We start from the raw sequence: 72,089 nt of genomic DNA, 5'->3' as shown, positions 1-72,089 counted from the left end.
CTGTGTGCATATCCTTGGTGTTTCTTTATGTGTCCAAATTACTTTTCATATAAGAACCTAGTTAAATTGGATTAAGACTACTGGGATCTCATCAAAATAAAAAGCTTCTACACAGCGAAGGAAACAATCAACACAACTAAAAGGCAACCGACAGAATGGGAGAAGATATTTGCAAATGACATATCAGATAAAGGGTTAGTATCCAAAATCTATAAAGAACTTCTCAAACTCAACATCCAACAAACAAAGAATCCAGTGAAGAAATGGGCAAAAGACATGAATAGACACTCCTCCAAAGAAGACATCCAGATGGCCAACCAACACATGAATAAAATCTCAACGTCACTCATCATCAGGGAAATACAAATCAAAACCACAATGAGATACCACCTCACAAGTGTCAGAATGGCTAACATTAACAACTCAGGCAACAACAGATGTTGGTGAGGATGTGGAGAAAGAGGATCTCTTTTGCATTGTTGGTGGGAATGCAAGCTGGTGCAGCCACTCTGGAAAACAGCATGGAGGATCCTCAAAAAAACTAAAAATAGAACTACACTACGACCCAGCAATTGCACTACTAGGCATTTATCCACAAGATATAGGTATGCGGTTTCGAAGGGACACATGCGCTCCTATGTTTATAGCAGCACTATCAACAATAGCCAAAGTATGGAAAGAGTCCAAATGTCCATCAATGGATGAATGGGTAAAGAAGATGTGGTGTATACACACACACACACACACACACACACACACACACACACACACAATAGAGTATTACTCAGCAATCAAAAAGAATGAAATCTTGCCATTTGCAACTACGTGGATGGAACTGGAGGGTATTATGCTAAGTGAAATTAGTGACTCAGAGAAAGACAAAAATCATATGACTTCACTCATATGAGGACTTTATGCGACAAAACAGATGAACATCAAGGAAAGGAAACAAAAATAATATAAAAACAGGGAGGGGCACAAAACAGAAGAGACTCATAAATATGGAGAACAAACCGAGGGTTGCTGGAGGGGTTGTGGGAAGGTGGATGGGCTAAATGTGCCAAGGGCACTAAGGAATATACTCCTGAAATCATTGTTGCACTATATGCTAACTAATTTGGATGTAAATTTTAAAAAATATAAAATAAAAAAAAATTGGATTAAGGCTCACTCCAACAGCCTCTTTTTAACTTAATTATGTCTTCAAAGGTACTATCTCCAAATTCAATGACATTGCGTGGTACTGGGAATCTGGGCTTCAGCATAAGAATTTGGGATATTTGAATTGGAACACAATGTAACCTATAATAGTATTCTATAATCAATACATGGCAAACCTTGTTTTGGCTATAAGCCTAGATACTTCCCCCATTCCCATATTTTTTTAATAAAATGCAAAATATCATATCTTTTAATCAGTAATACTCTTTCAAAGTATTTAGTTTTTAATTCAAGCATAATTAACCCACAGTGTTATATTAGTTTCAGGTGTACAATATAATGATTTACTGAATTTATTGATCAAATTTAGAAGTTTTTTTGTGACATCTTTAGAGTTTTCTCTATATAGTATAATGTCATCTGTGAATAGTGAGAGTTTTACTTTTTCCTTACAAATTTGGATGCCACTTATTTCCTTTTCTTGTCTGAATGCTGTGGCTAGGACTTCCAGTACTATGTTGAATAAAAGTGGTGAGAGTGGACATCCTTGTCTTGTTTTTGACTTCAGGATAAAAGTTCTCCCTTTTTTAACATTGAATATGATGCTATCCATGAAATTTACATATATGGTTTGTATTATGTTAGGAATGTTCACTCTAAACACATTTTTTAAATTTTTTATTTTATGTTTTTTTTAATTATGAAATTTATTGTCAAATTGGTTTCCATACAACACCCAGTCTCATCTCAAAAGGTGCCCTTGTCAGTACCCATCACCCACCCTCCCCTCCCTCCCACCCCCCATCAACCCTCAGTTTGTTCCCAGTTTTTAAGAGTCTCCTATGCTTTGGCTCTCTCCCACTCTAACCTCTTTTTTCTTCCTTCCCCTCCCCCATGGTCTTCTGTTAAGTATCTCAGGATCCACATAACAGTGAAACATATGGTATCTGTCTTTCTCTGTATGGCTTATTTCACTTAGCATCACACTCTCCGGTTCCATCCACGTTGCTACAAAAGGCCATATTTCATTCTTTCTCATTGCCAAGTAGTATTCCATTGTGTATATAAACCACAATTTCTTTATCCATTCTTCAGTTGATGGACATTTAGGCTCTTTCCATAATTTGGCTATTGTTGAAAGCGCTGCTATAAACATTGGGGTACAAGTGCCCCTATACATCAGCACTCCTTTATCCCTTGGGTAAATTCCTAGCAATGCTATTTCTGGGTCATAGAATAGATCCATTTTGAATTTCTTTAGGAACCGCCACACTGTTTTCCAGAGCAGCTGCACCAGTTTGCATTCCCGCCAACAGTGCAAGAAGGTTCCCGTTTCTCCACATCTTCCCCAGCAACTATAGTCTCCCGTTTTGTTCATTTTAGTCACTCTAACTGGTGTGAGATGGTATCTGAGTGTGGTTTTGATTTGTATTTCCCTGATGAGGTGTGACATTGAACATCTTTTCATGTGCCTGTTGGCCATCTGGATGTCTTCTTTAGAGAAGTGTCTACTCATGATTTCTGCCCATTTCTTCACTGGATTATTTGTTTTTCGCGTGTGGAGTTTGGTGAGTTCTTTATAGATTTTGGATACTAGCCCTTTCTCCGATATGTCATTTGCAAATATTGTTTCCCATTCCATTGGTTGCCTTTTAGTTTTCTTGACTGTTTCCTTGGCAGTGCAGAAGCTTTTTGTCTTCATGAGGTCCCAATAGTTCATTTTTGCTTTTAATTACTTCCCTTGCCTTTGGAGATGTGTCAAGTAAGAAATTGCTGCGGCAGAGGCCAGAGAGGTTTTTTCCTGCTATCTCCTCTAGGGTTTTGATGGTTTCCTGTCTCACATTCAGGTCCTTCATCCATTATGAGTTTATTTTTGTGAATGGTATAAGAAAGTGGTCTAGTTTCATCCTTCTGCATGTTGCTGTCCAGTTCTCCCAGCACCATTTGTTAAAGAGGCTGTCTTTTTTCCATTGGATGTTCCTTCCTGCTTTGTCAAAGATGAGTTGGCCATACGTTTGTGGGTCTAATTCTGGGGTTTCTATTCTATTCCATTCTATGTGTCTGTTTTTGTGCCAATACCATGTTGTCTTGATGATTACAGCTTTGTAGTAGAGGCTAATGTCTGGGATTGTGATGCCTCCTGCTTTGGTGGTCTTCTTCAAAATTCCTTTGGCTATTCGGGGCCTTTTGTGATTTCCATACAGATTTTAGGATTGTTTGTTCTAGCTTCGAGAAGAATGCTGGTGCAAATTTGGGATTGCATTGAATGTGTAGATAGCTTTGGGTAGTATTCACATTTTAACAATATTTATTCTTCCAATCCATGAGCACGGAATGTCTTTTCATTTCTTTGTGTTTTCTTCAATTTCCTTCATAAGCTTTATATAGTTTACAGCATACAAATCTTTCACATCTTTTTTTCTAGGTTTATTCCCAGGTATTTTATAATTCTTGGTGAAATTGTGAATGGGATCAGTTTCTTTATTTGTCTTTCTGTTGCTTCATTATTAGTGTATAAGAATGCAACTGATTTCTGTACACTGATTTTGTATCCTGGGACTTTGCAGAACTCATGTATCAGTTCTAGCAGACTTGTGGTGGAGTCTATCAGGTATTTCATGTACAATATGTAACCTGCAAAAAGTGAAAGCTTGACTTCATCTTTGCCAATTTTGATGCCTTGGATTTCCTTTTGTTGTCTGATTGCTGATGCTAGCACTTCCAACACTATGTGAAACAACAGCGGTGAGAGTGGCCATACCTGTCATGTTCCTAATCTCACAGGGGAAGCTCTCAGTTTTTCCCCGTTGAGGATGATGTTAGCTGTGGGCTTTTCATAAATGGCTTTTATGATGTTTAAGTATGTTCCTTCTATCCTTTTTATTAAGAAAGGATGCTGAGTTTTGTCAAATGCTTTTTCTGCATCAATTGACAGAATCATATGGTTCTTATCTTTTCTTTTATTAATGTGATGTATCATATTGATTGATTTGCAAATGTGGAACCACCCCTGCAGCCCAGGAATGAATCCACCATGAATCTAACCATGTCAACAAACTAAACATACAATTAAAAGGCAGGAATTACCAGATTGGGTAAAAAAAATGTGCTGTCTATCCACTTTAATTGCATTTAAATATAAACACATAGAGGGGCTCCTGGGTGACTCAGTTGGTTAAATGCCTGACTCTTGATCTCAGCTCATGTCTTGATCTCAGGGCTGTGAGTTCAAGCCCTGCACTGAGCTCCAGCATGGAGCTTACTTACAAATATATGTAAGTATATAAAAATACATATATATTTGTATAGACATAGATATGCTAATAGAAGTTGGAAAAAATCGTAACATGTAAACAATATTCACAGAAGGAAACAATGGTTATATTCATATAAAACAAAATAGATTTTAAAGAAGAGAAATGGGGGCGCCTGGGTGGCGCAGTCGGTTAAGCGTCCGACTTCAGCCAGGTCACGATCTCGCGGTCCGTGAGTTCGAGCCCCGCGTCAGGCTCTGGGCTGATGATTCAGAGCCTGGAGCCTGTTTCCGATTCTGTGTCTCCCTCTCTCTCTGCCCCTCCCCTGTTCATGCTCTGTCTCTCTCTGTCCCAAAAATAAATAAACGTTAAAAAAATAAATAAAAATTAAAAAAATAAAGAAGAGAAATGTCAAGAAAAAAAGTAGGTCATTTCTTTTTTTTTCAAAATTTTATTTAAATTCCAGTTAATTGAGATATAGTGTAATATCATTTGCAGGAATAGAATTTAGTGATTCATCACTTACAAATAACACCCAGTGATCAACACAAGTGCCCTCCTTAATACCCATCACCCATTTAACACATCCCCCACCCACCAACCTCCATCAACTCTCAGTTTCTTCTTTATCATTAAGAGATTCTTATGGTTTATTTCCCTCTTCCCCCCCTTACCATATTCTCATCTGTTTTGTTACTTAAATTCCATATATCACTGAAATCATGTGGTAAATTTCTCTATCTACCTTACTTATTTTGCCTAGCATAATACACCCTAGCTCTATCCATGTTACTGCAAATGGCAAGATTTCATTCTTTTTGATGGCTGATTAATATTCCATTGTATTTATATACCACATCTTCTTTATCTATTCATCAGTCAATGAACATTTGGGCTTTCTCCAAAGTTTGGCTATTGCTGATAATGCTGCTATAAACAACTGGGTACATGTGCTCATTCTAATCTGTATTTTTTTATCCTTTGGGCAAGTACCTAGTAGTGCAATTGCTAGGTTGTAGGGTAGTTCTATTTTTAACTTTTTGAGGAACTTCAATACTGTTTTCCAGAGTGGCTGCACCAGTTTGCATTCCTACCAACAGTGCAAGAGGGTTCACCTTTCTACACACCCTTGCCAACATTTGTTGTTTCTTGTATTGTTAATTTTAGTCATTCTGACAGGTGTGAGGTGGTATCTCATCATGGTTTTAATTTCTTTTTCTCTGATGATGAGTGATGTGGAATATCTTTTCATGTGTCTGGTAGCCATCTGGATGTCTTCTTTGGAAAAGTGTCTTTTCATTTCTTCTGCCCATTTCCTAACTGGATTATTTGTTTTGGGGGTATTGAGTTTGATATGTTCTTTATAAATTTTGGATATTAACCCTTTATCAGATATTTCATTTGCAAATATCTTCTCTGATTCCATAGGTTGCCTTTTAGTTTTGTTGATTATTTCCTTCACTGTGCAGGAGATTTTTATCTTGAGGAAGTCCCAAAAGTTTATTTCTGCTGTTGTTTCCCTTGCCTATGGCACTGTGTCTAATAAGAAGTTACTCCAGACAAGGTCAAAGAGATTGCTGTCTGTATTCTCCTGTAGGATTTTGATGGTTTCCTGTCTCACAGTTGGTCTTTAATCCATTTTGAATTTATTTTTGTGTATGGTGTAAGAAAGTGGTCCTGTTTCATTCTTCTGCATGTCACTGTTCAGTTTTTTCCCACACCATTAGCTGAAGAGACTGTCATTTTTCCATTGGATATTCTTTGCTGCTTTGTTGAAGATTAGTTGATCATATAGGTGTGGGTCCATTTTGCAGTTTTCTATTTTGTTCCATTGATTAATATGTCTGTTTTTGTGCCAGTACCATACTGTATTGATGACTAAATATTTCTAATATAGCTTGAAGTGTGGAATTATGATGCCTCCAGCTTTGCTTTTCTTTTTCAGGGCTGCATTGGCTATTTGGGGTCCAAACAAATTGTATTTGGTTCCATACAAATTTTAGGATTGTTTGTTCTAGCTCTGTAAAACATGCTGTTGGTATTTTTAGAGTGATTGCATTAAATGTGTAGATTGTTTTAGGTAATATAGACATTTTAACAATTTTTTTCTTCCAATACATGAGCATGGAGTGTTTTTCACTTTCTTTGTGTTCTCTTCAATTTCTTTCATAAGTTTTCTATAGTTTTCAGTGTATAGACCTCTTTGGTAAGGTTTATTCCTAGGTATCTTATAGGTTTGAGTGCAATTGTAAATAGGATCGATTCCTCAATTTCTCTTTCTGTTGCTACATTATTGGTATATTGACAACAGATTTTTCTACAATGATTTTATATCCTGCCAGTCTGCTGAATTCATATATTAGTTCTAGCAATGTTTTGGTGGAATCTTTTGGGTTTTCTACATAGAGTATCATGTCAACTGTCAATAGTGAAAGTTTGACTTCTTCCTTTCTGATTTGGATGCCTTTTATTTCTTTCTGTTGTCTGATTGCTGAGGCTAAGACTTCCAGTACTATGTTAAATAGTAAGGTGAGAGTAGGAAAAGCTCTCAGTATTTCCCCATTGAGGATTATATTACCTGTGGGTCTTACTTATATGGCCTTTATGATGTTGAGGTATGTCCCTCTACCCCTACTTTGTTGAGGGTTTTTACCAAGAAAGTATGCTGTATTTTCTCAAATGTTTTTTTTCTGCATCTATTAAGAGGATCATATGGTTCTTATCCTTTCTTTTATTAATTATGATGATTGATTTGCAAATATTGAACCAGCTTTGTAGCCCAGGAATAAATCCCATGTAATCAAGATGCATAATTACTTTAATGTACTGTTGGATTCAATTTGATAGTATCTGCTTGGGAGTTTTTGCATCCAATTTCATCATGTTAATTGGTCTGTAGTTCTTTTTTAGTGGAGTCTTTGGCTTTGGAATCAAGATAATGCTGGATTTGTAGATAGAGTTTGGAAGTTTTCCTTCCATTTCTATTTTTTGGAACAGTTCGAGAAGAATAGGTATTAACTCTTCTTTAAATGTTTGGTAAAAATCCCCTAGTAAGCTATCTGGCCCTGGAGTTTTTATTGTTGGTAGATTTTTGATTACTGATTCAATTTCTTGGCTGGATATGGGTCTGTTCAAATTATCTGTTTCTTCCTGTTTATGTTTTGGTAGTTTGTATGTTTCTAGGAATTTGTCCATTTCTTCCAGATTGCCCAATTGGTTGGCATGTAATTTTTCTTTTCTTTCTTTTTTTTTTTTTTTGATTGAGGTGAGTTTTATTTATTTATTTATTTATTTATTTATATTTTTTAATATATGAAATTTATTGTCAAATCAGTTTCCATACAACACCGAGTGCTCATCCCAAAAGATGCCCTCTTCAATGCCCATCACCTACCCTACCTTCCCTCCCACCCCCCATCAACCCTCAGTTTGTTCTCAGTTTTTAAGAGTCTCTTATGCTTTGGCTCTCTCTCCCACTCTAACCTCTTTTTTTTTTCCTTCTCCTCCCCCATGGGTTTCTGTTAGGTTTCTCAGGATCCACATAAGAGTGAAAACATATGGTATCTGTCTTTCTCTGTATGGCTTATTTCACTTAGCATAACACTCTCCAGTTCCATCCACGTTGCTACAAAAGGCCATATTTCGTTTTTTCTCATTGCCACGTAGTACTCCATTGTGTATATAAACCACAATTTCTTTATCCATTCATCAGTTAATGGACATTTAGGCTTTTTCCACAATTGAACTATTGTTGAGAGTGCTGCTATAAACATTGGGGTACAAGTGCCCCTATGCATCAGTACTCCTGTATCCCTTCGGTAAATTCCTAGCAGTGCTACTGCTGGGTCATAGGGTAGGTCTATTTTTAATTTTTTGAGGAACCTCCACACTGTTTTCCAGACAGCTGCACCAGTTTGCATTCCCACCAACAGTGCAAGAGGGTTCCCGTTTCTCCACATCCTCTCCAGCATCTATAGTCTCCTGATTTGTTCATTTTGGCCACTCTGACTGGCGTGAGGTGATATCTGAGTGTGGCTTTGATTTGTATTTCTCTGATGAGGAGCGATGTTGAGCATCTTTTCATGTGCCTGTTGGCCATCTAGATGTCTTCTTTAGAGAAGTGTCTATTCATGTTTTCTGCCCATTTTTTCACTGGATTATTTGTTTTTTGGGTGTGGAATTTGGTGACCTCTTTATAGATTTTGGATACTAGCCCTTTGTTCAATATGTCATTTGCAAATATCTTTTCCCATTCCGTTGCTTGCCTTTTCATTTTGTTGATTGTTTCCTTTGCTGTGCAGAAGCTTTTTATGTTCATGAGGTCCCAATAGTTCATTTTTGCTTTTAATGTCCTTGCCTTTGGGGATGTGTCAAGTAAGAAATTGCTGCGGCTGAGATCAGAGAGGTCTTTTCCTGCTTTCTCCTCTAGGGTTTTGATGGTTTCCTGTCTCACATTCAGGTCCTTTATCCATTTTGAGTTTATGTTTGTGAATGGTGTAAGAAAGTGGTCTAGTTCCATTCTTCTGCATGTTGCTGTCCAGTTCTCTCAGCACCATTTGTTAAAGAGACTGTCTTTCTTCCATTGGATATTCTTTCCTGCTTTGTCAAAGATGAGTTGGCCATACTTTTGTGGGTCTAGTTCTGGGGTTTCTATTCTATTCCATTGGTCTATGTGTCTGTTTTTGTGCCAATCCCATGCTGTCTTGAGGATTACAGCTTTGTAGTAGACGCTAAAGTCTGGGATTGTGATGCCTCCTGCTTTGGTGGCATTTCCAAATTACTTTGGCATTTCCAAATTCAATTTCCAAATTACTTTGGCTATTCGGGGCCTTTTGTGGTTCCGTATGAATTTTAGGATTGCTTGTTCTAGCTTCGGGAAGAACACTGGTGCAATTTTGATTGGGATTGCATTGAATGTGTAGATAGCTTTGGGTAGTATTGACATTTTAACAATATTTATTCTTCCAACCCATAAGCACGGAATGTTTTTCCATTTCTTTATATCTTCTTCAATTTCCTTCATACTTTCTATACTTTTCAGTATACAGATCTTGTACATCTCTGGTTAGATTTATTCCTAGGTATATTATGCTTCTTGGTGCAATTGTGAATGGGATCAGTTTCTTTATTTGTCTTTCTGATGCTTCATTATTAGTGTATAAGAATGCACTGATTTCTGTACATTGATTTTGTATTCTGCGATTTTGCTGAATTCATGTATCAGTTCTAGCAGACTTTTGGTGGAGTCTATCGGATTTTCCATGTATAATATTATGTCATCTGCAAAAGGTGAAAGCTTGACTTCATCTTTGCCAACTTTGATGCCTTTGATTTCCTTTTGTTATCTTATTGCTGATGCTAGCACTTCCAACACTATGTGAAACAACAGCTGTGAGAGTGGACATACCTGTCGTGATCCTATTCTCAGGGGGAAAGCTCTCAGTTTTTCCCCATTGAGGATGTTGTTACCTGTGGGCTTTTAATAAATGGCTTTTTTGAATGTTTGAGTATGTTCCTTCTATCTCGACTTTCTCGAGGATTTTTATTAAGAAAGGATGCTGAATTTTGTCAAATGCTTTTTCTGAATCGATTGACAGGATCATATGGTTCTTATCTTTTCTTTTATTAATGTGATGTATCACGTTGATTGATTTGTGAATGTTGAACCAGCCCTGCATCCCAGGAATGAATCCCACTCGATCATGGTGAATAATTCTTTTTATATGCTGTTGAATTCGATTTGCTAGTATCTTATTGAGAATTTTTGCATCCATATTCATCAGGGATATTGGCCTGTAGTTCTCTTTTTTTACTGGGTCTCTGTCTGGTTTAGGAATCAAAATAATACTGGCTTCATAGAATGAGTCTGGAAGTTTTCCTTCCCTTTCTATTTTTTGGAACAGCTTGAGAAGGATAGGTATTATCTCTGCTTTAAATGTCTGGTGGAATTCCCCAGGGAAGCCATCTGGTCCTGGACTCTTATTTGTTGGGAGATTTTTGATAACTGATTCAACTTCCTCACTGGTTATGGGTCTGTTCAAGCTTTCTATTTCCTCCTGTTTGAGTTTTGGAAGTGTGTGTGTGTTTAGGAATTTGTCCATTTCTTCCAGGTTGTCCAGTTTGTTGGCATATACTTTTTCATAGTATTCCCTGATAATTGCTTGTATTTCTGAGGGATTGGTTGTAATAATTCCATTTTCTTTCATGATTTCATCTATTTGGGTCATCTCCCTTTTCTTTTTGAGAAGCCTGGCTAGAGGTTTATCAATTTTGTTTATTTTTTCAAAAAATCAACTCTTGGTTTCATTGATCTGCTCTACAGTTTCTTTAGATTCTCTAATTGTTTATTTCTGCTCTGATCTTCATTATTTCTCTTCTTCTGCTGGGTTTGGGGTGTCTTTGCTTCTCTGCTTCTATTTCCTTTAGGTGTGCTGTTAGATTTTGTATTTAGGATTTTTCTTGTTTCTGGAGATAGGCCTGGATTGAAATGTATTTTCCTCTCAGGACTGCCTTTGCTGCATCCCAAAGCGTTTGGATTGTTGTCTTTTCATTTTCGTTTGTTTCCATATTTTTTAAATTTCCTCTCTAATTTCCTGGTTGACCCATTCATTCTTTAGTAGGGTGTTCTTTAACCTTGATGCTTTTGGAGGTTTTCCAGACTTTTTCTTCTGGTTGATTTCAAGCTTCATAGCATTGTGGTCCAAAAGTGTGCATGGTATGATCTCAATTCTTGTATACTTATGAAGGGCTGTTTTGTGACCCTGTATGTGATTTATCTTGGAGAATGTTCCATGTGCACTCGAGAAGAAAGTATATTCTGTTGCTTTGGGATGCAGAGTTCTAAATATATGTGTCAAGTCCATCTGATCCAATGTATCATTCAGGGCCCTTGTTTCTTTATTGATCCTGTGTCTAGATGATCTATCCATTGTTGTAAGTGGGGTATTAAAGTCCCCTGCAATTGCCACATTCTTGTCAGTAAGGTTGCTTATGTTTATGAGTAATTGTTTTATATATTTGGGGGCTCCCATATTCGGTGCATAGACATTTATAATTGTTAGTGCTTTTTGATGGATAGACTGTGTAATTATTATATAATGCCCTTCTTCATCTCTTCTTACAGCCTTTTTTTAAAATGTGTTTTTCAACGTTTTTATTTATTTTTGGGACAGAGAGAGACAGAGCATGAACGGGGGAGGGGCAGAGAGAGAAGGAGACACAGAATCGGAAACAGGCTCCAGGCTCCGAGCCATCAGCCCAGAGCCCGACGCGGGGCTCGAACTCACGGACCGCGAGATCATGACCTGGCTGAAGTCGGACGCTTAACCCACTGCGCTACCCAGGCGCCCCTCTTCTTACAGCCTTTAATTGAAAGGTTAGTTTGTCTGATTGAAGTATGGCTACTCCAGCTTTTTTTTGACTTCCAGTAGCATGATAAATCATTCTCCATCCCCTCACTCTCAATCTGAAGGTGTCCTCAGGTCTAAAATGAGTCTCTTGTAGACAGCAAATAGATGGGTCTTGTTTTTGTATCCATCCTGATACCCTATGTCTTTTGGTTGGAGCATTTAGTCCATTTACATTCAGTGTTATAGAAAAATATGAGTTTAGAGTCATTGTGATGTCTGTCAGTTTCATGCTTGCGGTGATGTCTCTGGTACTTTGTCTCACAGGATCCCCCTTAGGATCTCTTGTAGGGCTGGTTTAGTGGTGATGAATTCCTTCAGTTTTTGTTTGTTTGGGAAGACCTTTATCTCCCCTTCTATTCTGAATGACAGACTTGCTGGATAAAGGATTCTCGGCTGCGTATTTTTTCTGTTCATCACATTGAAGATTTCCTGCCATTCCTTTCTGGCCTGCCAAGTTTCAGTAGAGAGATCCATCACTAGTCTTTTTGATCTCCTTTTATATGTTAGAGCACGTTTATCCCTATCTGCTTTCAGAATTTTCTCTTTATCCTTGTATTTTGCCAGTTTCACTATGGTATGTCATGCAGAAGATCAATTCAAGTGACGTCTGAAGGGAGTTCTCTGTGCCTCTTGGATTTCAATGCCTTTTTCCTTCCCCAGATCAGGGAAGTTCTCAGCTATTATTTCTTCAAGTACACTTTCAGCCTCTTTCCCTCTCTCTTCCTCCTCTGGGATACCAATTATGCATAGATTATTTCCCTTTGTGCATCACTTAGTTCTCTAATTTTCCCATCATACTCCTGTACTTTTTTATCTCTCTTTTTCTCAGCTTCTTCTTTTTCCATAATTTTATCTTCTAGTTCACCTATTCTCTCCTTTGCCTCTTCAATCTGAACTGTGGTCATCTCCATTTTAATTTTGCAGCTCATTAATAGCATTTTTTAGCTCCTCCTGGCTGTTCCCTAGTCCCTTAATCTCTGTAGCAATAGATTCTCTGCTGTCCTTCATACTGTTTTCAAGCCCAGTGATTAATTTTATGACTAGTATTCTAAATTCACTTTCTGTTATATTGTTTAAATCATTTTTGATCAGTTTGTTAGCTGTCGTTATTTCCTGGATTTTTTTTTTTTTTTTGAGGAAAATTCTTCCGTTTCGTCATTTTGGATAGTCCCTGGAGTGGTTCGGAACTGCAGGGCACTTCCCCTGTGCTATCTTGAATAACTTGTGTTGGTGGGCAGGGCCGCAGTCAGACCTGATGTCTGCCCCCAGTTCACCACTGGGGCCACAGTCAGACTGGTGTGTACCTTCTCTTCCCCTCTCCTAGGGGCGGGATTCACTGTGGGGTGGCATGGCCCGTCTGGGCTACTTGCACATTGCCGGGCTTCTGGTGCTGGGGATCTGGCATATTAGCTGGGGTGGATCAGCAAGGTGCACAGGGGCGGGAGGGGTCAGCTCAGCTTGCTTATCCTTCGGTGATCCGCTTCAGGAGGGGCCCTGTGGCACCGGAGGGGAGTCAGACCCACGGGAGTGTTGGATCCGCAGAAGCACAGTGTTGGGTGTGCGTTGCAAGCAAGTTCCCTGACAGGAACTGGTTCCCTTTGGGATTTTGGCTGGGGGATGGGCGAGGGAGATGGCGCTGGCGAGTGCCTTTGTTCCCCGCCAAGCTGTGCTCTGTTGTCCAGGACTCAACAACTTTCCCTCCCATTGTCCTCCAGCCCTCCTGTTCTCCGAGCAGATCTGTTAACTTATAACCTTCCAGATGTTAAGTCCTGCTTGCTGTCAGAACACACTCCATCTGGCCCCTCCGTTTTTGCATGCCAGACTCTGCTTTGCCGGCTCTGCTTTGCCAGCGGGCTGTCCCTCCGCCCCAGCTCCCTCCCGCCAGTCCATGTAGCGTGCACCACCTCTCCGCCCTTCCTACCCTCTTCCGTAGACCTCTCATCTATGCTTGGCTCTGGAGAATACGTTCTGCTAGTCTTCTGATGATTTTCTGGGTTATTTAGGCAGGTGTGGGTGGAATCTAAGTGATCCACAGGACGTAGTGAGCCCAACCTCCTCCTACACCGCCATCTTCCCAGCAAATCCTGGTTGGCATGTAATTTTTCATCCTATTCTCCTATAATTGTTTGTATTTCTGTGGTGTTGGTTGTGATCTATCCTCTTTCATTCGTGATTGTATTTATTTGGGTCCTTTCTCTTTTCTTTTTGATATGTCTGAGTAGGGATTTATCAATTTTATTAATTCTTTCAAAGAACCAGCTGCTAGTTTCATTGATCTGTTCTACTGTTTTGTTGTTGTTGTTTCTATATCCTGTACTTTTGCTACAATATATTTTTTTAAATTTTAAAAATGTTTTTATTTATTTTTGAGACAGAGAGAGACAGAGCATGTGCAGGGGAAGGGCAGAGAGAGAGGGAGACACAGAGTCTGAAGTAGGCTCTAGGCTCTGAGCTGTCAGCACAGAGCCCTACGTGGGGCTCAAACTCATGGACTGTGAGATCATGACCTGAGCTGAAGTCAGACGCTTAACCAACTGAGCCACCCAGGTGCCCCTGATCCAATATTTTTACTTTCCCTTCTGCTGGCTTTAGGCTTTATATGCTGTTCCTTTTCTAGCTTCTTTAGGTGTAAGGTTAGTTTGTGTATTTGAGATTTTTTCTTGCTGACTGTGGTAGACCTGTATTGCAATATACTTCCCCATTAGGACTGTTTTTGCTGCATCCTAAAGATTTTGGACTCTTGTGTTTTCATTTTCATTTGCTTCCACGTACTTTTATTTCTACTTTCATTTTATGGTTAATTCATTTATTCTTTAGCATAATATTCCTTAACTTCCCTGTATTTGAGGGCTTTCCAAATTTTTTCTTGTAGTTAACTTCAAATTTCCTAGTGTTGTGATCTGAAAATAGGAATGGTATGAACTCGATCTTTTTGTACTTGTTGAGGGCTGATTTGTGAGCAAGTATGTGATCTATTCTGGAGAATGTTCCATGTGCACTCAAGAAGAATGTGTATTCTGTTGCTTTAGTATGAAAATGTTCTGAATATATCTGTTAAGCCCATCTGGTCCAGTGTGTCACTCAAAGCCATTGTTTCCTTGTTGATTTTCTGTTTAGATGATCTGTCCATTGATGTATGTGGGGTGTTAAAGTCCCCTACTATTATTGTATTATTATCAATAAGTTTCTTTATGTTTGTTATTAATTGATTTATATATTTGGTATCTTCAAATTGGGGGCATAATTATTTACACTTGTTAGATATTCCTGATGGTTAGACCCCTTAATTATGATATAATGCCCTTCTTCATTTCTTGTTACAGTCTTTGGCTTAAAATCTAGTTTGTCTGCTATAAGTATGGCTACTCTGGCTTTCTTTTGAAGTCCATTTGCATGACAGATGCTTCTCCATCCCTTCACTTTCAATCTGCAGGTGTCTTTAGGTCTAAAATGAGTCTCTTTTAGGCAATATATTGATGGGTCTTCATTTTTTTCCTTTCTGATACCCTATATCTTTTGATTGGAACGTTTGATCCATTTACATTCAGCATCATTAATGATAGATATGAATTTAATGTCTTTGTTTTACCTGTAAATTTGGTGTTTCTGGTGATGTTCTCTGTTCTTTTCTAGTCTTTGTTGCTTTTGGCCCTTTTTTTCCAACTCAAAAAGTCCACTTTAATATTTCTTGCAGGGCTGGTTTAGTGGTCACAAATCCCTTTAGTTTTTGCTTGTCTGGGAGACTCTTTATCTCTTCTTCTTTTCAGAATGAAAGCTTTGCTAGATTAAATATTCTTGGCTGCATATTTTTCCTGTTCAAAATTTTGAATATATCCTGCCACTTCCTTCTGTCCTGCCACATTTCTGTGACAGATCATCTGTGAACTTCTTCTGTCTTCCCATGTATATAATAAAATAAAATACATTTTAAAAATTAAAAAATAAAAAAATGTTTTTTTTCTATCCCAAGGGAGAAAAAACCCAAGGGAATCTAAACCCTATTTCCCCTAGAACTAGAGCTTTCTAGCACTTTATGATCAGTACACTTGGTGTGTGCAAGGGGTCTGTGTTGGTCTGAAGGTGGGGCTTGTGCTGATTCTCAATTGGACCTGCCCTAGTGGAGATACATCTACAAGGTGCATTAGGGTGGGGCTTGGTGTAAATGGCTCCAGCCGCCACTTGATGGTGCTGTTTTGCTCACTGAAGTCTGTCAGTGTTGATGGGCAGCCAGGAAGAGGGGGATGTCACCGTGCTTTCACATCCCCAGGGCTGGGAGTTTGTGCCCACCAGTCTTCAAGCAGCCCTCACATAAGAACAATCACCTCTTTTGTGTCCCTGGCTTCCACCAGATCCCCACCGTCACCTTGCTTCTGAGCTGTTTGCCTGCCATAAGGCACAACATCCTGTGTTTCATCTCAGTCACATGGCTGAGTTTCAAAACTCCAAATATAAGAGTTCCTTGTGGCATGGAACTGTGCTGATTCTTTGGGGGAGGGTCTCGTTGCACTGTGCCTGGTGCAGGCTTGTCCCAGAAATTGGTTGTGCAACCACACAACAGTTTGGAGCTTATGGTAAAGCACAGCAGGATGTTGGCATCAATGCTCGTTGCCCTCAGCCAACATCCCCATTCTTATGTTGGTGGACAGGGCAGCTCAAGGGCACCTCCTGGGTCTTTTGCCCCCAAGGAAGCCATGCCACTTCTCCCAAATGCACTCCAACCAGAGGAATTGCTTCTCCCTGTGCAAGCCAAAGGATCCTCAAACCACACTACTTGATCCCGGGTCTCCACCCTCCTTCCCTACTGAAGCACCACTAAGCACACCAGAAATCCTGGCAATAGTGCAGACCTCTGAAACTTCAGACTCTGCTCAGCTATTTACAAAAACTTGCAGTATTCAACCTCTCTCCTTTTCCAAGTCAGTGGTTTGGAGGAAGAATTTTTCTTGTGAAATTTCTCCACACACTGTCACTCTTTTTCTTTCTCTCTCACTCCTCTCTCCACCATCAGAGCTCCCTCTCCATCAGAGCACCCACAGCTCTTCTCACCCACAAATCAACTCTCTGCAGCTCCTACCTTCAATGATGTGGCAGTTTTTACACCTCTAGTTGTGCATTTTTGCTCTCTCAGTTCTCAGGTCAACTTTTGGGGTGTTCAAAATGATTTGATACTTGTCTAGCTGAGTTCAAGATACAAGGCAAGCCTAGGGTCTTCCTACTCCTCTACCATCCTAACTCCCCAAAGTAGGTAATTTCTTAATGATACAAAGGCCATTTAATGACAAGACATAATTTAACAGTCTCTGCCTTTTAGATGGAAAAGTATTTATCATGCAAATGGATGTGAAAAGAGCCAGGGTAGCAATACTTATATTGGACAAAATAGACATTAAAACAAAGACTGTAGCAAGAGACAAAGAAGGACAATATGTAATCACAAAGAGGACAATCCAAAAAGAAGATGTAACAATTATAAATATTCATGTACCCAACATGAAAGCACCCAAATACATAAAACAGTTAATAACAAACATAAAGGAACTACTCCATAGTAATACAATAATAGTAGGGAACTTTAACAATGCACATGTCAATGTACAGATCATCCAAACAGAAAATAAACAAGGAAACAGTGGCTTTGACTGACACATTGAACTAGACGAATCTAGCAGACATATTCAGAATATTCCATCATAACACAAAATACACAATCTTTTCAAGTCCACATGAAACATTTTCCAGAATATATTAGATATTAGGCCACAGATCAAGTCTTACCAAAATCAAAAAGATCAAACCATGCATCTTTTATGACCACAACACTATGAAACTAGAAATCAACCACCACAAGAAAGAATCTGGAAAGAACAGAAGTACATGAAGGTTAAATAACAGGCTACTAAATAATGAATGGGTCAACCAGGAAACCAAAGAAGAAATAAGAAAGTACATGGAGACAAATGAAAATAAAAATACAACAGTCCAAAAATCTTAGGTATACAATAAAAGCTGATTTAAGAGAGAAGTTTATAGCAGTAGAGGGCTATCTCAAGAAGCAAGAAAAATCTCAAATAAACAACTTAATCTTACACCTAAAGGAGCTAGCAACAGAAGAACAAACAAAACCCAAACTAGTAGAAGGAAGGAGATAACAAATATTAAAGCAGAAATAAATGAAATAGAAACTAAAAACAATAGACAGATCAATGAAACAAGGATCTACTTCTTTGAAAAGATCAACAAAATTGATAAGCCTTTAGCCAAACTCATCAAAAAAGAGAGAGAACTCAAATAAACAAATCATAAAGAACCAACATCACAAAAATGCAAAGGATTATAAAAAAATTAAGAAAAATTATATGCCAACAAATTGGACAACCTAGAAGACATGGATAAATTCACAGAAACATATAACCTCCCAAACTGAATCAGAAAGAAATAAAAAATTTGAACAAACTGATTACCAGCAATGAAATTGAATCAGAAATCAAAAAAATCCCAACAAACCAAAGTCCAAGACCGGATGGCATCACATGTGAATTCTATGAAACATTTAAAGAAGAATTAATACCTATTTTTCTCAAACTATTGAAAAAATACAAGAAGAAGGAAAGCTTCCAAATTCATTCTGATGCCAGCATTACCCTGATGCTGAAGCCAGATAAAGACACTACAAAAAAAAAAATCCTACAGGCCAAAATCTCTGATAAACATAGATGCAAAAATCCTCAACAAAATACTTTCAAACTGAATCCAAAAATGTATTTTAAAATAATTCACCATGATCAAGTGGGATTTATTCCTGGATGCAAGGGCAGTTCAATATTTGCGAAACAATTAACATGATACATCACATCAACAAGAGAAAAAATTATATGACTATTTTGATAGATGCAGAAAATGCATTTAACAAAGTGAAACATCCACTTATGATAAAAACCCTCAACAAACTGGGTTTAGAGGGAACATACCTCAACATAATAAAGGCCATATATGAAGAACCCACAACTAACATTATATTCAAAGACAAAAACTGAAAGTTTGTCTCCTAAAGTCATGAACAAGACAAGGATGTCCAGTTTCACCACTTTTATTCGACATAGTACTGGAAGACCTAGCCACAGCAACCAGACAACAAAAAGAAATAAAAGGCATCCAAATTAGCAGGGAAGAAGTAAAACTTTCACTGTTCACACATGATATGATACTCTATATAGTAAACCCTAAAGACTCCACCAAAAAAACTACTAGAACTGATAAATGAATTCACTTAATTATCAGGATACAAAATCAACATGCAAAAATCCATTGCATTTATATATACTAATAATGAAGCCACAGACTGGGAAATTATGAAAACAATCCCTTTTGCAGCTGCACCAAAAATAGTAAAATACCTAGGAATAAACTTAACCAAGGAAGTAAAAGACCTGTACTTTGAAAACCATAAAACCCTGATGAAAGAAATTGAAGAAGAAACAAAGGAAAAGATATTACATGTTTATGGATTAGAAGAACAAATGTTGTTAAATTGTGTATACTGTCCAAAGCAATCCACACAGTTAATGCAATCCCTATCAAAATTTCAACAGCATTTTTCACAGAGTTAGAAGAAACAATCCTAAAATATGTATGGAACCACAGAAGACCCCAAATAGTCAAAGCTACCTTTAAAAAGAAAAACAAAACTGGAGTTATCACAATTCCAAATTCTAATTTGTACTACAGAGTTGTAGTAATCAAAACAGTATGGTACTGGCACAAAAATAGATACATAGATCAATAGAAAACAATAGCATTTCCCAGAAATAAATTTTTGATTATATGGCCAATTAATTGTTCACAAGGGAGTCAAGAATATGCAGAGGGAAAAGAGTTTCTTCAACAAATGGTGTTGGGAAAAACTGGACAGCTATATGGAAAAGAATGAAACAGGACAATTTTCTTATACCACATGCAAAAAATAAAACTCAAAATGGATTAAGGAACTAAATATGAGGCCTGAAAAATCCTTGAAGAGAGTACAGGCAGTAGTTTATCTGACATCAGCTATAACATTTTTCTACATATGTCTCCTGAGGCAAGGAAAACAAAAACAAAAGTAAACTGTTAGAACTACATCAAAATAAAAATCTCCTGGGGGCGCCTGGGTGGCTCAGTTGGTTAAGTGTCCAAGTTTGCTCAGGTCATGATCTCAGGGTTCATGGAATTGAGCCCTGCATCCGGCTTTGTGCTGACAACTCAGCACCTGGAGCCTGCTTCAGATTCTGTGTTTCTCTCTCTCTTTCTCTCTCTCTGCCCCTCCCCAACTCGCATTCTCTCTCTCTCTCTCTTTTTGAAAAATAAATAAACATTAAATTTTTTGTAATAAAAAATACATAAATAAAAACCTCCGGCATAGTGAAGGAAACAATCAATAAAATTAAAAGGCAACCTATGTAAAATTGGATAGCAACTTGCAGAAGAATGAACTGGACTAATTTCTCATTCCATACACACAAAAAAAATTCAAAATGGATGAAAGACCTAAATGTGAGACAGGAAACCATCAAAACCCTACAAGAGAAAGCAGACAGCAACGTCTTTGACTTCGGCTGCAGCAACTTCCTACTAGACATGTCTCCAGAGGCAAGGGAAATAAAAACAAATATGAACTATTGGGACCTCATCAAGATGAAAAGCTTCTGCATAGTGAAGGAAACAATCAACAAAACTAAAAGGCAACTGACAGAATGGGAGAAAATATTTGCAAATTACATATCTGATAAAGGGTTAGTATTCAAAATCTATAAATGACTTATCAAACTCAACACCCAAAAAACAAATTCAGTGAAGAAATGGACAGATGACATGAAGAGACACTTTTCCAAAGAAGATATCCAGACAGCTAACAGACACATGAAAAGATACTCAACATCACTCATTATCAGGGAAATACAAATCAAAACCACAATGAGATGCCACCTCACACCTGTCAGAATGGCTAAAATGGACAACTCAGGAAACAACAGATGTTGGCAAGGATATGAAGAAAGGTCAACTCTTTTGCACTGTTGGTGGGAATGCGAACTGGTTCAGCCACTCTGGAAAACATTATGGAGGTTTCTCAAAAAATAAAAAATAGAGCTACCCTATGACCTAACAATTGCACTACTGGGTATTTATCCAAATGATACAAAAATGTTTATTTGAAGGGGCACATGCACTCCACTGTTTATAGCAGCCCTATCAAAAATAGCCAAAATATGGAAAGAGCCCAAATGTCCATCAACTGATGCATGGATAATGAAGATATAGTGTATGTATGTATGTATGTATGTATATACATACACATATATATACATATATATATATGTGTATATTGGAATATTACTTGGTGATCAAAAAGAATGAAATCTTGCCACTTGCAACATGGATAGAACTAGAGTGTATTGTGCCAAGCAAAATATGCCAGGCAGAAAAAGACAAGTATCACATGCTTTCACTCATGTGGAATTTAAGAAACAAAACAGATGAACCTAGGGGAAGGTAAGAAAAAATAAGCTAAAAACAGAGAGGGAGGCAAACTGTAAGAGACTCTTAAATACAGGGAACAAACTGAGGGTTTCTGGAGGTGGGGTGAGGAGCTGGGCTAAATGGGTGATAAGCATTAAGGAGGACACCTGTTGGGATGAGTACTGGGTGTTATATGTAGGTGATGAATTACTGGGTTCTACTCCTGAAACCAATATTACACTGTATGTTAACTAACTTGAGTTTAAATAAAATTTTTATGGAATCAGAGAAGATATTTGCAAATGAAAAATCCAATAAAGGGTTAGTATCCAAAATATATAAAGAACTTATAAAACCCAACACCCAAAATGTTAATAATCCAATCATAGATTGGGCAAAAAAGATGCATAGACATTTTACCAAAGAAGACATCACTGATCATCAGGGAATTGCAAATCAAAACCACCTGTCAGAATGGCTAGACTCAAACAAACAAGAGTCAAGTGTTGGTTAAGATGTATAGAAAAAGGAACCCTTGTACACTGTTGGTGGGAATACAAAACAGTGCACCCACCATGGAAAATAGTATGGAGGGTCCTCAAAAAATTTAAAAATAGCACTACAATATGATCTACTAACCACACTACTAGGTATTTATCCAAAAAATACAAAAACACTAATTGAAAAGGATATATGCACCCCTGTGTTTACTGCAGCATTATTTACAATAGCCAAATTAAGGAAGCCCCCCAAGTGTCTATAAATAGATGAAAAAATAAGGAAGATGTCGTATATATATGTAATGGAATATTATTCAGCCATAGTAAAGAATGAAATCTTGCCATTTGCAACAAGTATATCTAGAGAGTGTGATGCTTAACAAAGTAAATCAGTCAGAGAAAGACAAATACCATATGATTTCACTCATATGTGGAATTTAAGAAACAAAACAAATGAGCAAAGAAAAAAAGAGACAGGCAAACCAAGAAACCGACTCTTAAATATAGAGAACAAACTGATGGTTACCAGAGATAAGGTGGATGGGGGGATGGTTGAAACAGGTGAAAGGGATTAAGAGTACACTTATCATGATGTGCACTGAGTAATGTATAGAATTATTGAATCACTATATCGCTCACCTGAAACAAATGTAACAATGTATATTGACTGGAATTAAAATAAATTTTAAAATAAATAATAAATAATAAAACAAATAATAAAATAAATATATAAAGTTTCGTGCCATTTAATAACAGAGATCTAAATTACATGAAGCAAAAAAAAGTTAAAACTGTGTAGTCCACAATCATATTAAAGGTGCCAATATTCTTCTTTCAATAATTGATAGAATAAGTAGACAGAAAAGCAGCCAAGATATTGTAGACTTAAACAAAACTATCTACCACCTTATTCTAACTTATATTTATAATATAGCCAATCAAAAGTTTAAAAAACACATTTTTAAGTACACGTGGAACAGTCTCCAAAATAGACCATTTCCTGGACAATAAAAGAACCTTCAAAATTTGAATTGAGGATTTATAAAGTATGTTTTATGACTATATCATAATTTAACTAGAAATTGATAGCAGAAAGATAACAGGAAAATCTCCAAGCATTTTGAAATTAAAGAATATTCTTCTAAATAATATGTAGGTCAAAGAGAAGCCTCAAGGGAAAATTGAAAATGTTAATTAAATGAAGGTGAAACAAAAATTAATATTTGTGCATTCAGCTAATGTAGTTTTAGAGAGAAATATATAGCATTAAATACATATTTTAAAAAGAAAAAATAGTCTCTTGGGGCGTGTGGGTGGCTCAGTCGGTTAAGCATTCGACTGCAGCTCAGGTCATGATCTTGCAGTTTGTGAGTACCACCCCGCGTCAGGCTCTATGCTGACAGCTCAGAGCCTGGAGCCTGCTTCCGATTCTGTGTCTTCCTCTCTCTCTGCCCCTCTCCCACTCATGATCTGTCTGTCTCTGTCTCTCAAAAATAAATACACTTAAAAAAAATAAAAAAAAATAGTCTTACATCCACGATGTTTTTTTTAAATGTTTATTTACCTTAGAGAGAGAGAAACAGAGTGAGCAAGAAAGGGGCAGAGAGAGAGGGAGACACAGAATCCAAAGCAGGCTCCAGGCTCTGAGCTTTCAGCACAGAGCCAGATGCGGGGCTTGAACCCACAAACTGCGAGATCATGACCTGAGCTGCAGTCGGATGCTTAACCAACTGAGCCACACACACGCCCCTCAATGACCTAAGTTTTAACCTTAAGAAAGAGAGTAAAGCGCAAATTAAATGAAAAGCAATTTAATATTTCTGAAGAAGGAAATAAGAGAACAGAACAATTCAATGAGGTTGACAACAGAAGTAATAAAGAAAATTAATGAAACAGAATGTTTGTTCAGTAAACCTCTACCCAGATTGACAAAGAAAAAAAAAAAGAATGTCCAAATTACTTATACCACTAATGAAAGATGAGACATGACTCTACAGACATAAAAGGATTAAAAAGGGGGATATTACAAGCAACTATACATCCATGAATAAGCACTTTGAAGAAATGGTCCAGTTAGTTGAAAGAAAAAAACTACTAAATACCACTAAAAATATATAGATAACATGGAGAGTTCTATATTTTTAAAATGAAATTGAATTTGCAATTAAAAATCCTCCATCAAAAGACACTCCAGTCACGGATGCCTTCACTGGCAAATTCCACCAAATATTTAAGAAAGAAATAATAGAAAGTCTATATAAACTCTTTCAGGAAATAGAAAATATGGGACAATTTCCCAACTAATGTTATGAGATCAGCATTACACTAATACCAAAACCATATGAAGATATTAACAGAAAACTGCAGACCAATATCTCTCGTGAATATAGACACAAAAGCCCTCAACAACATAAGAGTAGGCAGTCAAATATTTTAATATTTTAAAAGAATAATACATTATAAAGAGTGGAATTTATCCTGGGAATTCCAGTCTTGTTTATAATTGGAAAAAATTAATATTATTCACCATGCCAACAGAATGAAGTAAAAAATTGTGATCATCTTAACAGATGTTGAAAAAGCACTTGAAAAAAATTGAACATCCATTCATGGTAAAAAAAAAATTCTCAATAAAGCTGGAATAGAAGAAAATTTCTTTAAACTGTACCCAAGCTGTAAGTTTTCAGAAGACACCCCACTCCCCCTCAAAAGCAAGACAGTCTTAGCCACAATATGGACCTAACAAGATCAACAGAAGGAAAAACTAGTCTCTTCTATCTGAAAGGGCCTTGCAGAATGTTTTTCCAAACACAAAGTGCAGGGAATATGCAAGCAGGACAACTTCTTTGGCACAGTAATAACATTTGAAGATAAAGGTCCACATTGATAGCCAGAACAAGTGGCGGGGGCAGTGGGGGGAGGAGGGAATCAAGATCCTTCTTTTGTTCTGGGCCAAACCTAACCTAGCCACCTTTTGAGTCACTCGGTAAATGGGATAAAACAACATACCCAAATGATGAACATGAAACCTCCAAAATCCAAAGAAGCCCACTATGTGTTGTCTCTGTCGTTTGGTTGTAGGCAGTCTCATGCAACAATTTATTCTTCACCTTGGAAGGAATATCTCCACATGCCCCATTACATTGGATCCCAAGAGATTCCACTCAAGTAAAAAAAACCCTGAATTTTTATTAGATTTATTTCACACCTCCAACACACAAATATGTTACCAGTAAGTCTACAGTGACTGCTACCTCTCACTTACATCCAACCAGCATAATGACGTTAGTGTAATGGACCAGTGTGATCTGTTGTGGAAGGGAAAGTTAATCAAGATTCCTGTGAACTAAATTTTGACATGGGGCAGACATTGATATACCACTGAGTATGACTTTGAGGGTGTATTGCTGCCGTGGCAGGTGAAAGCCCACCACCTCTGGTGGGACTATGGACAGAAGTGGAGAAAAAGTCATTTTACAGATCAATAGCTGCATACTAGGTACCAGGACATGTGTTAGCTTGCTCAAGCAATGAAACCACATCAGGTACACAGCTTCAGTTGGACCCAACACCTGGTTAAGCTAACAATAATCCACTTTAATTCTCCAAGATCCATCTATCTTCTGTATAGGCCAAGTAGGGATATGGTGAGAATTGCCAATTGTGTATTTTCAAGTCCATGATAGTGCAACCCCTCCAGAGATGAAATACTATTTTAGATTTGCTGGCCAATTCTAATGTCTTCCATTTGGTCTTTCCCAGCAAAACATTCCTCACTCCACAGGTCAAGAAATCAATGTGAATATAAGTGTTCCAATTATGTATTTAGCAACTGAGTATATATATTCCAATTATAAATTCTGGACTGGAGAAATAAACACAAGATGGGTTCAGGGCCCCACTGGGCCCATAGTTAGGTACAACTGAGTTAAAACTTTATTGATCACTTGACCTCACTAAGGTCCTATTGTTCTGGAGGGCTATAGTATCTTTTTGGATCTCCTGGAATCAGTGCTAGTTCAGAGCCAGTATCTAGTAGTCCCCAAAATCTCTGAATATTTTCTTTCTCCCAATGTACAGCTATCTTAGTAAAAGGTCCCTTAGGTGAAGGCTGAAAAAAAGATTTACAGAGTCAATTTCCAGTAGTTTATGTTGACCTTAATAAAACAAAAGAGCCAGCTATTTTACCAGCAAAATGTCTTTATTCAGGAAAAGCAGAAGAATTGCAATTCTGGACAAGCAAACTATGGCAAACCTTAGGTAAATGCAGAGAACAGAGGAGAGGTGCTTGCTTTTTTAGAGGAAAGGAGGAAGCTGTGAGGGGCTTCTGCAGTTTCTCACTGGCTGATTGTGGTAGTTTTTTATTGGATGGGATGCTGCTGGGCAAAAAAAATTCTTCCTTCCACCTACTAGAATATGTAAAGTAAGTTCCTCCCGTTGGGAAATGTGAAGAAGGTTTATTAGACAGCTCCCCTTTCAGGGCTTTGCCACTCCATTTTAATGAGTTTTCCTTTGTTTATTTTCACTTGTACAAGTGTCTTTCCTTAAAGAGTCCAAGCTTCTACTTCATTCAAAGGGTTCTGGGTATGCTACATGGCTCACACGTAGGATCATTCAGATGTCATGAATGACAAGTCACATGTTCATTTGACTTGATTTAAACTTGTTCACTTGACCTAGAACTTTTTTTCTTATACAAATGAAGAAGAATTTGTGGGTAATAAGCTTAGAAATTCCCTGAGCTTACACCAATGGGTTAACAAGGCATAAAGAAGTACAAAGCCATAGGATGCTCACACCAGAGTTTGGGTAAACAAAATTGGCACCCTAAGAATAGGGGCGTGCAAAGGCACCAAAAATAAGAAAGTGCAGAGACCCCAGAATAGAGAGGGAGGGGCAAAGGCCTGAAAATAAGGGCACAAAGGTGCCCAATTCATAGGTATATGAAATAAACAAGATTAGATATTCAGGGTGGGAGTACCCCCAATTTAGTACTGTAGCAGAAAGCTGATTTCACAGGAAGAAAGGACCAAGTTAGGTAAACAGGTAAATTGGGCAATAGAGCACTGTGCTGCAGGTAATGCAGCCCGGAGCGGAGATGATCAACAAAAGAAAGGTGCCTTGTTAACTCTGAGATTATTTCACCTACCTGTCTCATCCCCTAGGCTAGCTAAGATAAACAGAGGTGGTGCCTCATGTCCGCTCTAAACAACCTTTCACCCGACTGCCTGGCATCAGGATTTTGCTTTGTATTAACCCAAATTCCTAACCCAAATATCTTCAAGACCTCCTTTCCCTTACTTCCACAGGTTAATGTTCACAGATTCATTGTCTCTTTGTGCATGTCCATCACCATGTTTTTAAGCCTTCTGATCCTAATAAAAACAGAGAAACCACCCTTATTTGGGGCTCTTGTCTTTTCCTGGACATTAGCCATCTCTTGTTTTTCATCCTGTGTCCCACTCTCTTGCTAGACAAAACAGAACTTTAGACCCAGAGTCTATGACAAGAATTTGGTAAGCTTCCTATATGTATCACTTCTAAGAAGACCATGATTAACTAACCAGCACCTTAGGTCTGCATGGGTTATAACATTCTGCTTCCTGCTTTGACTTTGCTGTCTGTTAAGGTAACCAGACACACACACACTCTTGCCACTTGCACCTTAGAATTCAAATACTTCCAACTCAGGATTCAAATATGTACATTTAGGGGCACCTGAGTGGCTCAGTCGGTAAAGCATCCGACTTCAGTTCAGGTCATGATCTCACAGTTTGTGTGTTCAAGCCCTGCATAGGACTCTGTGCTAACAGCTAAGAGCCTGGAGCTTGCTTCAGATTCTGTTTCTCCCTATCTCTCTTCCCCTCCTCTGCTGTGCTCTCTCTCAAAAATAAATAAACATTAAAAAGGTTAATATAAAAATATAAATAAAATTAAAAAAAATACATACATTTAAATTTTCCAACTGAGTGACTCAGCTTTCCTCTCTAAGGAAAAAAGGCAGCAATCACCGAGCTTCTCAATGATGCTGAGGCTCCCCTCACAAATTTATTTCTCCAAGAAGTGGTGAATATGTCTTCTGGACTCTTCCAGTGTGGGTGAGTAGGTCTTGAATGAAAAAAGTCTACTCCAACATTCCAATTTCCTTAAACCTTTGACTTTTTTCTCTACATGAAACCAAAGCAGGTCAGGCATTTCCAATTCCCTCATGGTGGACCATTTCTTGGTCCATGTTTCAACCAACAAACCAAGCATGCTATTAAAGCTCTTTCTAATTCCCTGAGCTGCAACATTGAATGAAGAATCTTTGCTTAGTGAGCCCTAATCAATAAATTCAGCCTGACCCAACTTTATGTTCCTTCCAACATCATCCCACATGCTTAGGGCACATATTCTCCAGATTCTATTTACGTAAGTAAGATTCTACTTACATAAACTAGAAAGCTCATGTAGTTATTTTGGAGGGTTGCACATTTCTTGTTGGTCACACTTTTCACCTCACTTTTAGGGGCTTTCTGGGACATGAATCTAGTTATAGATCTACACACAAAGAAAAATGATGGGGATGGGTCCTGAGAAGACTCAGCATTGTACTGTATAGCAATTGCCCCAAGGGGGGCCCTTGCCATTTGCTCAGGCAATGCAGGGTTAGTCCTCTCAGAGACAGGTGGAAAGGCATATAGTACAGTGGGTTTAGAGGCCAATTTCACTGAGGGTCGAGAGCTATCTCCCACTGGAAAAGAAGACTCATCAGAATTTAAGGGTTCAATTGTATCCAGCTTCATCAGGGCCTTCCCACATGTTCTCATCCCAACAACCTATAGTATCCCTTACTTTCCCAATCAACTGCTCTCGCTTTAACAGTAGACATATTGTATGGCTAGAACTTCAACTTCCATTATAACTCAGCCAATTGCAGGATGAGAGTCTGCATTTGATTTTCAACAATTTCAACCCTATGGCTACAGAAGATAAAGCTCTCCTATAGGGCACAACTAGAAAATCTTATGTCATTTATTACTTGGTAAAAGGTGAAAGATTTACATGATCCGAAGAGCATTTATTACTTAGTATTGAAATCCTTCAATTCATCTTTTTCTTTTACTACTTTGTCCAGGGACATTGGGAGAAACCAACCAATGTCATTATATTCCTTACTTTTCCCAGAATGTTCAAAAGTGTCATATGCAGAGTGACTTTGCTCTTTGATTTTTATAAGTGGTTGAGTAGGAATATCCAATGCAGTTATTTTGTGTATCTCTATAAACAGTACATGGACTATCAATGCTTCATTTACTACTTGAAATGGAGTGATTAACATCTTTAAATGTAATCATATTAGACAGTATATCCAGAAACCCAACAATCAATTCAGAAAACTGATCCTTAAAACTCAGTTTCTCAAGAACCACTCTCTGTACTAAAATCTGCATTTGTTAGTTCCTCCAGAGAAACAGAAGCAATAGGATTATATAGATGACTTACAGATGATAAATGATAGATGAGAAAGAGAGAGAGAGAGAGAATAGTATGTTCATTGTAGGAATTGGCTCTCATGATTGTGATGGCTGAAAAGTCGCAGAGTTCCTGTCTAAAAGCTAAAGAACAAAGAAAGTCAGTGGTATAATTCAGTCCAAGTCTGAAGGCTTGAGAATAGTGGGAGTGTAAGTCCCACTCAGAGTCCAAAAGCCTGAAAACCAAAAGTGCTTGACGTCCAAAGGCAGGAGAAGGTAAATATCCCTACTATTGCTTTCTAGAGAAAGAAAACTGTCCCTTACCCCACGCCTTTGTTCCATTTATGACCTCAATGGATTGCATGATGCCCATTCACATTGGTGAGGGCAACCTCCTTTCTTCAGTCCACTGATTAAAATGTTAATCTCCTCTAAAGAAACTCTTATAGACAACGCAGAAAAGACATTTTAGAAGCTACCTGCATATTCTTTAGCTCAGTCAAGTTCACACATAAAATGAACCATCACACCAATAAAGCCACAAGAGTCTTAAATTTTATGTGAGGAAAAGTTTTTTGTTTTGATTTGTTTTTTGTTTTCTTTGTTGTTTTTAATGAATTCAATTCCTTTCATAGATATAAGGCTATTCATATTATCTGCTTCTTCTTCAGTGGGCTTTCCTAGCTAGTTCATTCAACAATTTTTCCCATTTCATCTGTATAGAAAATGTTGAGGGTAATATTTTCCACAATGTTCTCCCTAATACATTTAAAATCTGAAGATTCTGTGATGACATGACCTCTGGAATTTATGATTTTAGTAATTTGTGTTCTCCATTTCCTCTTTCTGTTTATCAGTTTTTCCCTCATGAATTTTGAAGTTGCATGCATATTCATTGCTTTTTGTCTTCTCAATAAATGTAACTTTCTATATTCATTATATAATTTATATCTTTATATCTAGTAATAATCTTCACTGTTATGTCTGCTTTGTGAGATATTAAGTTAGCACCTCCAGATTTCCTTTAAGTGTGTGTGTAGTTTATTTTCATATTATATATTTATCATAGTTCCTATTTTATTTTGTCTCATTTTAAAAAATGCTGTTTGAGGTCAACACCATTAATTTTATGGCCCACTATGAATTTCCCTACATAGTTTGGTAAACATCAAAGTCTTTTCACAGAACATCTCCAATGATTAATTAAGGCTGCTAATGAAGCACATGCAAATACACGTGAGAACCCCCATTTTGTCCTCATCCTCAGAAATGCAGTGTTTTCAGACAAAAACTTCATCTTTGATATGGGCCACTAGGGCAACCACAAAATATATAATTCCTGATGAAATGTAAGCTTTATCTGCAAAGCTTCTCATCATGACTCAGGTAACAGTGTCTATTTTGTACATGACAACTGTCACTTGATACAGACAGGAACTCACAGGCAATAGGGTCAGCAGTTAACTATGATCTCTTGTTCTCTTGCTATCTTGTGGACACTGTGCTTGGACTACAGCATAGTTGAAGGTCATGCACTGCTGTGCTGTCGGAAAAAAATCTACATACTTCCATCTTATGAGGCAAATGTGAGAGTTGCAATTCACATGATAAGTGATCAATAATTTGACTTCAATGACCACGCAGTCTAAGCTTACTTGACAGCAGTTCATGGCAGTCTGGAAAATGGCAACTGCCCAGAATTTAACGACTTGTCCCATACCCACTCTTCCTTGGTCCTGTCAAAATTTAAATCTCTTCTTAGAGCTTACAGCTTGAAAGAAGAGGATCTTTGGACATGTGTGAAACTGCAACCCTCCCACAGGTAGAGCAGCTGCTGGCAGTCCCAATCCTAAATCCTTCCTACAGACAGAGCTCCTGCATCAGGCAATCTTCAGAGTGCTGCCACTTTCTGTGTGTCACCAGATCTACTCCACAACTTGCTTTCATCCAAATCCAATTATGGCCATATAACAAGTTGGCCAGTGGTTATTTCCAAAAAGGAATGGTGGAAGAAAGCTAAAGATTGGCATGAGGTTGAAGTCTTCCCTTTGAAGTGGACTGGAACAATTTAGGAATCATCAAAGCCCAGTCCTCATTACACACAGCTGTCCATGATCTGATGCCATGAATTTGACCGGTTAGGTTATGTGTTCACAGAAAGTCTGAATCCAAAAATCACCATCTCCTATCCTTTAAGCACTTCTTGAGTGCACTACACAAAAAACTATGGTTAAGAGGAAAGAAGAAAGTAAATTTTGGTAATGATACTCCCCCTGTTGAGAAAGACTTAAAAAGATAAAACATAAGCTAAATAAAAGATTGAGGATTATGACTGCTCTCATTCTTTAAGTTTTGTTTTGTTTTGTTTTGTTTTGGAGAACAATATTTCCTATTCAAGCTGCTTTTTTTTTTAGGGAGCGAGAGAGACAGACAGACAGAATTAGTATATGGATGGAAGGACAGGAAGGTATTTCCTTAAAAGAAACCAAACTGGATAGAATACATAGGATTCAGGTCAACAATATATCCTAATTTATTAAGAAAAAGCTACCTTCTGCTTACAACTACCTTCCTGTCCTTCCATCCATTACTAATTCCCACACAAAACTGACAGTAATATAAATGTAATAAAGACAGAAACCTACACACAGATTACTGTCTACATTTATGGAAGTTTATGTTACACTGACTTCATCAAGGTAAATTTACTAATCCACAAATCTTTTGCCAAGGAACAAAAGTGGTAAATAACTGTCTTATTTACTCCAGGAACTACTTGAAAGGTCCATCAACTCTTCAAAAAAAAGTTATAAGTGACATTTTTCAACCACAAAAAGTTTTGAACCATTTGACTTGAAATTCTTGCCTTCTGTGGCCACCAAACCCAAACCATTCTATCACTATTTTACCTAGTCATAATCACACCTTCCCCCCGACACACATATTGAAAGACCTCTTCTACTCCAGATTTCAGAATCTGAATAAAAGTACCCCCTGCCCTGCCACCTCAACAACTCTAAGACTCTGTCCATGTAGTACTCTCCCTGAAAATGTAATGCAATAAAGGTAGCTTTGCTTACAAGTTGCTTGGCTGATATTTTGGAAGTATGGTATATGAAGAGCATAGTCACCACTGCTGTACATCATATGACAGTGTATGGGAAATCAAATAGCTATGTCCTGGATTAGAGATTATAGGGAATGCATTGCAAAGCAGAAAACTGCTTTCTGGCCTTGCCGAAAACAGTGGCCATACTTCACTTATCTAGTTAATGTATATTTAGGGAGTACTCACTTTGCTTACCTAGGTAATGTGTATATAGGGGTTAGGTCCTGCCTATACTCATAAATTCCTTAGGCCATGTTATCACATGGAATATTTTACCCTGTCTTAACTTGTTTTTCTGCATGTTTTCTATACATCCTTACTGGCACATAGCCCACCAATGTATTGCTCATTGTTTCCCTAAATGTATGCTCAATAAATACAGGAGCTTGAGAGCAGCTCAGGGAGACTTTCCTTAGCCCCCCTCTCATCTCTTTTGTCTTTCATGGAGTCTTGAGTAATCCTTTCTGCCATCCTAGGCTTTGCTGGAGAAAGCTGAGAGTGATTCCACAACCATGGACTTAGCTGAGATCCTAGGACAAATATTTCTGAATATTTCTGAACCAGACACTTACTTAATGACCATAGTTACATACAGAGAAATCAGTTACCAATACAAAGATTTTAACGTGCAGTAGCACAAGCAAAAAAATAAGAAAACAGGCATGAATGTATTTATTCTACATAACTGAGCAAATTCATTCAAGTATGACAGATCAACCAGAGGTAAAGGAGGAAATTATTTATCAAAACATGTATAAAATGACTATTAAAATACTTAATATCAAGAGGAGTCAAGATGGTGGAGTAGTATGGGGACTCTGAGATTGCCTCATCCCTGAAACACAGCTAGATCACCATCAACCATTTTGACATCCAGGAAATTGATCTGAGGATTAACACAACAAACTGCATAATTTGAGTGAGAGAACTTGGTAGATGGAGAAATTGACCCCAAAAGAAATAACAGGGGGAACCTGGGTGGCTCAGTTGGTTAAGTGTCTGACTCGGTTTCAGTTTAGGTCATGATCTAATGGTTGGTGAGTTTGAGCCCTGCATCTGGCTCTGTGCTGACAGCACAGAGTCTGCCTGGGACTCTTTGTCTCTCTCCCTCTCCCTCCCTCTCTCTCTCTCTCTCTGCTCCTGCTCTCCTCTCTCTTTCAATAAAATAAACTTAAAAAAAGAAATAAAGAACAGGAAGAAAAGATGGTTAAGGATTTAATCAACACAGATATAAGTGAGATGTCTATATTAGAATTTAAAAACATGGTTATAAGAATACTAGCTGGGGTTGAAAAAAGCATGTAACACACCAGAGAATCCCTTTCTGCAGAGATAAAAGAGCTAAAATCTAGTCAGGCCAAAATTTAAAATGCTATAACCAAGATGCAATCTCGAACGGATGCCATGATGGTGAGGATGGAAAAAGCAGAGCAGTGAATCAGTGATATAGAAGATAAAATTATAGAAAATAATGAAGCTGAAAAAGTAGAGGGAAGTAAGGCAAAAAATCACAATACAAGGCTTAGAGAACTCAGTAACTCATAAAAAGGAATAATATTCATATCATAGGAGTCCTAGAAGATGAAGAGAGAGAAAGAGGTGCAGAAAGTTTACATGAGCAAATTATAGCTGAAAACTTCCTTAATCTGGGGAAGGACACAGACATCAAAATCCAAGAAGCACAAAGAACTCCCATTAGATTAAACAAAAACCAATCATCACCAAGGCATATAATAGTCAACTTCACAAAATACACAAAGAAGGAAAAAATCATGAAAGCAGCAAGGAAAAAAAAGCCCTAAACCCACAACGGAAGACAGATCAGTTTTGCAGCAAATTTGTCCACAGAAACTTGGAAGGCCCGAAAGGAGGGGCAGGATATATTCAATGTACTGAATGGGGAAAACACACACACACACACACACACACACACACACACACACACACAATGGAATATTACTCAGTGATCAAAAAGAATGAAATGTTGCCATTCGCAACAACGTGGATGGAACTAAAGTGCATTAGGCTAAGTGAAATAAGTCAGTCATAGAAAAACAAATATCATATGATTTCACTCATATGTGGAATTTAAGAAACATAACAGGTGAACACAGGGGAAGGGAATAAGGTAAAAACAGAGAGGGAGGCAAACCATAAGAGACTTTAATACAGAAAACAAACTGAGGGTTACTGGAGGGGAGGTGGGTGTGGGGATGAGCTAAATGGGTGATGGACATTAAGGAGTGAACTTGTTGGTATGAGCCCTGGGTGTTATATGTAAGTGATGAATCACTGGGTTCTATTCCTGAAACCAATACTACACTGTATGTTAACTAAGTTGAATTAAATACATAAATTTAAAATAAAGGAAAATAAAAATAAATAAATATTGCAAATTAAAAAAAAATAGGGTCATTCCTGCTAGAGTGTCAGTGTGTGGGACTTGGTGTAAGCAGTTTAGGCAGTCAGTGTTGGCAGTCTGCTGCTTACTGCAAGTGGCTCTGTGTTTATGCTGAGTTGTCGGGGAGGGAAATGGCAGCAGCTTACTCCTTTGTGACTGAAGATGTGTCTCCCTGAATGCTGCCTGTCATGGAAGCACTACAAGAAGAGTGAATAACCTCCCCCACTGAGTGACTCTCGAGTTTTTTCAGAAAGCTGTTTCCACACAGTCTGCCTCTGGGTTATTTGCCTGCCTTCTCTCCAGGAGCAGCACAGTGTCCTCCAAGCTCTATTCCAACTAAGCCTGCTGACTTTTAAAACTCCAGGATTGGAGGGGCGCCTGGGTGGCTCAGTTGGTTAAGTGTCTGACTTTGGTTCAGGTCATTATGTCACCACTCGTGGGTTTGAGCTTGTCAAGCTCCGTGCTGACAGCTCAGAGCCTGGAGCCTGATTTGGACTCTATGTCTCCCTCTCTCTCTGCCCTTCCCTTGCTCTCTCTCAAAAAAATAAACATCAAAAAAAATTTAAACTCCAGGATTGGGGATGTGGTGTGGGCTAGGGTTTATGCTGGTCTTCTGGGGAGGGGCCCACTGTGCTAGGACTGAGACAAGCTTGACTGAGAAGGACAGTCTTGCCAGAGCACTGGGGTGGGGTGAGACTTGGTGTAAAGCAAGTTAGGCAGCCAGTGTTGGCACTGCTTTGCTTCCAGCAGTTACCTCGGTGTTTAAGCTGAGGAGCAGAGTCAGGAAATGGCTCCAGCTGGCTCCCTTGTCCTCAGAGAGTTATCTCTGTGAATGCTACCTTTCAGGGACACACTCTAAGAGGAGTCAGTAATCTCCCCCACTGTGTGCCCCAGGCATTCTTCAGATTGTCCACACAGTCTGCCCTGTGTTGTTTGCCTGCCTTCTCTCCAGGAGTAGGGCAGTGCCCTAAGGGCTCTATCTCAACCGAGCTTGCTGGCTTTTAAAATTCCAGGCTTTAAGCATCCCTTCTCATTTTCTCAGTTAGTGGCTTTGGGGAAATGTTCTCCTTGTGTGTTCCTCTGTGTGCTCCTCTCTCTCTCTCTTAGCTTTCTCCATGACCATGGCTCCCTCCCCCTCTTCAGCACCCACCATCCTTGTCTCCCCTAAACCATGTCTCTTTACTTCCTACCTTCTTTGATGTGGCTTCTTCTCTCCCTTTAGTTGTAGAGTTTGTTCTCTCAGTCTGCAGGTTGATTTCTGGGGTATTTAGGATAATTTGACAGTTATCTATTTGATTCCAGGGAGCAGATGAGCCTAGGGTCTCACTACTCCACTGCCATCATGTATCCTAGGCAATATCCTTGTAATGTCTTTATCTGGCTTTGGGTTCAGGATAATGTTGGCCACATAGAATGAGTGTGGATGTGTACCCAACTCTTTAAATTTTTGGCAGGGTTTTAGAAGCATTGGCATTAACACTTCTTTAAGCATTTGGTAGATTTCAGGTTTGGGACATTCCTTGGGGGGTATTTTTTATTTCTAATTCAATCTCCTAACTCATTTATTGGTGTGTTCATAATTTCTATTTATTTATGACTTAGTCTTGTTAGAGTGCATGTTATGAGGAATTTATCCACTTGTCCTAGGTTATCCAGTTTGTTGGAATATAAATGTTCATAATATTCTCTTAAGATCCTTTGTATTTCTGTTGCATCCAATGTAGTGTTACCTCCTTTGTTTCTAATTTTATATCAGTCTTTTTTTCTTTTTAGTTAGTCTAGCCCAAGATTTATCAAGTTATTTTTTCAAAAAGCCAACTTTTAGTTTCATTGATATTTTCTGTTGTTTTTTTAGTCTCTATTATATTCATTCTGCTCTATTCTTTATTATGTCCTTCCTTCTGGTAACTTTGGGCTTAGTTAACTCTACTTTTTCTGATTGCTTAAGATGTAAAGTTAGGCTTTTTATTTTAGGTCTTTCTTCTAAATCTTGTGTTCATGGACTGGAAGAGTTAATATTGTTATGAGAAGGAAAGCTGGTAAAAAAAAAAAAAAAAAAAAAAAACAGATAAAAAGGGGCAGCCATATGTCCGAGGCCAGATACTCTCCTTGCATGTTTTTGGCTTCTGCAATCTTGCTTGCCTCTTGTATCAGTTTGCAGTCAGGAACCAGAAGCTTGACTGTACTAGCCCCCGCCCATCCCGGGAGCACTTGTGTATAAAAGACCAGTAAAACCTGATCCAGATGCTCAGCCTTTGGAGGTGACTCCACTGGGCCAGCACTGGTGCGAAATAAACAGTCTTTTCTGATTCCCCAGTGCGATTCTTTTCTGAATCTCCAAGGCATTCACTTATCGCTTCCTGGGAGCCAGTATTTGCAGTAACATTTTGGTGCATTGGCCGGGAAGATGATAGCCCGTCTGGCCCATTGCGCCACAGTTGTCGAGAACCAGCGGAGGCACCACCATTTCGGTCCTGGAGACGGGAAGGAAGGTGCACCACCAGTGGTTTTCACTGAATTCTGACCCTTGCCAGGCCCAATAATAACCAGCTGCCAGTTGCGTTCTAACAGACCCTGGGGGGAGTCAGAAAATTCTGCCAGGATGGGACATCAAATAGGGTGAGTGCCCGGGGGACCCAAGACTGAGTTAAGGCCCACCCTAGAGGCAGAAGGGGAGTTTGGTCACCTCCTGGGTGACAGTCACAACATAGAACAGGGAAGTCCTGGGTGGAAGTCTGCAAACTGTCTGAATATGTGTGAGTGCCCGAGCACCACGGTTTTGGCTATGTAGCCTGAGTGGGTCTTACCCTGCGATTCCATGAGGACCTTATATGGCTCAAGGCAGAGTCAGGTCCACAGAGGCCTGATCTGAGTCAGGGGTTTATACTGACCTCCCAATGCTAAGAGCAATCTAAGTCCCGCAAGGGGAGCAGCCAAGCAGATGAAGCAACCTCTGCCCTCCTGTTTGTCTTGTGACACCGTACATTGGAAGGGATCCATCTAGGATACCAGGATGGAGAGACAGTCCTCAAAACAAACTGTTTTGGAGTCTATGATTAAGAATTTTAAAAAGGGATTTTCAGGTGACTATGGGGTCAAATTAACCCCCCGGAAATTATGCACCCTCTGTGAATTTGAATGGGCTACATTCAGTGTAGGCTGGCCCCCTGAGGGCACACTAGATGTCCTTACAGTCCGAGCTGTTTATCAAATAGTTAGTGGAGATCCTGGCCACCTGAATCAATTCCCATACATCAATCAGTGGATGGAAATGGCCCAAGTCAAGTCTCCTTGGGTCAGGTTCTGCATTAATAGTAAGGAACAATGTAGGATCTTAGTGACACCAGCCGAGAAGAAGAACTCTCAGCAGAAAAAAACCACCTTCTATCCTCCAAGAAAATTCAGAAGTCCTTCCATTTCCACCACTGTATGCCCCCAGCACCCCACCAATTGAAGGAGGGAAACCTTGCTTGCCTGACAGTCCACCCCTGATGGTCTTGCCTCTGCCAGCAGCCAGTCTGCCCCAACCAGGAACACCTGAACCGGTAGGAATATACCTTAGGTCCATGGCTCAAGGGCCAAGGCCCCCAATGACAATGCAGATGCCATTGCGGGAGACTAGGGTCCCCAGAGTATAGGTCCTGATGGGACCCAACAAGAGGGGGGACTGGTTTTCTGCTATCAACCGTTCTCCACTACTGACCCCCTCAACTGGAAGCACCACACACTGCTCTACTGAGAAGCCACAGGCAATGATAGATCTCCTAGAATCCATAATGCAGACTCACTGCCCTGCCTGGATCAACTGTAAGCAGCTTCTGCTTCCCCTTTTCAACACAGAAGAGCACTGACGAATCATCACTGAAGCCAGAAAATGGCTCTAGACTCAGTCACCAGATGGACAACTAGATGTTGAGGCTTGGATATGCCTGAAAAGGAGCCCCACTGGGACCCCAACACTAAAGTGGGAAGGGCCAGATTAGAAAGATACCAACTCGCCTTCCTCCCAGGTGTTGAAGCAGGGACCAAAAAGCCCACCAACGTGGCAAAGGTATCTGAGGTCTACAAAGGCCAGAAGAGAGTCCAGCTGCCTTCTATGAAAGATTATGTGAAGCTTTCAGAGTTTACACTCCATTGGACCCAGAAGCCCCCCCAAAACTAGCACATGGTCAATTCTGCCTTCGTGGGACAGGCCCAAGGTGACATTAGACAGAAGCTCCAAAAATTGGAAGGATTCACTGGAAAGAACACCACTGAACTATTTGAAATTGCCAACAAGGTTTTTGTAAATTGGGATCCCACTGCCAGAAAGGAGGCAGACTGAAGAATGAAACAAAAGGCAGCTCTTCCGACTGAGGCCTTGGGGCAACCACTCTCTCCAGGAAGGGCCCCCACAGAAACCATGAGGGGTTCAAGAACAAAGAAGGGCACCACTGGGACGGGATCAATGTGTCTGGTGCAAAGAATTTGGACACTGGAAAAATGAATGTCCCAACCATCAAAAAGGGAAACCTAACACTTCCATTGCACCCAGCTGCTACCAACCAGAACCACTTGAGACTTACCTGATCAGACTGGCAGGAGTGGGCTCTGATTAGGAAAGACCCAGCTCTATCCAAGTAGGCCCCCATGAGCCCATGGTCAAAATGAAGGTAGGGGGCCAGACAATAGACTTCATGGTTGACACTGGGGCCAAACACTGTGGTGACACACAAGGTGCACCTCTGTCGGGTTGAGAAGTCACCATGATAGGAGCCACTGGGATGCAAACCTGAAAGCCATTTTGCAGTCCACGACAATGCCAGCTGGGGTGGGGGTCACCAAATAGTTCATGAATTCCTGTATCTACCCAACTGCCTGGTCTCACTGTTAGGTAGAGACCTACTAGCTAAGTTGGGTGTAGAAATAGATTTCACCTAGGGTGGACTGATGCAATTGAATGTAAACGAAAAAGCCCAACCCATGATTTTGTCCCTGATGATTCCATGGGAAGAGGAATGGAGATTATATACTTCCCCTCCCAGTGAGCCAACGGTGGTCCCTGAGCTATAAGCTGAATTCCCTTCAGTTTGGGTATAAGGAAACTCCCCTAGCTTGGCAAAAAACCACCCCCCAATATTAATTGACCTAAAGCCTGGGGCCCAACCTGCCAAAATACACCATTATATGGTCCCACGGGAGGCATGCCTGCGGACCCAGACACACTTGGGCAGGCTACTCAAATAAGGACTTCCAAACAATGCCAGCCCCCATGGAATACTCCCCTACTGCATGTGAAAAAGCCTGGGACAAATGATTACTGCCCTTTACATGACCTAAGAGCCATCAGTGAAACAGTTGTCACAATGCATTCAGTGTTGTCTAACCCATACACTCTACTAGGACTCATACCCTCTGAAGCAGGATGGTTAATATGTCTAGATTTAAAGGACGTCTTTTTCTGTCTCCAGCTAGCGCCTAAGAGTCAACCCCTATTTGCCTTTGAATGGGAAAACCTACATGGGGACAAAGGAGCAATTCACTTGGACTAGACTGCCACAAGGATTCAAAAATTCACCAACATTCTTCAGTGGGGCACTGACATCTGACTTAACCAGATTTCTGGGATGGGACTTATGATGTGCTCTCCTCCAATATGTGGACGATCTTCTGCTAGCCAATCCCACGCGGACCCAGTGCTGAGAGGGAACCAGGGCCCTACTCAGGCTACTAGCAGAGGTGGGATACCGGGTGTCAAAGTAAAAGGCACAGATTTGCCAATAGGAAGTTAAATATTTGGGCTTCAAAAGTACCCAAGGCAAATGGATGCTGAGAGCCAAAAGGAAATGGGCAGTCTGTGCCATTCCGATTCCCACTACCAGATGGCAGGTCCAAGAGTTCCTGGGCGCAGCATGATTCTGTCGGATATGGTTCCCAGGGTTCTCAGAGTTGGCCAGGCCTCTATAAGAGGCACTAAAGGGGGAAGAAAAGGCACCCCTTTTCTGGGGCCCTAATCAAGAAAAGGCATTCAAGACCATAAAAACAAAACTCACAGAGGCACCGGCCTTGGGACTCCCAGAGGTATCATGAGATTTCAACCTGTTCACACATGAAAGGAATGGGGTGGCCCTGGGGGTTCTCACCCAGGGATTTGGACCTTGGCAAAGACCGGTGGCATACCTTTCAAAGCAGACTGACTCAGTTGTGGCAGGATGGCCACCCTGTCTGAGGGCCCTGGCAGCCACCACACTTTTAATCAAGGAAGCAGACAAACTCCCATTGGGGCAAAACCTAGGTGTTAACCTTCCTCATTCTGTTATTGCCTTGATGGATGCCAGAGGGAAACACTGGCTAACTCATGCTCAAATGACACAATATCAGGGACTGCTATGTGAGAACCCATGAATAAGATTGGAAGCCATAAAAACTCTAAATCCTGCCACTTCCTTGCCCGCAGTGGCAGGGCCCCCACAACGTGATTGTCTAGAGGTACTTGAAGTCTATTCTAGCCCAAGCCGACCTGTCAGACACTCCCTTACAAAATCCTGACCTCATCCTGTACACCGACAGCAATAGCTTCATGAACGAAGGCAAAAGGCATGCTGGTTATTCAGTAGTCTTGGATTTTGAGGTCATAGAAACAAATGCCCTTCCACAAGGATGGTCAGCCCAAAGATCAGAACTGTGGGCCCTAATAAGAGCACTGGAACTTAGTAAAGACAAACGGGCCAACATATACACTGACTCACACTGTGCCTTTGCCACTCTACATGTACATGGGGCTCTATGCAAGGAGAGAGGACTTTTGATAGCAGGAGGAAAAGAAATAAAAAATTAGGAAGAAATCCTAAAACTATCAAGGGCAGTGTGGAAACTGAGGGAAGTAGCAGTCACCCACTGCAAAGGATACCAAAGAAGAAAAGACTCAGTGTTGCTGTTATTAAACATGGTATTGGAAGTCTTAGCCTCTGCAATCAGACAACACAAAGAAATTAAAGGCATCAAAATTGGCCAGGAAGAGGTCAAACTTACACTCTTCGCAGATGACATGATACTCTATATGGAAAACCCAAAAGATTCCACCAAAAAATTGATAGAATTGATTCATGAATTCAGCAAAGTTGCAGGATATAAAATCAACTCACAGAAATTGGTTGCATTCCTATACACCAACAATGAAGCAACAGAAAGGGAAATCAAGGAATTGGTCCCATTTACAGTCGCACCAAAAACCATAAAATACCTAGGAATAATTCTAACCAAAGAGGTGAAAAATCTATACACTGAAAACTATAGAAAGCTTATGAAAGAAATTGAAGAAGATGCAAAAAAATGGAAAAAGATTCCATGCTTCTGGATAGGAAGAACAAATATTGTTAAAATGTCAATACTACCCAAAACAATCTACATATTCAATGCAATCCCTATCAAAATAACACCAGCATTCTTCACAGAACTAGAACAAATAATCCTAAAATTTGTATGGAACCAGAAAAGACCCCAAATAGCCAAAGCGATCTTGATAAAGAAAACCAAAGCGGGAGGCATCACAATCCCAAGACTTCAAACTATACTACAAAGCTGTAACCATCAAGACAGTATGGTATTGGCACAAGAACGGGCACTCAGATCAATGGAACAGAATAGAGGACACAGAAATGGACCCACAAACGAATGGCCAACTAATCTTTGACAAAGCAGGAAAGAATATCCAATGGAATAAAGACAGTCTCTTCAGCAAGTGGTGCTGGGAAAACTGGACAGCGACATGCAGAAAAATGAACCTGGACCACTTTCTTACACCATACACAAAAATGAACTCAAAATGGATGAAAGACCTCAATTAAGACAGGAAGCCATCAAAATCCTCGAGGAGAAAGCAGGGAAAAGCCTCTTTGATCTTGCCTGCAGCAACTTCTTAACTCAACACGTCTCTGGAGGCAAGGGAAACAAAAGCAAAAATGAACTACTGGGACCTCATCAAAATAAAAAGCTTCTACACAACGAAGGAAACTATCAGCAAAACTAAAAGGCAACCGACGGAATGGGAGAAGATATTTGCAAATGACATATCAGATAAAGGGTTAGTATCCAAAATCTATAAAGAACTTCTCAAACTCAACACCCAGAAAACAAAGAATCCAGTGAAGAAATGGGCAAAAGACATGAATAGACACTCCTCCAAAGAAGACATCCAGATGGCCAACAGACACATGAACAAATGCTCAACATCACTCATCATCAGGGAAATACAAATCAAAACCACAATGAGATACCACCTTACACCTGTCAGAATGGCTAATATTAACAACTCAGGCAACAACAGATGTTGGCGAGGATGGGGAGAAAGAGGATCTCTTTTGCATTGTTGGTGGGAATGCAAGCTGGTGCAGCCATTCTGGAAAACAGTATGGGGGGGTCTCAAAAAACTAAAAATAGAACAACCCTATGACCCAGCAATTGCACTACTAGGCATTATCCACGGGATACAGGTGTGCTGTTTCGAAGGGACACATGCACCCCCATGTTTATAGCAGCACTATCAACAATAGCCAAAGTATGGAAAGAGTCCAAATGTCCATCTATGGATGAATGGGTAAAGATGTGAGATATATATATATATATATATATATATATATATATATATTACTTGGCAATCAAAAAGAATGAAATCTTGCCATTTGCAACTACGTGGATGGAACTGGAGGGTATTATGCTAAGTGAAATTAGTCAGTCAGAGAAAGACAAAAAATCATATGACTTCACTCATATGATGACTTTATGCGACAAAACAGATGAACATCAAGGAAGGGAAACAAAAATAATATAAAAACAGGGAGGGGCAAAAAACAGAAGAGGCTCATAAATATGGAGAACAAATTGAGGGTTGCTGGAGGGGTTGTGAGACAGGGAATGGGTTAATTTGTAAAGGACACTAAGGAATCTACTCCTGAAATCATTTTTGCACTATATGCTAACTGATTTGGATATAAATTTTAAAAAATAAAAAATAAAATTAAAAGAAAAGGAAAGAAAAGACTCAGTGTCAGAAGGGCTGACACCACAGCTAAACAAGCATCAGGAAAACAGACAACACCCTCAAAAATCATGCTGACCCCAGAACTATCAACTTCCCCAAGGTACACAATCCAAGAAACAAAATGTACACAACAGGAAAAAGGAAGCCAGACAATAGAAGGATGGTGGGTACTTCCAAAGAGTCTATATACCACAGCAGCTATCCCACCAGGTGGTTCTTCAACAGCAGGAGCTCACCTACTTGGGAAAAACCACCCTGGAAAACTTATTGAGGCTTTACTATCTAATTGCTTGACATCCATCTTTCTGTGCCTCGGTCTCTCAATGCTGCCTCCTCTGTCCTCAAAATAATGCCAAGCAAGCTCCCACTGGGCCCATGGGTATCCAACGCTGTGGACAGGCACCCTTCGAGGATTTGGAGGTGGACTTTACTGAAATAAGACCCAATGGAGGATACAAATTTCTTTTGGTATTCATCTGCATATTTTCAGGTTGGGTTGAGACCTACCCACATGCAAAATAAGGCATGAGAAGGCAAAAGAAGTAACCAAGGCCTTTCTAAGGGATATCATTCCCAGATATGGAATGCCATTAACTATAGGCTCAGACAATGGCCTGGCTTTTGTGGCCAAGGTGGTGAACAAGTAGCCAAAACCCTATGTATCCAATGGAACTTACACACAGCCTACTGGCCCCAAAGTTCAGGGAAAGTGGAACGTATGAACTGGACCCTTAAATCAGCCATGGCAAAACTACGTCAGGAAACTAAATTGCCCTGGCCGAATATACTACCCCTAGCTCTTCTCTGAATATGCTGTACACCTCGGGCAAAACTAGGATTCTCCCCATTCAAGATCCTATACAGAAGGCCCCTCCACTAGTCAAATTCAAGTGGGACTTTACAGAGCTAGGGAATTTAGAAATACAAAAACAAGTACAAGGATTAGGAAAAACCATATTTGAGATACATAGGTGGGTAAATAACAGGATACCTATTTCTCTAGGAATAACTGTACACCCTCACAAACCTGGGGATTAGGTTTTGAGTAAAGATTGGAAAAGGGTGGACTCCGGGATGGCTCAGTCGGTTAAGCATCTGACTTCGGCTCAGGTCATGATCTCATGGTCCGTGAGTTTGAGCCCCACGTTGGGCTCTGTGCTGATAGCTCACAGACTGGAGCTGGCTTTGGATTCTGTGTCTCCCTCTCTCTCTGTCCCTCCCCCCTCATGTTATGTCTCTCTCTGTCTCAAAAATAAATAATTTTTAAAAAGACTGGAAAAACGGAACCACTCAAACCTATGTGGAAGGGACGCTATTTAGTTGTACTAACCACGCCCTCAGCTCTCAAGGTTGCAGGACTAACCGTCTGGATCTACCATTCTCGAGTAAAGGCAGCCCACCTCTCACCTGACAACCACTTGGAATGGAAAGTGACTGCTGACCAGAAAAATCCTTTACAGATCATCCTTAAGAAAATAGCAGATGATAAGTGGCCTGTAGCCAACACCTGAGAACTCTCTGTAACTAGAAGCTTGAGGAAATCACCAAGCAATTTAAATGAACTGTAACAAATCATTCTTTCTCAAATTTCATTGTCATCCCCTACCAATTTCTCTTTCCATATTTGTTGCTATACTCCTTGCTATAGGGCTTACCCAAGTTACTCCCACAGACTGGCACCTCAGTCACAAACCCTTGTTAGTCTTCCTCTGCTTATTAGTGTCAGGATGCCTTATTCTCCTTAGACGTATATAATCTGAGTTGTGATTGATGTCCTTCTGTGCATGTTTGTTCTCTGCCTTCATAACAGTCTCCTACCCCAGCTGGACGAATCCCGGTATTAAACCTTGCCTCCTTACTTACACCTTCCTGTTAGCCATTTGCCTCCTTATACTCCTTGCATGATTGCTGTCCCCAACCTGGAATAAGAAATTGTCAGGAACCTACCCCAACAAAATGAAATTTCTCCTACAGTTGATGCTGAGTTTTCTCACAAGAAGTGATGCCCCTCCTCAATGTAACGATGGCTGTTTCAAGACCTGTCACATGAGCTCCTCCCTTTCCCCTGCCCTGAATCACCTAAAACAACTCTCATGACAGGGAACTACACATCAGGCCTTCACCACATATACATATCGACATGCAAAATGTTATCAATCTACCTCACTCTGTTCCAACGATGGAAAAACTTATTGGCAAGGAAGAATTAAAACAAGACAACTTTAGTGGGGAACATCACGTCATGGAACCCCAGACAAATATGCCTGCTGGGCACAACAAACCCACTTCGGATTGCCTGATGGAGGAGGAGTCCAAGACCAAGCCTGTAAGGAGCAACCCAAGAGGAGGCACAAAATTCCATAAAGCAGACTTCTGGAAGTCTTCCCAGAAGAACCAAACTTCCAAAAATCAGATACAATGGTCCTTATGACTTTAACTCCCACTTATACCAGATTCTAAATTCAACCCTTTGCCTTTTCAACTCCTCTAACCCTAAGTTAGCCAAGGACTGTTGGCTTTGTCTCTCTCTAATCCCCTTATATTATGAGGCCACCCTAGTCCCAGATAATATAACCAATATGGCTATCCCCCACAACATATCAACAGATAACACAACTGTCACAATAGGGCCCGTGGTTACTGATATAAAATTAATACGGAAGTCCTCCTTATGTTTTAAAGACCAACAGGGAACAACCCCCGAAGTTAACTAAACTAACAACCAATCTAATCAAACTGAGATATACAATCAAACAGGTAGAAACCAAGAGTCACCCTTGTGCCTTCCACCTGCAGGAATATTCGTTGTTTGTGGAACTGATGCATATTTGTGCCTGTCTGCTAACTGAAAGAGAATTTGCACCTTTGCATTTCTAACCCCCCAAATAAATATTCTTCCCAACAACCAATCTCTTACAGTTCCCTTGGCTGCACATACTTGGTCTAAACGAGCTATCCAAGCTATACCTCTACCAATTGGGTTGGTAATCACTGCCAGAGTAAGTACTGGAGTTGGGAGAGTAGCCTCATCTATTTCCTTTTACCAAAAACTATCTCAAGATCTGACAGATGACATAGACCAAGTTGCAAACTCCCTAGTAACCCTACAAGACCAGGTAGACTCTTTAGCAGCAGTAGTATTGCAAAATAGAAGAGGGTTAGACCTGTTAACTGCTGAGAAGGGGGGAATATGTCTCTTCCTAAATGAGGAATACTGCTTCTATGTTAACCAATCAGGGGTAGTTAGAGATATGGCCCAACAACTAAAGGAATGGATCAACAAACAGAGGCAAAAATTAGCAGACTCATGGAACTCTTGGAGTAACATATGTAATTGGGTATCCTGGCTCCTCCCTTTAGCTGGTCCTCTCCTAATGCTTTTCATAGTCCTCCTGTTTGGTCCTTGTATTCTTGATATGCTAACCAAATTTGTCTCCTCTCACCTAGAAGCTATAAAACTCCTTATGATGCTCCAGTTGGACCATTCTAGTTGTTGCTACTCTCCTTAGGATGGAGAAGAACACTAGCTGTCACATTTCTCTCTTCCATGTCTCTGTCCAGCAGGAAGAAGCCAGAATGGTCTTTGCCCCTCCTCCCATGGCAGTAAAGGGTTTCCTGCCCCCACAAACTGATTTTCCCTAGGTCTACTAAAGCAGCTTGAAAATCAAGAGGGGGGAATGAGAAGGAAAGCTGGTAAAAAAAAAAAAAAAAAAAAAAGGCAGGGGCGCCTGGGTGGCGCAGTCGGTTAAGCGTCCGACTTCAGCCAGGTCACGATCTCACGGTCCGTGAGTTCGAGCCCCGCGTCGGGCTCTGGGCTGATGGCTTAGAGCCTGGAGCCTGTTTCCGATTCTGTGTCTCCCTCTCTCTCTGCCCCTCCCCCGTTCATGCTCGGTCTCTCTCTGTCCCAAAAATAAAAAATAAAAACGTTGAAAAAAAAATTAAAAAAAAAAAAAAAGGCAGATAAAAAGGGACAGCCAGATGTCCGAGGCCAGATACTACCCTTGCATGTTTTTGGCTTCTGCAATCTTGCTTGCCTCTTGTATCAACCTGAAGTCAGGAACCAGAAGCTTGACTGTACTAGCCCCACCCATCCCGGAAGCACATATGTATAAAAGAGCACTAAAACCCCATCCAGATGTTCAGCCTTTGGAGCTGAGTCTGCTGGGCCAGCACCGGTGCAAAATAAAGACTTTTCTGATTCCCAGAATGCATGTCTCTTGTCCCTTCCTGGGTGCTGAGTATTTGCTGTAACAGTTAAAATGTCCTTATAGCACAAAGCCATTTATACATTGAATGCAAGCCCTATCAAAATCCTAATACCATTTTTTTTACAGAAGTAGAGATCCCTAGATTCATATGGAAGTACAGGAGACCCTACATAGAGTCTTGTGAAAGAACAAAGCTGGAGGCATTACAGTATGTTACAAAACATATTACAAAGTACTTTACAAAGCTATAGTAATCTAAACAGTATAGTGATCCATAAAAGCAGGCAAAAACCAATGAAACAGAATTGAGAGCCCTGAGATTATCCAAGCATATGTGAACAACTGGTCTTCAACAAGGGTGCAAGAACTCATTGCGAAAAGGAGAGTCTCTTCAAGAAACAGTGCTGGGAAAACTGGGTATCCACATGCAAAAGAAGGAAATTAAATCCCTATCTTATACCATACATAAAAATAAACTTAAAATTTATTTTAATTGGTTAAGTTTAGAGATTTAAACATTTTAAGTTGTGAAACTGGAAAACTCCTCAAAGAAAACATAGGAAGAAAATTTCTTGACATGGTTCTTGGCAATTATTTCTTGGATTTGACACCAAAAGATAGGCAGAAAAATAAAAAATAGACAAGTGGGACTACATAGAAGCTTACGTACAGCAAAGGAAACAATAAACATAGTAAAAAGCGTCATAACAAAATGGAAGAAAATATTGGCAAACCATCTATCTGATAAGGGTTAATAACTAAATTATGTAGGAATCTCCTACAACTCAATAGCAGAAAACCAAATATCCCAATGAAAAAGAAATGTGCAAGGGATCTAAATAGACATTTTTCCAAAAAAGACATGCGAGTGTCCACCAGGTATAAGAAAAAATGTTCAACACTACTAATGATCAGAAAATTGCAGATCAAAACCACAATGAGATGTCACCTCACACCTGTTTGGATGTCTTTTCCAAAAATAGCAAATGGCTAACAAGTGAGGATATGGAGATATTGGAGCCTGTATACACTTTTGGTTGGACTATAGAATGGTGTGGCCACCATGGAAAATAGTGGGGAGTTCCCACAAAAATTAAATACGGAACTAATATATCAATCCCACTTCTAGTATATTTTCAAAACAATTGAAATCAAAGTTCCAAAGGTAAACCAGAAATCCCATGTTTATTGCAGTATTATTCACAATAGCCAAGATATAGATATAACCCAAATGTCTATCAACAGATTTTTGGATTAAAAAAATGTGGTATACACATACAATGGAATATTTTCCAGCATGAAAATAAGAGGAAATCCTGCCATTAGTGACAACATGAACAAACCTGGAGACCATAATTCTAAGTGAAATATGCCAATCACACAAAGATAAACAATATAATATTCCACTTATATGAGCTATTGAAAATAATCAAACTCATAGAAAGAAGTGGAGATAGAATTGTGGTTACCAAAGGCTAAGGAAGGGGGAAATGGAGAATTGTTTTTCAATTAGCATAAAATTTCTGTTATGTAAGATGAATAATATCTACAGATCTTATTGTACAACAAAGCACCTATAGTTTAAAACGTGATGTTGTGGACTTAAAAATGTGTCAAGGTATAGTTATCATGATAAGTGTTCTTACAAAGAAAATACAAGCAAAAACAAAAGAACACAAGGAAATTCTTTTAGGTGATTGATATGTTTACTGCCTTGGCTATGGTGATGGTATCATGCATATGTGTTATGTGGAAACTCTTCTAGATGCACATAATAAATATATGCAATTTTAAAATATCAATTATACCTCAATAAACCTGAAAAGAAAGGGAAAAGAAAATCTGTCAACCATCAAAAGTTGATAATTGAGAAGCTTGTTTGTTCATGCAGGGTAGTTGATCATATGAAAATAAAATACAATAAATGAAATGAAAGGAAAGTATCTCCCCTTTGATAATCAAAAAGCAAAACAAAGAAACAAAGAAAAACAAAATATTGGTCCCTGTTGTAGTTTTTACCTAGGACTTTTAGGTCCCATGTGTACTTTTCATTATAGGCATCATTTTTGCTTAGAATTATCTTGTTACTAACTTGTAAACACTACCTAGGTTAGAGGGAATAAAGGTGTCTTTGTCAACATTTGCCTGCTAAGGAAGTCAGATGAGCTTGCCTGAGGAAGTGCCACAAAACTCAGAACTGAAGGGAAAGAAGTTAAGCAGTGTGGGGGAAAGAGTTATCTAGGCAGATGCAACAGTGTAACTGCCATTAGGAAGTGTATCTCATAACTCTGCCTGTAGGGAATGTAATTGTCTGAGGGCACCAGCTGTTGCATTCAGAGATCCATCTCCACATTTTTGCTAGATCACATTTCCCACAAGCTGATCTCAGCCACGACTTGAGTGTGGCAGAGAGATAGTAAGGCAGGATTGTTCCTGGGAGGTGGGGGACTTAGCTTTCTATTTGCCCCATCTGTCTTTTGTTCCTTTTTTTCCCTTTCTTGTGCTTTTATTTATTTTTAATATTTATTTATTTATTTTGAGAAAGAGAGAGAGCAAGCCTGGGAGGGGCAGAGAGAGAGGGAGAGAGACAATCCCAAGCAGACTCTGCACTGTCAGTGCAGAGACTGATGTGGGGCTCTAACTCACAAACCGTGAGATCAGACTTGAGCCAAAACCAAGAATCAGACAACCAACTGAGCCACTCAGGTATCCCAGCTTTCTTCTGTTTTTTAAAAAAAATTTATTATAATTCCACGTTATTTCCTTTGTTGGTTTATTAGCTATAATTTGGTTTTGTTATATACTTGGTTGCTTTTGGGTTTGAAATATACATCTTTATTTTATCACAATCTACCTTTAAGTGATGTTGCACAGCTTAATTTATAGTATGGGAACCTTAGAATGGTATACTAACTACTCTATTTCTCTCCTACCAAACATTGCATTATTTTTAGGATACATTTTACTTTTACATATACCAAAAACTCAACTCTGTACTGTTATTATTTTTATATAAACTGTTATATTTTTTAAGTATTTAAAGAATGTGAAAAATTTTACACCTTTACCCATGTAACTATTCTTTCCATTTCTCTTTCTTATTTTACATAGGCTCATATTTCCACTTTGTATCATTTTCCTACTACTGAAGGACATGCATTAAATTTTTTTTTTAATTTTTAATGCTTAGTTTTTTGGAGACAGAGAGAGAGACAGAGTATGAGCAGGGGAGGGGCAGAGAGAGAGGGAGACACAGAATCCAAAGCAGACTCCAGGCTCTAAGCTGTCAGCACAGAGCCCGATGCGGGGCTTGAACTAAGGAATGGTGAGATCATGACCTTAGCCAAAGTTGGACACTTAACCGACTGAACCACCCAGGTGCCCTTAAATTTTCTCTTAATGCAGTCTGCTAATGTTGAATTCTATTTGCTTTTGTATTCCTGAAAAAGTGTCATTTTGCATTGATTTTGAAAGATATTTTTATTAAGTATATAGAATTCTAGGCTGACAGATATTTTATCTGAGTACAGTAAAGGTGTTGCTACACTGTAATCACTTGCATTGTTTCCAAGGAAAAGAATTCCCTTCTCTGTAATTGACCAATCTTGTTCCTGTGGCTACTTTTAAGTTTTCCTATTTATCACCAGTTTTGAACAATGTGACTATAATGCACCTTGGTGTAATTTCCTTTTTATTACTTGTGCTTAGGGCATTTTAAACCTTTTTGGATGTGACATTATAATTTACTCAAATTTGGAAAAAGATTTGGACACTATTCCTTCAAATGTTTTATCTGTCCCTATAGCAGGATTCTCACACAGAGAGTCGTGACATGGAGACTTTTATTTCCAGAAAGCAACTACATTCGTGCTGGCATAGGCTCCGAGCATTTGTACCGGAAAAACTGAGCCCCAAATGCCGCATGGTGTAGCTTTTATGCATTTTCTACTTCTTTGTCTTCCTTATATGGGTAACATATAGACATACAGTCTGATTGGGTTGTCTCATGTTACAGGGTCATGAGAGATGTCATCTATGCATGTAGCCAGGTTACCTTCCCTTATCTTGAGGTCTTTTCTTACCCCATTCCTTAGGGAGGGGACTCTACCACATTCCCCCCTTTGATGCTCAGTCCCCCCTATTTTGGGTCAAAGAGCATCATCTTGGTTTAGAGGTTTATATTTCCATAACATTATCACATGCATTGCTATTTTTCTTTCGACCATTGCCTCAATGTGGCTGGAGACAGACCGCCTTATAACCAGGGGAGCTGGGCAAGGTAGGATTAAGCAAGCTTCCAAAATCAAGAAGATAATTCCCATGAGGTTTTGAATCCCCTGAGAGTTGAAAAACATCCTCCAAATAATTGCCTGGGTTTGCAACCTTTCCAGGTGTGAACTGGGACATGAGCAACCTTTCTCATTCGATCTGTGATCTCCTCTATGACTTTTCCTTCATCATCTATCTGTAGGCAGCGGTTGCTTAGCTTAAACTTTCCACAAACTCCGCCCTCCAAAGCAAGTAATTAATCTAAGGCCAAGTGATTTTGTTAGATAACTTTGCACATTTTGGTCTGCTGCTTGGCTAGTAAGTTAAGAGCCCTGGCAGTTTTATTGGTTATAATCTCTACAACTGCTTGCAGCCTGATTAGATGATTTAGCATATAAATGGGAGTGAAGTAGTCCCAGGACCCATCCTCTGCCCAGGTGACAGGGCCATAACATTGGATTATATGCTAGGGAGGCCATTCATCATCTGTCCAACTGTCAATTTGTAGGGCATGTCATTTCCTTTGAATCTCCCTGTCCCCATACACTTAGACTCCCAAATGTTCCCCTCTGGCAAGTGGGAGCAGGAAGAAAGATGGACGAATACTTTCCAGCACACATGACCCTGACCAGCCTAAGGGAAGTACTGTATAGGCTGTCCTTCCACATATCCAGTATAGTCCACCTGAGGCCCACCACTAGATGGCTGCATTGACATTGTCCCAGGCCTCTCAGAGATGACAGAAGTTAGACAAGGGATGGGGATCTGACTCAAGGTGATCTGGGGATCCCCACCATTGGGTTTCCTGGGGGGTTAAGTTATAAAATATTTGGCCTAGGAATGTTAAGCTCCCAACAGAGACAGTGAATTTTCTCCCCCAACAAGCAAGACAGTTTTTCCCAATAATTGAGGTTTTGAAAAGCCAAACCCCAATAGTAGGATTGGGGTATTTTGTTCCACTATAACGTTTGCAGGGATCTAATTCTCTAGCCTCCCATAGCCATTGATCCCCCATGTTGATACCAACAAAGCATCCTACCCACAAAAGGAAGGTGAGTGCTAACAAAAACCTCTCACTGCACTCCCAGCTGGCTGGGGCGGCTTCTACCAATTCTATGGAAAAAAAGTAGAGCAAGAATCATAATAATAGTGAGTGACAAGCGGTGACAGTGTATCACAATAAGGAAACATCTAGAAAATAAGGACAGTCTATTTGTTCCACTGGATTGTCAATTCCTCGTGCATAGATTAGTCAGCTTCTGGAGTGACTAAAGCAGGGCTGCAGTCTCCTAGAGCATCTGGATTTGCAGTTTGTTTCTTTCATATGGTCAAGTTGCACAGTGTCAATGGATCAAGAATGCACTCCCAGTTTAGAGATGCTGGCTTCACTCTGCTGTAGTGAATCCAGGGGCCCACCTCGGCCACCTTTACTGCAGTAGGGATGAACAAAATGGCAGTGAACAGGCCCCTCCAGAGGGGTTTTAGGAGTTGGACATTCCATTCCTTTACCCATACAGTATCTACCAGTTTAAAGGGGTGAGCATCTGTGGTCAGATTCACAGGTAATCACTCCCTAACCCAGTGGTGTAAGGTGGTTAGGGTAGAGCCAGGAGCCCACATCTGCTGTCTTAGGGTTAGATTGCATATATCATTTAGATGCCTTCCTTATGCCCTTGATAATGGGAGAAAGACACCCATAAAAGATTTCATAAGGAGAGAACCCCGTTTGCTTCTTTAGCCTCCCACTTGCAGCTGCAGACTGCCTCCTTCATGGCCCCTTACCTCTCCCTGCCTAATGTCAACTATTTTCCTATTCATTCTTCACCCTGGAAAGAGGTCCCTAACTGCCATTAGGGAATGTGTATGATGACCCTTCTTGCTTCTTCAAGTTGATAAGAGACAGTGTGGGGGTACAGCAGTTAGAGTCTATCCAAAGGTCAGTTGAGTGGCCCATGGTATGGTTCTATAGGAAGGCTGGCAGGCATGAGGCAGCATAAACATTGGCAGACACAAGAGAAAAACACAAAGTAGAGATTATACTAACCAAGAGGAAGGCATCTTAAGATAATATCCCCAGTTTACAAACCAGTCAAACAATCCAGGAGAGACCCTGAATTTGTCCATTTATTTCCAAATGTTATCTATCAGTTCTAAGACTCTATGAGAATTATTAGTTATATTGAAACAAAATGTGCCAGGGAATCTCTCATAACCCAGGTGATGGAGGAGCAGTAAGTAATCAGTGGTGGCTCTATTCTCCAAGAGTACAGCCTTAACTTTATTTATTTTATTTAAAGCATCTAATGCTTGTGAGGTGTTATTTAAAGTTTTGTTGAGTATAAACAGACAGTTTGCTTTATTTCAAGGTGTAAAACTTTTCCAAGAGCCAAGAGTCCTACCAGAGAAAGAGCCAAGACTGCCGTTTACCATTATTAATTTGCAAAATTTTAGGTAAGTCGAACCTGGGTATTATTTTATAAAGCAGAACTTGTATTATTTCTTGCACCTTTTCTGTCTTGCAAAGGAAGGCCTCTATCCAATTAGTAAAAGTATTAACGCATACCAACAAATGATGAAACCCCTTTGACCTTGACATATGAATGAAATCTACTTGCCAGTTTTCTCTGAATAGCCTCCAGTTCCTTGGTTGCCTGAGAGAGCAAGTTTGGGGTTGAGAGGATTGTTTCTAAGACAGACTTCACAGGCTGATACTACTTGCTGAGCTGCCCTTGACAAAATTTTCCCAGTAAACATCTTTTGGGCCATTTGATAAGCTTTGTCCCTCCCTAAATGAAAGGCCTGATGCAGTGCTTTAATGATCTTTTAGCTCTGTGAGGTAGGTAATAGTAATTGTCCCTGTTCTGTGTATAACCATCCAGAGGGCTGGAGTCAGTGTCCATGAGTAAGACCCCAGTTTATTTCCTTGGGAGAATAGGTGGGACTGAGTCTCCTTTAATAATTGATATGGTGGGCAAGCTATTTTCCTGAACCTGGGTGTCTACAGCCTACAATATCCAGTAATTTCCAAAAACTCACACAATTATTTATCTATCCTGGAGTTAGTAGCACTATAGTCTCTAATTCAGTTGTAATATCCCTTTCTAGCAAGGAAGTAAGGCCCTCTAGTATTATCAATGAAGAATGAGAAAAAATTAGTTTTCCCCATATGCATTCCAGGGGCTGAGAGAAAAATTTAGTTAGAAGTTTTCCGGAGATGCCTCTAATCATTATGCTGCATTTGGATAGTTGGCCGGGACTGGAATATTCCCAAACTGTTCCAAAAGATAAAAATGGAAAGGAAACTTCCAAACTCATTCTGCAAAGCCAGAATTACCTTGATTCTAAAACCAAAGAACCACTAAAGAGGAGAATTACAGGCCAATATTCCTAATGAATAGGATGCAAAAATTCTCAATAAAATACTAGAAAATCAAATTCAATAGTACATTAAAAGAATTATTCACCATGATCAAGTGGGATTTATTCCTGGGATGTATGGCTGGTTTGATATTCACAAATCAAACAATGCGATACACCAGATTAATAAAAGAAAGCATAAGAACCATATTATCCTCTCAGTAGATGCAGAAAAAAAAGCATTTGACAAAATATAGCATCCATTCTTGATTAAAAAAAAAAAAACTCTTAGCAAAGTAGGGATAGATGGAGCATTCCTCAATGAGGAAAAACTGACAGCCTGTCCCCTACAGTGAGAAAGGAAACAAGGATGCCCACTCTTGCCATTGCTATTTAGCATAATACTGGAAATCTTAGCCTCAGCAATCAGAAAACAAAGAGAAATAAAAGGCATCGAAATCAGCAAGGAAAATTCAAACTTTCACCATTTGCAGATGACATGAAATGTATGTAGAAAACCTGAAAGACTCCACTGAAAAATTGCTAGAATTAATACATGAATTCAGCAAAGTCACAGGATATAAAATCAACATGCCAAAATCTGTTGCATTTTTGTACACCAATAAGAGGCAGAAAAATACATCAATGAATTGATCCCATTTGAAACTGCACCAAAAACAATAAGATACCTAGAACTAAACCTAACTGAAGAGGTAAAAGATCTGTACTCTAAAAGCTATAGAACACTTAGAAAAGAAATTGAAGAGGACATAAAGACATGGGAAAGCATTGCAAGCTTGTGAACTGGAAGAACAAACATTGTTCGAGTATCTACATTACCCAAAGCAATATACACATTTAATGCAATTCTTACCAAAATACCATCAGCATTTTCTGTAGAGCTAGAACAAACAATCCTAAAATTTGTGTAGATCCATAAAAGACCCTAAATAGCCAAAGCATTTCTGAAAAAGAAAAAACTGGAGGCAGCACAATTCCAGATTTCAGGCTCTACTACAAAGTTGTAGTCATCAGGACAGTATGGTACTGGTACAAAAACAGACACAGAGATCAATTGAACAGAATAGAAAACCCAGAAATGGGCCCACAATGATTTGGTCAACTAATCTTCAACAAAGCAGGAAAGAATATCCAATGGAAAAAAGATAGTGTCTTCAATAAATGATGTTGAGAAAACTGGACAGCAACATGCAGAAGAATTAAACTGGACCACTTTATTATGCCATACACAAAAAGAAATTCAAAATGAATGAAAAATCTAAATGTCAGACAGGAAACCATCAAAATCCTAGAGAAGAACACCAGCAGCAACCTCTTTGACCTTAGCCATAGCAACTTCTTACTAGATACATCTCCAGAGGCAAGGGAAACAAAAGCAATAATGAACTATTAATTTCATTAAGATAAAAAGCTTCTGCACAGTGAAGGAAACAATCAACAAAACTAAAAGTCAACATACAGAATGGGAGACAGTATTTCTAAATGGCATATCCGACAAAAGTTTAGTATCCAATATGTATAAAGAACTTATCAAACTCAACATCCAAAAAACAAACGACCCAATGAACAAATGGGCAAAAGACATGAATAGACACTTTTTCAAAGAAGACATACAGATAGCTAACAGACACATGAAAAAATGCTCATCACTCATTGTCAGGGAAATACAAATCAAAACCATGATGAGATACCACATCACACCTGTCAGAATGGCTAAAATTAACAACACAAGAAGCGACAGGTGTAGGCAAGGATGAGGAGAAAGGGGAACCCTATTGCACTGTTGGTGGGAATGCAAACTGGTGCAGCCACACTGGAGAACAATATGGAGGTTTCTCAAAAAACTGAAAAATAGAACTACCCTATGACCCAGCAATTGCCCTAGTAGGTATTTACCCAAAGGATACAAAAATACAGATTCAAAGGGGTACATGCACCCCAATGTTCATAGCAGCATTATCAATGATAGCCAAACTATGGAAAGATCCCATATGTCCATCAAGAAATGAATGTATAAACATATTCAATGGAATATTACTCAGCCATCAAAAAGAATGAAATCTTGCCATTTGCAATGATGTGGATGGAGCTAGAATGTATTTTGCTAACAATATAAATCAGTAAGAGAAAGACAAATACCATATGATTTCACTCATATGTGGAATTTAAGAAACAAAACAGATGAACTTATGGGAAGGGGGGGAAGAGGAGAGAGGCACACAAACCACAAGAGACTCTTAAAGATAGAGAACTAACTGAGGGTTGATGGAGGGAAGTGGGTGGGACATGGGCTAGATGGGTGATGCATATTAAAGAGGGCACTTGTTGTGATGAGCACGGGGTGTTGTATGTAAGATATGAATCACTGAATTCTACTCCCGAAACCAATATTGCACTGTATGTTAATGAAATAAAATCTAAATTAAAAACAAAAAACCCCCCAAAAGATAACAGGAAAAAGTCCTTAATTTCCTAATCCTCAGAGATTTTCCAGTTCTGTATAATATTGTATTGTACCTTAACTTCCTTCTTGGCAGACTCTTATTTCCTTTGAAATCTGTTAAGGCTTACTCATGATCAATTTTGTTATATGTTACTAGTATACTTTAACCAAATGTGCATTCTGTCATCAATGTGTTCATTGCTATATTATTTCACAATCTAAAGAGCTTCTGGAGTGTAATCTAAAACTGTACCCCCTATAGTGAGAAGAAACTTAAGAAAGAGGCAGACCACTTAGATTCATAGGTGGCAGTTTAAGAAGCAAGGGGACTTGGGGCACCTGGGCGGCTCAGTCGGTTAAGCGTCCAACTCTTGATTTTGGCTCAGGTCATAACCTCATTGTGAGTTCAAACCCCACCTCAGTTTCCACACTGACAGCGTGGAGCATACCTGAGATTCTCTTTCTCTGCTTCTCTATCTGCCTCTCCCCTGCTTGCACACTATCTCTCTGTCTCAAAACAAATAAATAAAGTTTTCAAAAACTAAAAATAAAGATGCAAGGGGACTTACTTAAAAGTCTTGCCTTAGATGCCTAAAGAAAAGATTTCCACACAGGCTGAGCATATCTTAAAAGCTTATACAGAGGCCTTTACTGCATTTAGTCATGTACATCATCCAAATAGTCTCAATACCACATTTCTGTCTAAAGGAGATACCTTTGAGGTGATTTCTGAGAACAGGAAAGGCAAGTGGAATGCATATTCCAAGAACAGGGGTGGAAGTGCATTCATCTATTTATGTATGTATTTTATTTAGTACAAAATTACAATTTAAACTCTGACCCATTTAAAACTATTCTTTAATGTTTGTGTTTGTTGGTTTATTTATGTATGTATTTATTTTTGCGAGAGAGACAGAGACAGAGACAGAGCATGCATGAACAGGGGAGGGGCAGAGAGAGGAGAGAGACAGAGAATCCTAAGCAGACATTTTGCTGTCAGCAGCAGAGCCCGACTGGGAATTCAGACCCACAAACCATGAGATCATGACCTGAACTGAGATCATAACCTGAGCCAAAATCAAGACCCATACAGTCAACCAATTGAGCCACCCAGCTACCCCCAAAACTATTTTTTTATTATGTGGAATAAGCAAAAATAAAGACAATCTCACAGTATCGTAGAGTACAATAGTAATGAACATCTTACTTTTTGACTCATAATTCTTGTTGCCCTTTTTCTCTTTATAAAAGTTATTCCAATATTTTTTGTTATTCTTCTTTTCTCTATGAAGTTGCTAGTTATCCATTGTCTTACTATTTTCACCAGCTATCATACAGCTTACAATATCCATTCTTGACTTCTAACTCAGCCATAAAAAGATCTTTCCATTTGTGACAACATGGATGGACGTAGAGGGTATAATGCTAAGTGAAATAAATCAGACTGAGAAAAACAAAAAACATATGAGTCCACTCATAAGTGGGATATAAAAAAATGAATAAGCAAACGAAAAGCAAGCAGAATCAGACTTATAAATACAGGGAACAAACTAATAGTTGCCAGAGGGGAAGAAAGTGGGGGATGGCAAAAAGGGTGAAGAGGAATGGGAGATATAGTCTTCCAGTTATGGGATGAATAAGTTATGGGAATAAAAGTCACAGCGTAAGGAATAATGATATTTTAGTAGCTTTGTATGGTGACAAATGGTAGCTACACTTGTGAGCAGAGTATAACATATAAACTGTCAAATCACTAAGGTGTACACCTGAAACTAATGTAACATTGTATATCAACTATACTCAAATTTTAAAAAGAAAAGAAGAAAAGGAAGGCCTTATTGCAAGTTGGGCCCTGGGATCTTGTAACTTGTACTTATGGAGAGTCCCTACCATTCTTTAATTATTAAAGATTGTTTACTATGCTTAAATTGTTTCTACAAACAATTTATGTTATGTTGAATATCTGCATTTCTTCCAGGATTTTGAATCTTGGTACATGTTAGGAAGAGGCTGTCTACTTGACCATCTCCCAGTAAAAACCATGGGCATTGAGTCTCTAATGAAATTTCCTGGTACACACACTTTACATGTGTTGCCACAATTATTTTTCTAGAGTCATGAATTGTGTGAAGTTTCAGCTGCTTTCATCCACACATTGCTTCATATGTCTTCCCTTTGTTTATTTTTAAATGTCTGTTGTTTTTTAACTTTATTTATTTTGAGAGAAAGAGAGACAGAGTGTGAGCAGGGGAGAGGCAGAGAGAGAGAGGGAGACATAGAATCTTAAGTAGGCTCCAGGCTCTGTCAGCATAGAGCCCGTTGCGGGGCTCGAACTCACAAACTTTGAGATCATGACCTAAGCTGAAGTCAGATGCTTAACCAACTGAGCCACTCAGGGGCCCCTTCCATTTGCTTATTTTTATCTTTTACTATAATAAATCTTAGCCATGAGTATAACTATATGCTGAATCCTGAGTTCTCCTAATGAATCACCGAAACTGGTAGTGTAGGAGGATGGTCTTGGAGATCCCTGACAGCACATTGGCAATGTGGCAATGATGACAATAGTGGGATTTGCTAGTGAGACCTTGACTCACTAAAATATGGCAAAGACATTGAGTAAAAGATAGGTGAAGATTGTGTCTGGGTAACTATGGATGAACTGAAGATATGAAACAGCATCTGAGTTGTTGTTAATGTTATCGAATTTGAGGAGTTGATTTACTGGACCCTTGACTGCTTTTGCCATGCTGGGTAATGTGAAAGGGAAAAAAGGCAAAACCAAGCCATGGCTCTGATTTTTGTTTTCTCTTCCAAGCAGGAGGAGACAGGTCCTATGTATTCCCAAAGGTGAGCTTTGGATGGGCAGAAAATGTTAAAAGTTTGAATTGTTCTCTTCTCTAAGTGGGAAGGAAAAATTAAATCAGTTCCCTGGCCTGGAGAAAACTAACTAAACTAGAGACAAAGAAGAGGGGAAAGTACTCCAGCTTTTTCTTCAACTTGTCTACTGCTGCTGCTGCAGCCTCTCCCAGCATTCCAACCAAGATCTCACCTGACTACTGTAATTGGTAACTGCAAATCCTAAATCTACAGCTGGGGATCTGAATAAAATTTCAATGAGACAAAAAATAGTATTCTAAAACATCTTTGTGTCTTGTGGCTATTGTATCTCCATAGATGATAAAGTTGATTTAATATGTTATATAGTTGTATTTTCATAATTTGTCACCAGGATGCTAAAAAATCATGTTAATGGGTTACAATTTTCTTACTTTTTGTCTCTGTTAAGTGAATTGGAATTCAAAGTCTTTGACTTTGAATATAAATCCCTGGGTCCCCTGGGTGGCTCGGTCGGTTAAGTGATAGACTTCAGCTCGGGTCATGATCTCATGGTTTGTGGGTCTGAGCCCTGCATCGGGCTCTGAGCTGACAGCTCAGAGCCTGGAGCCTGCTTCGGATTCTGTGTCTCATTCTCTCTCTGCCCCTCCCCCACTTGTGTTCTGTCTCTCAAAAATAAATAAATGTAAAAAAAAATTTTTTTTAAATATCAGTCACTTCTTGGGGACAGCTGCGCTGAATAATTACACTGGTTTACTAAAGTGTGTGAAGCAGGAGAAAGGTGACTGAAGTAGACTCAGAATATCAGTCCATTTTTTACAAATTCAACAACAGGGAGACACACCTAAGGGAAGGTCAAGAGTAGGCTTTATCAGCCTGAAAGGAAATAAGTAATCATAACTAATGTGGGGTTTTTTTGTTTTTTTTGTTTTATTATGGCCTCTGGAAAAAAGGGAGATGAGAAGAGGAAGGACAAGTCCCAGGAAGATACAATTTGGGGATTTTTCAAAGGCAGTTTTTAATTGCTAATGAGTTCTTGAGAAATCAGATATCTGAATGATAGATGCTGATGATTTGCCAGCCAGATGCCAGCCACATTTTTTAAATGGGTCAATTGGATTCTATGACCGAAAAGATAAATGGGTTCTACAACAGCCTTGCTTATTACTTGAATTTGAAGTAGGGCTGTCTATTTTGAAGCTTCTTGCCTTGCTGCTACCAAAGAAAATACCCTGGCTTCTTTGGAACTCTATATTCACAGATCCTAATTCCCTGAACTGACTCTATGCTGAAACCTGATGTCCCTGCTTTGGGCTCTTATAGCCTCAGTAGGAGCCGTCCTGAACCAAAATCAGGCACAGAATCGGTGAACAGAACTGAGACTCCGGGACTGTTGCAGATTTAAGAAACCCCTCTGTGATCCCACAAATGAGGAAAATATCACAGATACAGATGCTGCCTCAACTGTCTAAGTCACTGCCAAAGGAGAAAGACTGGTTCTCTGATGTAACCATGTAAAATTGAGCTTCCAATAGGCTGTATATTTCTGATGCAGAGGCTATTTGCATTATTAAATTGTGAATCCTGTCAGTAGCTGCAGATGGTGTATATATCATAAAGTGTTATCCTCTATCCTCTCCTGAAAGAGCCCAATTAATTTGTTTTTTTTTTATTTGAGAATAGTTGACACGCAATGTTATATTAGTTTCAGGTGTACAGCATAGTGATTCAACAAGTTTATACATTATGATAAGTTCACCACTTAGCTACTATCTGTCACCACACAATGCTATAACAATACCATTGACTATATTCCCTATGCTGTACCTTTTATTCCCATGACTTATTCATTCATTGATTGAGTCTTTTGTTTTTCTTGAGGTAGGCCTGTATCACTAAAGATTTCCCTTTTAGAACTACTTTTGCTGTGTCCCAAAGATTTGGGACCTTTGGTTTTCATGTTCATTTGTCTCCATGTATTTTTAAATTTCTCCTTTGATTGTTTCATTGACCCATTTTTTGTTTAGTATCATGCTGTTTAGTCTGCATGTGCTTATCCTCTCCAGTTCTTTTTGTGGTTTATATTTAGTTTATACCAAAAATGTCATTGGAATTTAGAAAGGGATTGCAATCTATAGATTACATTGGGTTGTATGGACATTTTAACAATATTCATTTTTCTGATTCATGAATATGAGAAATCTTTCCATTTGTTTGTGTCACCTTCAATTTCTTTCAACAGTCTTGTTTCCAATGTGCAGATCTTTTCACTTCCTAGGTTAAATTTATTTGTAAATGTTTTATTATTTTAATGCTATTATAAATGAAATCATTCTTTCTTTTTCAAATATTTCATTGTTGGTGTACAGAAACCCAACTTGTCTCTGTATTATGATTTTATATCTTAAAACTGTTGAATTTGCTGATTAGTTTCAACACTTTTTTACCTAAGTCTTTAGGATTTTCCATATATTAAATCAAACCATATGAAAATAAAGACAATGCTACTTCTTCCTTTCTGATTTGGATGACCTTTATTTATTTTTCTTGTCAAATTGATCCAGCCAGGACTTCCAGTCCTGGGTTGGGTAAGAATGCTAAGAGTAGGCACCCTGTCTTGTTCCTGATCTTAGAGGGAAAGCCTTCAACATTTCACCATTAAGTATGATGTTAGCTGTGGGTTTTTTATATGTGACCTTTATTATATTGAGATATCTTCCCTTTATACTCACTTTGTTGAGGGTTTTCATTTTATTTTATTTTTTTAATGTTTATTTATTTTGAGAGAGAGAGAGAGTGGGGCTGGGGAGGCAGAAAGAAGGAGAAAGAAGGAATCCCAAGCAGGCTCCATGCTGTCAGTGCAGAGCCTGATGCTGGGCTCTATCTCATGACTGTGAGATCATGACCTGAATCAGAATCAAGAGCTAGGGGCTTAACAGACTGAACCACCCCAGGTACCTCTGTTGAGGGTTTTTATTATGAAAAGATGTTGTATTGTGTCTAATGTCTTTTCTGTATTCCAAGGATAAATTGCAGTTGATCATAGTGTATGGTAATTTTAATATGATGTTAAATTAAGTTTGCTACTATTTTTTTTTTTTAGAATTTTGACATATGTATTCATCAGGGATGTTGGTCTGTAGTTTTCTTTTCTTATGTTTTTATCTGGCTCTGGTATTAGAGTAATGCTGGCCTTGTAAAATGAGTTTGGGAGTGTTCTCTCCAATTCAATTTTTTAAGAAAAGTTTGAGAAATACTGGTATTAATTCTTTAAATGTTTAGTTGAATTCACCAGTAAAATCATTTAATCCTGGCTTTTCTATGTTGGGAGGTTTTTAATTACTGATTCAATCTCCTTACTTATCAATGATCTGTTAATATTTCCTATTTCTTCATGATTCATTTTGGTCAGTTATGCATTTCTAAGACTTAATCTATTTCTTCTATTTATCTAATTTGTCGCATGTAAGGTATAATGATTAAAACAGCAGAAAGAACTTCCACTACTAGGTTTATTCTTTTTTTTTAAATTTTTTTCAACATTTATTTATTTTTGGGACAGAGAGAGACAGAGCATGAACGGGGGAGGGGCAGAGAGAGAGGGAGACACAGAATCGGAAACAGGCTCCAGGCTCTGAGCCATCAGCCAGAGCCTGACGCGGGGCTTGAACTCACGGACCGCGAGATCGTGACCTGGCTGAAGTCGGACGCTTAACCGACTGCGCCACCCAGGCGCCCCTACTAGGTTTATTCTTGACATCTTTGTCATGGATTAATTGACCACGTAAATATGGGTTTATTTCTGAGCTTTTTGTTATACTGTTCCATTGATCTATATGTCTATTTTTGTACAAGTACCATGCTGTTTTAATTACTACAGCTTTGTAGTATATCTTGAAATCTGGAATTGTGATAACTCTGGCTTTGTTCTTCTTTCTCAGAATTGCTTTGGCTATTCGAGGTCTTTTCTAATTTCATACAAATTTTGGTATTATTTGTTCTAGTTTTGAGAAAAATACTGTTTGCATTTTGATAGAACGTGCATTGAATTTGTAGATTGCCATGAGTAATATGGACATTTGACAATATTAATTTTTCCACTTAATGAACAGAGAATGTCTTTTCATTTGTACCATTTTCAATTTCATTCATAAGTGTTTTATGCTTTTCAGAGTATAGGTCTTTCACTTACTTGGTTATATTTATTTCTAAGTATTTTATTCTTTTGGGTGCAATTGTAAGATTTTTTAAGAAATTCTCATTCTGGCCCTTCTGCACAGTCATGCTGAGCTAGTAATCATGCCTGGAATCAGGTTGCAACCTTAGCTGTACCTGCCATCTGCCACAGCCTCTGGACCATGGACGCCTACAACGTGAGTGACTTTTGGGCCTTCATGCAACTGTGTAAGTAGGATCCAAGCATCCTGCACACCAAGGAAGTGTGCTTCCTGGGGTAATGGGTGGAGAGCATGGGAGGTAAAATACCACCTGTTACTCATAAAAGTAAATCAGAAGACAGAGGAAAACATAAAGAGAAACAAACCATAAAATTAAGAAAGTGATATAGAAATTGACAATGAAGTCATGATTGAACCAGATACTAATGCCCCTGAGGAAATGGAAGATGAAAATGTAGAGATAAATGAGGAAATGATGGATCAGGCAAATGATAAAAAAAAAAAAGTTACAGCTATCAATGCCCTAAATGATGGTGAACTATATAAAGCCATTGACTTGTTCATAGATGCCATCAAGCTGAATTCTCACTTGGCCATTCTGCATCCCAAATGAGACAGTGTCTTCCTCAAATTACAGAAGCCAAATGCTGCCATCCAAGGCTGTGACAGAACTATTGAAATAAATCCTGATTCAATTCAGCCTCATAAGTCTGTGGCAGAAAGCACACAGACTTCTGGGCCATTAAGAAGAAGAAGCACCTATTTTGCCCTTGCTTGTAAACTGGATTATGATGAGGATGCTGGTGTGATGCTGAAAAAATTCAACCAAGGACCCAGAAAATTGCTGAACATCAGAGGAAGTATGAGCGAAAATGTGAAGAGAGGGAGATCAAAAATAGAAAGCATTAAGAAGGCTTGGGAAGGGGCGCCTGGGTGGCGCAGTCGGTTAAGCGTCCGACTTCAGCCAGGTCACGATCTCGCCGTCCGTGAGTTCGAGCCCCGCGTCGGGCTCTGGGCTGATGGCTCAGAGCCTGGAGCCTGTTTCCAATTCTGTGTCTCCCTCTCTCTCTGCCCCTCCCCTGTTCATGCTCTGTCTCTCTCTGTCCCAAAAATAAAAGTAAACGTTGAAAAAAAAATTTTTTTTTTTTTTAAAAAAGAAGGCTTGAGAAGAAAATGAGAGAGCCCAGAGGGAGGGAGAAACCAGAGGATAATCAAGAGCTCCATAGGGTTCTTTCTCAAGTGGCTTTCCTGGGGGAATGCCTGATAATTTTTCTGGAGGAATGCCTGGAATGACAAGAATGCCTGGGCTCAATGAAATTCTTAGTGATCCAGAGGTTCTTGCAGTCATACAAGATCCAGAAGTTATGGTGTCCTTCTAGGATGTGGCCTAGAACCCAGCAAATATGTAAAAATATCAGAGCAACCCAAAGGTTGTGAATTTCATCAGTAAATCGTCAGCCAAATTTGGAAGTCAAGAATAATGGCCTGAAAAATAAAGCCCTTGCTAAAGGGAAAGCAACTTAGATCACCTAATGGATATTGCAATAATACAAACTAGTGTACCTCTGAGCTTCTCATAGAGAAATATGAGGTGCTATGAAGATAATCTCTGCCCCACGTGCAACTGAAACATTTTACAGTGGTTTGCCATTAGGTTATTCATTCATATAATGTTTTCTTACTAGGAATTACAAACTTTAAAGACTTCAAACCTTAAGCATATTTAAAAACATATTAAAAGGTATGTTAATCCCTAAAATAATTTTTCATTCTGTCTTTTTCCCATTGGTTATTTTTTTCTGCCTTGTTGAAGATTAATTGACCATATAGTTATGGGTTCATTTCTGGGTTTCCTATCCTACTCTCTTGATCTGTGTGTCTATTTTTGTGCCAATACCATATTGTAAGAAATGGTGTAGGGAAAAATAAACAGCAACATACAAAAGAATAGAAACGGACCATTTTCTTACACCATACACAAAATAAATTCAAAATGGATGAAAAACTTAAATCTGAGGCATGAAACCCCTAAAATCCTAGAGAAGAATGTAGGAGTAACCCCTTTGACATTGGCCAGAGCAGCTTCTTTTTTTTAATGTTTATTTATTTTTATGACAGGGAGAGACAGAGCATTAGCAGAGGAGGGGCAGAGAGAGAGGGAGACAGAATCTGAAACAGGGTCCAGGCTCTGAGCTGTTAGCACAGAGACCAATGCGGGGTTCAAACTCATGAACTGTGAGATCATAACCTGAGCGGAAGCCAGACCCTTAATCAACTGAGCCACCCAGACGCTCCCAGAGCAACTTCTTACTAATTATGTCTCCTAAGGCAAGAAAACAAAAGCAAAAGTGAACTTTTGGGACTTCATCAAAATAAAAGTCTTCTGCACAGTGAAGGAAACAATTAACAAAACTAAAAGGCAACTTTTCTTTGAAAAAAATAAACAAAATTGATAGACTTTTAGTCAGACTCATCAAAAAAATGAGAGAAGTAGGGGGACTCAAATAAATAAATAAATAAAATCAGATATGAAAGGGGAGAGAAAACAACCAACACCAAAAAATACAAGGAATTATAAAAGAATATTGTGAAAAACTATATGCCAATAAATTGAACAACTTAGAAGAAATGGATAAATTCCTAGAAACATATAACCTCCACAACTGAATCAGGAAGAAATAGAAAATTTTAACAGAACAATTCTTAGCAATGAAGTTGAGTCACTTATCAAAAAATTCCCAGCACACAAAAGTCCAGGACCAGATGGCTTCATAGGTGAATTCTACCAAACATGTATGGAAGTGTTGAATCAATGTATTGTGTACCTGTAACTAATATTACACTGTATGTTAAATAACTGTAATTTAAATAAAAACTTTAAAAAAATGAGGAGTTAATACCTATTCTCAAACTAGTCCAAAAAAAAACCAGAAAATAAAAAAGTAATCTATATTCATTCTATGAGGCCACATTATCCTGATACCAAAACCAGATAAAGACACTACAAAAAGAAAGAAAGAAAGAAAGAAAGAAAGAAAGAAAGAAAACTAAAGACCAATATGTCTGATGAACATAGATGCAAAAATCCTCAACAAAATAGTAGCAAACAAAATCCAACAATACATTTTTAAAAATCATTCACCACAATTAAATGGGATTTATTTCAGGGATGCAAGATGTTTAAAGGGTGCAAGTGTGTTTCAAGATTTACAAATCAATTAAGAAGATAGATCCCATTAAAAAGAGAAAAGATAAAAACCATATGATCATTTCAATAAATGCAGAAAAAACATTTGACAAAGCACATCTGTTCATGATAAAAATTCTCAACAAAATGTGTTTAGAGAGAAGATGGTGGCATAGGAGGACACTGGGCTCACCGCGTCCTGCTGATCACTTGGATTCCACCCACATCAGCCTAAATAACCCAGAAAACTGCCATAAGATTAGCAGAACAGACTCTCCAGAGCCAAGCATAGACAAGAGGCCCACAGAAGAGGGTAGGGAGGGTAGAGAGGCAGTACGCACTACATGGGCTGGCATAAGGGAGCCAGGGTGGTGGAGGGGCAGCCCACCCAGCAAGGCAGAGCCCCCAAGTCCGACTTGCAAAAACAAAGGGACAAGACTGCGTGAGTTCTGACAGCCAGCAGGATTTAACATCTAGAATGTTATAAGTCAACAGCTCTGCTTATAGAGAGGGAGGGTGAGAGGACACCGGGAGGGAGAGGTGTTGAGTCCTGGAAGACAGAGTTCAGCTCAGAAACAGGGAACAAAGGCGCTGGCCAGCACCCTCTCCTTCTCCCATCACCCAGACAAAATCCCAAAGGGAACCAGTTCCCATCACTGAACTTGCTTGCACCGCACAAACACCCAAAGCTGTGCTTCCGTGGATCCATCCCTCTGAAGGGTCTGCTTCCCTCCTGGTGCTGCAGGGCCACTCCCATAGGGGACCACAGACAGAAAGGCAAGCTAACACTGCCTCTCCCGCCCCTGTGCACCTTGCAGATCCACCCCTGCTAATACATCAGATCCCATCAAAGCAGCACCACAAGCCTAGCAGTATGCAAGTAGCCAAGACAGGGGCCACAGCACTCCACAGTGAGTCCCGCCCCTGGAAGAGGGGAACATAAGGTACACACCAGTCTGACTGTGGCTCCAGCGGTGGGCTGGGGGCAGACATTGGGTCTGACTGCAGTCCACCCACCAACACAAGTTACTCCAGACAGGACAGAGGAAGTGCCCTGCAGTTGGGAGCCACCACAGGGACTACCCAAGATGACAAAACAGAAGAATTCTCCTCAAAAGAAACTCCAAGAAGTAGCGACAGCTAACAAATTGATCAAAAACTATTTAAGCAACATAACGAACCATGAATTTAGAATAATAGTCATAAAATTAATCCCTGGGCTTGAAAAACGTATAGAGGAAGGTAAGAACCTATTGCTACAGATACAAAGACTAAGAAACAGCCATAAGGAGCTAAAAAATGCTATAAATGAGGTGCAAAATAAAATGGAGGCCACCACAGCACGGATTGAGGAGGCAGAGGAGAGAATAGGTGAATTAGATGATAAAATTATGGAAAAAGAGGAAGCTGAGAAAAAGAGATTAAAAATCCAGGAGTATGAGGAGAGAAGTAGAGAACTAAGTGATGCAACCAAGCGCAACAATATCTGTATAATAGGAATTCCAGAAGAGGAAGAGAGAGAGAAAGGGGCTGAAGGTGTACTTGAACAAATCATAGCCGAAAACTTCCCTGATCTGGGTAGGGAAAAAGGCACTGAAATCCAAGAGGCACAGAGAACTCCCTTCAGACGTAACTTGAATCAACCTTCTACATGACATATCATAGTGAAACTGGCAAAAGACAAGGATAAAGAGAAAATTCTGAAAGCAGCTAGGGATAAACATGCTCTAACATATAAAGGGAGACCAATAAGACTACTGACGGATCTATCTACTGAAACTTGGCAGGCCAGAAAGGAATGGCAGGAAATCTTCAATGTGATGAACAGAAAAAATATGCAGCTGAGAATCCTTTATCCAGCAAGTCTGTCATTCAGAATAGAAGGAGAGATAAAGGTGTACCCAAACAAACAAAAACTGAAGGAATTCATCACCACTAAACCAGCCCTAAAAGAGATCCTAAGGGGGATCCTGTGAGACAAAGTACCAGAGACATCACTACAAGCATGAAACCTATAGACATCACAATGACTCTAAACCCATATCTTTCTATAATAACACTGAATGTAAATGGACTAAATGCTCCAACCAAAAGACATAGGGTATCAGAATGGATACAAAAACAAGACCCATCTATCTGCTGTCTACAAGAGACTCATTTTAGACCTAAGGATTCCTTCAGATTGAAAGTGAGGAGATAGAGAACTATCTATCATGCTATTGGAAGCCAAAAGAAAGCTGGAGTAGCCATACTTATATCAGACAAACTAGACTTTTAATTAAAGTCTGTAACAAGAGATGAAGAAGGGCATTATATAATAATTATAGGGTCTATCCATCAGGAAGAGCTAACAATTATAAATGTCTATGCACCAAATACGGGAGCCTCCAAATACATAAAACAAGTAATCATAAACATAAGCAACCTTATTGATAAGAATGTGGTAATTGCAGGGGACTTTAATACCCCACTTACAACAATGGATAGATCATCTAGACACAGGATCAATAAAGAAACAAGGGCCCTGAATGGTACATTGGATCAGATGGACTTGACAGATATATTTAAAAATCTTCATCCCAAAGCAACAGAATATACTTTCTTCTCAAGTGCACATGGAACATTCTCCAAGATAGATCACATATTGGGTGACAAAGCAGCCCTTAATAAGTATAAAAGAATTGAGATCATACCATGCATACTTTCAGACCATAATGCTATGAAGCTTGAAATCAACCACAGGAAAAAGTCTGGAAAACTTCCAAAAGCATGGAGGTTAAAGAACACCCTACTAAAGAATGAATGGGTCAACCAGGAAATTAGAGAGGAAATTTAAAAAATATGGAAACAAACGAAAATGAAAAGACAACAATCCAAACGCTTTGGGATGCAGCAAAGGCAGTCCTGAGAGGAAAATACATTTCAATCCAGGCCTATCTCCAGAAACAAGAAAAATCCTAAATACAAAATCTAACAGCACACCTAAAGGAAATAGAAGCAGAGAAGCAAAGACACCCCAAACCCAGCAGAAGAAGAGAAATAATGAAGATCAGAGCAGAAATAAACAATTAGAGAATCTAAAGAAACTGTAGAGCAGATCAATGAAACCAAGAGTTGATTTTTTGAAAAAATAAACAAAATTGATAAACCTCTAGCCAGGCTTCTCAAAAAGAAAAGGGAGATGACCCAAATAGATGAAATCATGAAAGAAAATGGAATTATTACAACCAATCCCTCAGAAATACAAGCAATTATCAGGGAATACTATGAAAAAGTATATGCCAACAAACTGGACAACCTGGAAGAAATGGACAAATTCCTAAACACACACACACTTCCAAAACTCAAACAGGAGGAAATAGAAAGCTTGAACAGACCCATAACCAGTGAGGAAGTTGAATCAGTTATCAAAAATCTCCCAACAAATAAGAGTCCAGGACCAGATGGCTTCCCTGGGGAATTCCACCAGACATTTAAAGCAGAGATAATACCTATCCTTCTCAAGCTGTTCCAAAAAATAGAAAGGGAAGGAAAACTTCCAGACTCATTCTATGAAGCCAGTATTATTTTGATTCCTAAACCAGACAGAGACCCAGTAAAAAAAGAGAACTACAGGCCAATATCCCTGATGAATATGGATGCAAAAATTCTCAATAAGATACTAGCAAATCGAATTCAACAGCATATAAAAAGAATTATTCACCATGATCGAGTGGGATTCATTCCTGGGATGCAGGGCTGGTTCAACATTCACAAATCAATCAACGTGATACATCACATTAATAAAAG

At 39.1% G+C, this 72,089-nt stretch overlaps 1 long non-coding RNA gene and 1 pseudogene across 1 annotated transcript; both read left to right on the top strand.

Annotated features, from left to right (window-relative positions):
* The first annotated feature begins 27,806 nt into the window (after nt 1-27,806).
* On the top strand, nt 27,807-61,442 carry LOC123383405. The gene is made up of 3 exons (XR_006593100.1): nt 27,807-27,914; nt 54,643-54,727; nt 60,919-61,442. It is a non-coding gene; the product is annotated as an uncharacterized LOC123383405 (long non-coding RNA).
* Nucleotides 61,443-65,178: 3,736 nt separating this feature from the next.
* On the top strand, nt 65,179-66,718 carry LOC101089170 (annotated as a pseudogene).
* The last annotated feature ends 5,371 nt before the right edge of the window (nt 66,719-72,089 follow it).

Source organism: Felis catus, chromosome X (genome assembly GCF_018350175.1).
Source record: "Felis catus isolate Fca126 chromosome X, F.catus_Fca126_mat1.0, whole genome shotgun sequence".
In the NCBI taxonomy this organism is placed as follows: domain Eukaryota; kingdom Metazoa; phylum Chordata; class Mammalia; order Carnivora; family Felidae; genus Felis; species Felis catus.
Note: the sequence above shows the minus strand (reverse complement) of the source record. Positions and strands in the feature narration are given on the sequence as shown.